The sequence below is a fragment of the Nicotiana tabacum genome, chromosome 6 (genome assembly GCF_000715075.1).
Source record: "Nicotiana tabacum cultivar K326 chromosome 6, ASM71507v2, whole genome shotgun sequence".
NCBI lineage: Eukaryota > Viridiplantae > Streptophyta > Magnoliopsida > Solanales > Solanaceae > Nicotiana > Nicotiana tabacum.
In genome coordinates this window covers 3454180-3526268 of record NC_134085.1, presented here as the reverse complement: position 1 = coordinate 3526268, position 72089 = coordinate 3454180, and the positions used below count along the sequence as shown (strand labels likewise).

General features: G+C 40.4%; 2 protein-coding genes and 1 long non-coding RNA gene across 3 annotated transcripts in view; 2 read left to right on the top strand and 1 right to left on the bottom strand.

Moving 5' to 3' along the window:
* LOC107831701 (uncharacterized) overlaps nucleotides 1-6230 on the top strand; it is a 15926-nt gene extending 9696 nt beyond the window's left edge. The window contains exon 3 of the long non-coding RNA XR_001658428.2: nucleotides 6070-6230. This is a non-coding gene — a long non-coding RNA (uncharacterized LOC107831701). The remainder of the gene's footprint in view (nucleotides 1-6069) is intronic.
* A 24448-nt stretch (nucleotides 6231-30678) lies between these two features.
* LOC107831699 (pectinesterase inhibitor 4-like) lies at nucleotides 30679-31470 on the top strand. Its single transcript, XM_016659487.2, has one exon. The coding sequence runs from the start codon at nucleotides 30836-30838 to the stop codon at nucleotides 31427-31429; it is 594 nt and encodes a 197-aa protein (XP_016514973.2). The 5' UTR covers nucleotides 30679-30835; the 3' UTR covers nucleotides 31430-31470.
* Nucleotides 31471-33801: 2331 nt separating this feature from the next.
* Nucleotides 33802-35322, bottom strand: LOC142181558 (uncharacterized). Its single transcript, XM_075254474.1, has 2 exons — nucleotides 34687-35322; nucleotides 33802-34134 (listed from the first exon to the last, which is right to left on the bottom strand). The coding sequence occupies exons 1-2, from the start codon at nucleotides 35320-35322 to the stop codon at nucleotides 33802-33804; spliced, it is 969 nt and encodes a 322-aa protein (XP_075110575.1).
* Nucleotides 35323-72089: the final 36767 nt, after the last annotated feature.

Sequence of the window (72089 nt, the reverse complement as noted above, 5' to 3'; positions counted from 1 at the left end):
TCATTATGAGCTTTACTGACTTATTGTTACTGCTGGTGAAGATGACTATATCATCTTCATAGGCTAGATGGTTAATGAGAGGGCCTCTGTGACTCATGGTGAAAGGAATTAAATCAACATTGTCATGAACAACATTAAGAGATCTAGACAAGACCTCAGCGGCCAAAATAAAGAGAGAAGGTGATAGTGGGTCTCCTTGCTTAAGACCCTGTGAAGAGGTAAAAAAAACCTCTTCTAGTACCATTGATAATGATAGAATACCAAACATCAGCAATCACCCTCCAAATCATATCGATCCAAAATTCCTCAAAGCCAAACCTTTTTAAGACCTCTAGTATAAATGACCATGACATCCTATTTTATGCCTTAGCCATGTCAAGCTTAATAACCATATTTCCTCCCATGTTGGTCTTGGTGATATTTTGAATAATTTCTTGTGCTAATAAAATATTTTCGGTGATGAGTCTACCCTTGACAAAACCACTTTTGGTTGTCTGAAATCAATTTGGGAAGAAGAGGGTTGAGCTTATCATCCAAGATTTTAGAAATGATTTTTTTGTTAAAGTTGCTAAGGTTGGTTGGTCTCAACTCAGAGAAGCTGGTGTGTGATTCAACTTTTGGAATTAAGACTAAGCAAGAGTGTGAGTAATATCTTGTAAGCTCCTTTCCTTTAAAAAATGCCAAAATAAAATCCACCACATCCTTCTTAATGATCTCCCAAAAGGGTTGGAAAAATGTTCCACTATACCCATCTAGTCCAACGGTACTCTCTGCACTCAGACTAAATATTGTATTCCTGATCTCTGATTCATCTGAAAGCTCAGAGAGCATAGCATTTTCATCTTCTGTGAGGCATTTTGGTATACAACTAAGCACATTGTGATTGATCTCAGGTTGAGGAAGATTGAACAACTTGGAGTAGTGTCTGGTTGTTGTTCTTGCAATCTTATCATCACCCTCCACCCATCTACCTCTGTTGTTCTTTATTCTATGAAGCTGAAGCCTTCTTCTCCTTTATCTCAACATATAATGGAAATACTTAGTATTGCAGTCTCCTTCTTAACCACTTAGTTTGCGTCTTCTGTTTCAGAAGATTCTCTTGTAATCCCAACCAATTTGTGTATTCTTCATGAGCTTTATTTATGTCCTCCCTACTGTGTTCTGAATTCAGCTGAATATCAAGATCTTCCAGTATGTGTACATTAGCTTCCCATTCACTTACTTGCTGGCGAATATCTCCCACTTTATCTCTGGACCATTGATTGAGATTTTTACCAAGCTCCTGAAGTTTGCTCTTCAGCCTCCATATAGCATTCCCAGTAACTTGCACATCCCAAGCTTTTTGAAAAACCTCTAGGAAGTCCTGTTGTTCAGTCCAAAAATCAAGGAATCTGAAATATTTGATGACTTCTTAATGATCATTGTGACACTTCAAAAGAAGAGGTCTATGGTCAGAGCCAGTCCTTACCAGGTGTTTCACACAATTATGTTGAAAGACCTGACTCCATTGGTCATTCACAAGAATCTTGTCTAATCTTTTCTAAATCCTTTTCCTAAGTCCCCTATTGTTGCACCAAGTAAATCTGGGACCAGTGAAACTGATGTCACTAAATCCACAAGCTTCCATAGTAGTGATAAAGTCAAAAAATTTATAAGCTCTATGAGGTTTTCCACCTAATTTCTCTTCTGGATCCATGATAACATTGAAATCACCTCCAATACACCATGGGCCATCTATGAGCAAATTAATATCCACAATACTGCTCCAAAGATCTTTCCTTTCCATAGTTGTGCATTTAGCATATATTGCAGTAACATAAAGACCCTTGTCTTGCATATTATCTTTAATATTAAGAGTGATTTGTTGATCATCTTCTGCAATAACTATAGGATCACATTGACTATTGCAGAAGCACCAAATTTGGCCACTAGGATTAGTGACACCATGTTGGAATCCCAAAAATCTCTTGTAACCTTCAATCTTGTTCTTATCAATAAAAGGTTCCATGATTGCAACAAAGACAACCTTGTTAATGTCAATAAGATATTTTAATCTATGTATGGCCTTTTTAGATTTCATCCCTTTATATTCCAAAATATTGTATTAATCATGGAATACTAGAGGAGTTATAGCATGTGTCTGAACCATTCCTCTATGATGAGGTGTGGTTCTGTCCCTTGTTCTTCTTCCTCTTTTTCTTTGTTCACTTCTTCCTCTTCTTTCTGACTCATTTGGTTCCTCTTGCTCTTTGTTTTCCTTTTCGTTGATTTGTCTATTTTCAGTGTTTCCCTCCCTGCTTTTTGAGTTCTTGGATTCAGGAGAGGTAGTTTCTTGGACTGATTCTATGTCCTTGTCAACATTCTTCAATTGAAGATCAGTATTTCCCGCATATTGATTATACTGGAGGTCCACACACTGATGGTTTTTTATCTCTGGGGCAAGGCTAGTTGATTCTATGTTCTGTATACTCTCTGCAACTTGATTCACTTCAGAGTTTTGTTCCCAGTCTTTTTCAGTTTTTACTGCCTGGTGTTTCTTCTTCTTTTCCTGCTTTTTATTATTTGCAATATTTGCTAATTTGATGTCTTCAGTGAACTGAATTGAAACTTCCATTACTTGAGCACTGGTATTTGATTTGTTGCTACTTCTATGTTGTTCATTATCATTTTCCTGTTCGTCATGTTCTTCCATCGCCAAGTAACTACTTTTGTTATCTTGCTTGCTATTAGAGATACTCTTGTGAGTTGCCTGGTGATCATTTGTGCCCTCAATTACTTGGACAGGGTGAAGTGAGCTACTGGCACTCCTTGGTTTCCTACTACCACTCTAGGACATAGCAGGCTTGAAAGTTACTTTACTCTTTTTTCTGGGCATCTTCTTCTTTTTTTGTTTCTTCAGCTTTCTGACTTGGTTCACTCTTTCAACAACTCTAAGCTTATTATCCACTTCCTTCACCTTAATATTTTTCCTGGACTCAAAGATAGTCTCACCATGTTTTCCTGAATTTGCTATTACTTCTTTTTCATTTCTCTACTCTTTTCCCTTTTGTTTTTGCCCCATCCATGTGGTCTGCATTCACAACTCCTTATTTTATATCATTGTCTACCACTCTAGGCTTGTTGGTCATAGTATTGTTTGTGCTGGTACCTGCTGTGTTTTTTAGTACATTATGTTTGTTAATCTTAGCTTCAGTTCCATATTCGCAGAATTCATCCCTTCAGCATCGATTTTCTTCTCAACAACTCTACATTGAGTTAAAGAGTGTCCCAACAGTCTGCAATGAGTACAAAATTTAGGAACACCCTCATATTCCAGCTTCTGTGTGAATCTTTTCAGCGGATTCTGCTCATCCTCTTATCCTACCCAAACGGAGTTTAGTTTAGGTTTGGTAAGATCAACCTCCACCCTGATTTTAGCCATACTAGGCCGAGTTCTGTAGTCAGTTGCAACGTCCATAGATAGAGGTGTACCTAGGATTTGTTTAACATAGTGCCACGTATGGAAGTGGAATGGCAAACCTGGAGAAACACCCACACTAGAATTATAGGAGAGTCCTCCTCAGGTTTTAAGTCGGGAGACTATTTTCCCAACCACATTATTTGCCCTTCTATCTCTATTGATCGTCTCTACCACACATTTTTACGATAATCTTCATTTGAGAAATCAATAAAGACTGCGAAAATCATAAGCCCCAATCTTCATGCTGCCTTTAACCAAAATTTTCTCAGCAAAGCTAGATCGAATTTTTTCAATTTGAGGACGAATTCTTAAGAATTTACCAACAATTGTTAGTCGGCATTCCTCCGCCATCACTCCGTATTAATCGCTTGGTTTGAAAATGATTGCCGGCATTCCATTATGGGTGGAGTAGCGAGTTTTCACATATGGGTTGCCATGGCGGCTCGGGGTAGGGCGCAAAATGGTCGGGGCTTTCAGAGCACTGACATATTTTGATTTTGACGGAGTCTCTTCTCCTGTTGTAGTCTTTACGTCTAAAAGATCTTGAATCTCTGTCGGACGCGCCGTTGGAGGCCGGCCGGTGTCCCCATCAGGCTGTGCGTGAGCACCAAGCGCCCAAGAGGGAGATTATTTAACTGTTGGGAGCTAACGTCTATTTTTTTTTGTACGGACAGTGTTTTAACACATAATGTAATCCTTAACAGAGTCTTATTTAGGGCAAGATTATTCTCTCTATAAGTTTTCCTTTATATTAGTAAATTGATGTAGGTCAATTGACCAAATTATATTAAAATATTATATTTTTTTTAATATTTTTTCTTTGTCATCTAATTTATTATCGTCAAGGTATATTTTGTTAGCTTCCGCATGACACTTCATTTTTTCGATTCTAACAATTAAACCATACATTTTCCAGTAACAGTTTTCGTTCTTTTGATCGCTTGCATGACAATGAAAGTGATGTTTTAATGAGAAAATATGGGGAAGAAAAGCATTACTAATTTCTTTATCTATTCGTTTTCTTGTACATTGGAACAACTTTTTTGAATGTGATAAATTTTGTGGTATATTCATATCACAAAACAACATAATGAAGGAAGCATGGGCAGAATCTTAAATATTTTAAAATGTGGGTTTGAGTTCATATCACAAATTTGATTTTGGGATCTCGGTTGGAGGCGATTCTTGGGAATATTTTTAAGGGAGTGATTGGGGTAAGTGGTTCTTACTTAGTTTTTGGTTAAATTTCATATTTATGTATTTGATTTCATCATTTAATTAGTGGTTTGAGTTGAAAAATTAGGGGGAAATGGAGGAAAGTTCATAGGTTGAATTTTGGTGATTTGATCGAGATTATGGTATCGGATTTGAGTAACTTTGGTATGGGTGGACTCGCAGTTGAATAGGTGTTCAGATTTTATGACTTTTATCGGATTCCGAGACGTGGTACCGGGGGCCGGCTTTTGAGTTGACTTTTTGACTTTTGATTAAGAACTTAGTAATTTCATATGAAATTGATTCCTTTAGCTTGGGTTAATCGTATCGATTTGTTTGTGGCTACATTCGAGTCATTCAGAGGCCGTTTTACGAGTCAAGGGCGTGTTGGAGTAGATATTTAAACGGTTTGAGCAAGTAACACTTCTAAGCTTGGTTCTGAGGGTATGAAATCCCTAATTTCGTGCTACGTGATTTGTTGAAGTGACGCGCATGCTAGGTGACAGGCGTGGAGGCATGCACCGTTGAAATTGTGATTTAGTCTATTCCCTGGAACTATGTAGCTATTTTATCGGAATAATTTTTGTTGTACTCTATGTGTTAGCACATTTGAGCTGTGATTTATGCCAGAAATCAAGTTTAGGCTATAAACTGGTACTATTGGGACCCACAATGGTTGTTCTTTGCTGTTGAATTATCTGTTTAATTGCGCGTGCGTACTCAGTCAGATTCATCATTAAGTGTCATATCTCAATCTTTATTATCGTATATTGTCACATCTTGTATCATTGACTAGGGTTGCTTAGCATGAGTGTCGTGAGCCCGAGAGACTGGAGAGTTTGGTGATCGAGTTGGGACCTGAGTGTTGTGCTATTAATGATATCTATCTATCTATCTATATATGTGGATCGGGTTGAACGTAGCAACGAGCCTTATGGCTATATATATGTGGATCGAGTTACATGTCACAACGAGCCTTATGGCTATATATATGTGGATCGAGTTGCACGCTTCAATGGGCATTATGGCAATATATGGATCAGGCTGCACGCCGCAGCAGGTATCGTATAGTGTTGAGTGACTGAGTGGGGCTAGCAAGAATTGGGACGAGCAGATTAAGTGCTCTGAGAGTGTGAGTACTTGGGATTTCACTATGTTACATCACATACAATATTCACCTTTGTATGTAGATATAGAGATGTCATACTCTTCTTATCAGCCACATTTGGCCTATTTTACCTATGTTGAACTTAGCTGTTGAACTAAGAAGCATGCCTACTTTTCTACATTGTTAAACTCTGTATTTTTACTGTATTATTGAAGTTGACTACAAGTTAGACTTGTTACTTATTGAGTTGATTGTACTCATGCTACACCATGTACTTCGTGTGCAGATCCAGGTGTTTTCGAGCACGGCGGTGCTGATTCCTGACATTTCATCAGTTCGGAGATTATCGAGGCAGCTGCCTTGGTGTCCGCAGACCTTGACTCTCCTCCTTTATCTTTTAGTCTTGTTTATATTGTTCTACTTTCCTAGATAGTGTTCTATTGGTTAGACCGTATTGTTATGTAGATGCTCATGTACTTCATAACACCCGGGATCTTTTGGCAGAATTTTATACTGAGTTACGATGTTATATCCAGTTTTACTAGATTCATACTTATTTAAATTTAATTTTGTATCTTTGGGATTTGAAAATGTTGGTGTATGTGAGGTGTCGGCTTGCATAGTATCATGATAGACGTCATCATGACATGTTGAGTTTTGGGTCCGACAAGTTGGTATTAGAGCCTACGTTACATAGGTCTCACGGGTCATGAGCCGGTTTAGTAGAGCCTTGTGAATAGGTACAAAGACATCTATACTTATCTTCGAGAGGCTGCCGAATGCTTCGGAAAACTTCACATTCTTGTATTCTTGTCGTGCGTATTTGTGAACCCGGGAACTAAATTCTGTTATTATGTTCTCTCACAGATGGTGAGGATACGAGCTACATGTCATAATGGACAACCACCAATACCACCAGTTAGGGCCACGAGGGGCTGGGGTCACGGTAGGGGTGGAGGTATAGCTCGTACAACAACTAAAACATCACCTACAGATCCACCAGTTGCCCTAGCTCAGGAGCACGTTCTAGATGTGGTTGAGCCGGTAGGACCATCTCAGGCACCGACTGTGCCTATTGTGATTCCAAGACCTTTAGGATGCTCTAGCCCAGATATTGACTATTTGCACTGGCCTCGCTCAGGCGGTCTCAGTTCCGACCACAACAGCCACTTCTTAGGTCGGAGGTGGTAGTCAAACTCCCGCCGCCCGTACTCCAGAGTAGGTGATGTAAGGACTTCAGACACTAGGGGTACTATCGGCCTAGCTGGTTATAGTTGCTCAGGCCTAGGTGGGTCCCGTTATGACCGATGATGAGTAAATGAGACTAGAAAGATTTAGGAGACTCTGGCCTCCATCATTTAGTGGGGCTGAGTCTGAGGATGCCCAGGACTTCTTGGATAGGTTCCAGTGGATTCTTCGCACGGGGGATATCCTGGAGATTAGTGGGGTCTCATTCACTACTTTTCAGTTTATTGGGGCTGCCTTCATATGGTGGGAGGCTTATGAGAGGTGCAGGTTGGTCGGTGCAGTACCGTTTATATGACATGAGTTCTCCGTTCTCTTCTTAGAGAAGTTCGTGCCACAGTCTTGCAGGGAGAAGCTGTGCATACAGTTTGAGCAGCTATGTCAGGATGGCATGTCTATGACCCAGTACGAGATGAGGTTTTTAGAGTTGGCCCGTCATACAGTTTGGTTGGTTCCGATTGATAGGGAGAGGATTAGGATATTCATTGATGGTCTCACCTATTAGAGATAGTCTGTTGTCAGGAGAGTGAGGAGAGGGAGGCCAAGAGGCCTCGTGGTTCGGATGGTTTCGGTGGTGTTCCTTCTGGGAGAAGTTCCACCACAACAGGGGTCGTCCTTATAGGCCCGCTCAGATGACTCGTCCAGTTCATTGTGGTGCATTATCTAGCCATGGTTCATACAGTGTCCATCTGGGTCAGTCATCTCTTAATGCTTTTCCAGCTCAGAGCTCATCCCATGCTCCTTCAGTCTACGGTTCATTTGCACTAGGCTCTTCTAGCAGGTATTCTAGTTCTCGGGCCCGATCCAGTCCCCGCCACCATTTTTGAATCGGGGTTGCTACGAGTGTGGGAAGCTTGGTCATATTAGGAGGCAGTGTCCCTACCTCTTGGGAGGTCTAGTTCAGTAGAGGGGCCAGACTATGATTTCAGCACCAGTTACTTCACCACCCACCCACCCAGCTTGGGGTAGGGCTCAGGCAGCTAGGGGTTTCCCTAGAGGGGAGGCCGATCAAGTGGTTGGTCAGGCTCGATTCTATGCTATTCCTTCCAGGCCAGATGCCATTACTTCAGACACAGTGATCATAGGTATTGTCTCAGTATGCCACATGGATGCTTCTGTATTATTTGACCCTGGTTCCACTTATTCATATGTATCATCGTATTTTACTCATTAGCTGGATATGCCCCGTGAGTCCTTAGTTTCACCTGTTCGTGTATCTACGCTGGTGGGCAATACTATTATTGTGGACCATGTATATGGTCATATGTGTCGACTATTGGGGGATTAGAGACTATAGTTGATCTTTTATTGCTTGGTCTGGTTGATTTCGATGCGATATTGGATATGGATTGGTTGTCTTCATGTCATGCTATTCTGTATTTTCATGCAAGACCATGACGTTGGTGATGCCGGGTTTGCCAAGGATCGAGTGAAGAGGTTCTCTAGATTATGTTCCTAGTATGGTGATTTCTTATTTGAAGGCCCAGTGGATGGTTGGGAAGGGGTGTCTGTCGTATTTGGCCTTTGTAAGGGATGTGGATGCTGAAACCCCTACTATTGATTTTGTTCCTGTGGTATACTTTCTGGATGTGTTTCCTGCAGACCTGCCAGACATACCGCCCGACAGGGATATTGACTTGGTGTCGGGCACTCAGCCCATTTCTATCCCTCCGTATCGTATGGAACCAGCTGAGTTGAAGGAATTGAAATAGCAACTTCATGAACTTCTTGATAAGGGATTTATTAGGCCTAGTATGTACCAGTTCTATTTGTGAAGAAGAAGGATAGTACAATACGGATGTGCATCGACCATAGGCAATTGAATAAAGTTACAATCAAGAACAAGTATCCTTTGCCGCGCATTGACAATCTATTCTACTAGCTTCAAGGAGCGAGGGTATTCTCTAAGATTGATTTGAGGTCTGGGTATCACCAGTTGAATATTCGGGACTCGGATATTCTAAAGACAACATTCAGGACCTATTATGGTCATTATAAGTTCCTTGTAATGTCTTTTGGGCTGACCAACACTCCAGCAACATTCATGCACTTGATGAACAGTGTATTTCAGCAATATCTCGACTCGTTTGTCATAGTATTCATTGATGATATCTTGGTGTACTCCCGTAGCTAGGAAGAGCACGCCCAGCATTTGAGGATTGTATTACAGTGGCTGAGGGAGGAGAAACTTTATCCCAAGTTCTCCAAGTGTGAGTTTTGGCTTAGTTCGGTGGAATTCTTGGGGCACGTAGTGTCCAATAAGGGGATTAAGGTGGATCCAAAGAAGATAGAGGCGGTTTAAAGTTGGCTTAGGCCATCCTTAGCTACTGAGAATCGGATCTTTCTCGGCTTGGCCGATTATTATTGTTGCTTTGTGGAGGGTTTCTCGTCTATTGCATCACCTTTGACCAAATTGACTCAGAAGGGTGCTACTTTTAGGTGGTCAGGTGAGTGTGAGGAGCTTTCAGAAGCTCAAGACTGCCTTGACCATAGCTCCAGTTCTAGTTTTGCCTTTAGCTTCAGGCTCTTATACAGTATATTATGATGCTTCTCGGATTGGCATTGGGAGTGTCTTGATGCAGGAGGGTAGAGTGATCCCTTATGCTTTACGTCAGTTGAAGCCTCATGAGAAGAACTACCATGTTCATGATTTGGAGTTGGCTTCCATTGTTTATGCATTGAAGATTTGGAGGCATTATCTCTATGGTGTGTATTATGAGGTATTTACGGATCATCGGAGTCTCCATCACTTATTCAAACAAAAGGATCTAAATTTGAGGAAGCGGGGATGGTTGGATATGCTAAAGGACTATGATATTACTATTCTGTATCATCCCGGGAAGGCCAATGTGGTGGCCTATGCCTTGAGTAGAAATGCGATGAGTATGGGTAGCCTTGCATTCATTCTTGTTGGGGAGAGGCCACTTGCAGTTGATGTTCAGGCCTTGACCAACTAGTTCGTGAGGTTAGATGTTTCGGAGCCCGATCGGGTCCTAGCTTGTGTGGTTTCTCGGTCTTCCTTATTTGAACATATCAGAGAGCGCTAGTATAATCATCCCCATTTGCGTGTCCTTAAGGACACAGTTCAACATGGTAATGCCAAAGATGTTACTATTGGGGATGATGGTGTGTTGAGGATGAAGGGCCGAATTTGTGTGCCTAATATAGATAGGTTACGTGAGTTGATTCTTGAGGAGGCTCACAGTTCGCGGTACTCCATTCATCCAGGTGCCGCGAAGATGTACCAAGACTTGACGCATCAATATTGGTGGAGGAGGATGAAGAAGGATATAGTGGGGTTTGTAGCTCGGTGCCTAAACTATCAATAGGTGAAGTATGAGCATCAGAGGCGGGGTGGATTGCTCCAGAGGCTTGAGATTCCAGAGTGAAAATAGGAGTGTATCACCATGGATTTTGTAGTTGGGCTCCCTCAGACTTCGAGGAAGTTTGATGCTATTTGGGTGATTGTGGATCGATTGACCAAGTCCGTGCACTTCATTCCAGTTGGGACTGCTTATTCTTTGGAGCGATTGGCTGACATTTGCATTTGCAAGATTGTTCGCCTTTATGGTGTGCTAGTGTCCATCATCTTGGGATCAGTTTCTGCCGCTCACAGAGTTTGCCTACAACAACAGTTATCAATTGAGCAGTTAGACGGATCCTTTTGAGGCTTTGTATGGGAGATAGTTTTGGTCTCCAGTAGGATGGTTGAGTCGGGTAAGGCTAGACTATTGGGTACTGACTTGGTTCAGGATGCTTTGGACAAGGTTAAATTGATTCAGTATCGGTTTCGCACGACGCAGTCTAGACAGAGGAGTTACACCAATCAGAAGGTTTGTGATGTTGCTTACATGGTTGGGGAGAAGGTACTACTTAAGGTTTCACCCATGAAGGGTGTTATGGAGTTTGGGAAGAAGGGCAAGTTGAGCCCTCGGTATATTGGGCCGTTTGAGGTGCTTTAGAGGATTGGAGAGGTGGCTTACAAGCTTGCCTTATCACCTAGTCTGTCGAGTGTTCATCCGGTATTCATGTATCTACGCTCTGGAAGTATGTTGGCAATCTGTCTCATGTTTTGGAATTTGGCACGGTTTAATTGGAAGGTGATTTGACTTATGATGTGGAGCCGGTGGCCATTTTGGGTCGGTAGATTCGAAAGTTGAGGTCAAAGGATACAACTTCAGTGAAGGTGTAGTGGAGAGGTTAGCCAGTAGAGGAAGCTACTTGGGAGACCGAGCGGGAGATGTGGAGCAGATATCCATGCCTATTTGAGACTCCAGGTACATTCTTAGACCCGTTCGAGGACGAACGTTTGTTTAAGAAGAGGAGGATGTAACGACCGGGCCAATTGTTTTGAGAGTTGTAGCATCTTTTCCCCATTTACTGCTCATTTTTATGCTTATTAATTACTATGTGAATTTCTAGGCTAGTTGGTTCGGGTCCGGAGAGGTTTCAGAATAAGTTGAGACACTTAGTCTTAAGGTTAGAAACTTAAGTTGAAAAGGTTGACTGTATGTTGAATTATGTGTAAACGACTCCGGAATGAAGTTTTGATGGTTCTGTTAGCTCTGTTGGGGTGATTTTGGACTTAGGAGCGTGTTCGGATAGTCATTTGGAGGTCCGTGGTTGATTTAGGCTTGAAATGGCAAAAGTTGGAAATTTAGAAGTTTGACCGAGAGTGGACTTTGTGGTTACCAGGCTCGGATTGGGTTTCTGGGAGTTGGAGTAGGTCCGTTGTGTCATTCGTGACTTGTGTGCAAAATTTGAGGTCAATCGTACGTGGTTTGAAAGGTTTCAGCATCGAATGTAGAAGTTGGAAGTTTATAAGTTCATTAGGCTTGAATCGATGTGCGATTCGTGATTTAGCGTTGTTTGATGTGATATGAAGGCTCGACTAAGTTCGTATGATGTTTTGGGACTTATTGGTATGTTTGGTTGAAGTCCCGGGGGCCTCAAGTGAGTTTTGGATGGTTAACAGATCAATTTTGGACTTGGAAGACTGCTAAAGAATTTCTGGTGTCCAGTTCTGGTTTCCTTCTATGCGATCGCATGGGTAGGTACGCGATTGCGAAGGCTTGTTTGGGGCAGCTGGGATTTTACTCTATGCGTTCATGAGCTGGGGTATGTGATCGCATAGATTAGCCAAGCAGAATATCACGAACGTGTGGGCATAGCCGTGTTCACAAAGAGGAAAAGAGGCAGGAGTTGGGGCATGCACGTTGCTTTATGCGAGCGTGGGGTGTGGTGCGATCGCATAAGTCTGAGGGCCAAATCAAAGCATCGCGTTCGCGTGTAGGACTCTGCGTTTGCTTAAGGTTAATTCATGGTGTAGCATAGTTGTGCTTCACAATGGCGAGGGTTTTCCGCGATCACGATGAAGGACGCCTGGGCAGAAACTTAAATATTTCAAAATGAGGGTTTGAGTTCATATCACAAATTTGATCTTGGGAGCTCAGTTGGAGGGGATTCTTGGGGAGATTTTCTAGGGAGTGATTGAGGTAAGTGATTCTTACTTAGTTTTGGTTAAATTCCATGTTTATGCCTTTGATTTCATCATTTAATTAGTGATTTGGGTTGAAAATTGGGGGGAAATGGAGGAAAGTTCTTAGGCCGACTTTTGGGGATTTGATCGAGATTTTGGTATCGGATTTGAGTAATTTTGTTATGGGTGCGCTCGTGGTTGAATGGGTGTTAAGATTTTGTGACTTTTATCGTATTTCGAGACATGGGACCGAGGGTCGGCTTTTGAGTTGACTTTTTGACTTTTGATTAAGAGTTTAGTAATTTCATATGGAGTTGATTCCTTTAGCTCATGTAGATCATATCAAATTGGTTGTGGTTATATTCGAGGCATTGCGAGGCTGTTTCGTGAGGCAAAGGTGTGTTGGAGTAGAGATTTAAATAGTTTGAGGTAAGTAACACTTCTAAGCTTGGTTCTGAGGGTATGCCACTCCGAATTTCGTGCTATATGATTTATGTTTAGGTGACGCGCATGCTAGGTTACGGGAGTGGGGACGTGCACCATTGAAATTGTGATTTAGTCAATTCCCTAGAACTGTGTTGCTATTTTATCTAAACTATTTTTGTTGTACCCTATGTGTTGAGGCACATTTGAGCTATGATTTATGTTAGAAATCATGTTTAGGCTATATGCCGGTACTATTGGAACCCACAATGGTCGTTCTTTGCTATTGAATTATCTATTTAATTCCAATTGCCGGTACTCAATCTTTGTTATTGTATATTGTCACATCTCGTATCATTGACTAGGGCTGCTTAGCATGAGTGTCGTGAGCCCGAGAGACTGGAGAAATTGATGACTGAGTGAGACTGAGTGCCGTGTTGTGAGTGATATATATATATATATATATATATATATATATATATATATATATATATATGTGTGTGTGTGTGTGTGTGTGTGTGTGTGTGTGTGTGTGTGTGTGTGTGTGTGTGTGTGTGTGTGTGTGTGTGTGTGTGTGTGTGAGTGACTGAGCACGGCGAGCGAGAATTAAGACGACAAACTGAGTGCTATAAGAGTGTGAGTACTTGGGATTTCACTATGTTGCATCATATACAATATTCACCTTTTCATGTAGATATACAGATGTTATACTCTTCTTATCAGTCACACTTGGCCTATTTTACCTGTGCTGAACTTAGTTGTTGAACCAAGAAGCATGTCTACCTTTCTACATTGTTAAACTCTGTATATTTACTGTATTGTTTGAGCTCGTCACTGCTTTCAGACCACAGGTTAGACTTGTTACTTATTGAGTTGGTTGTACTCACGCTACACCCTACACTTTGTGTGCAGATCCAGGTGTTTTCGGGCACGGCGATTGCTGATTCTTGACATTTCATCAGTTTGGAGATTATCGAGGTAACTATCTTGGCATTCACAGACCTTGACTCTCCTCCTATATCTTTTAGTCTTGTTTGTACTGTTCCACTTTTCTAGATAGTATTTTATTGGTTAGACCGTGTCGTTATGTAGATGCTCATGTACTCCGTGACACCCCGATCTTTAGGGAGAACTTTGTACTGAGTTACGATGTTATATCCAGTTTTACCAGATTCTACTTAATTAAATTTAATTCCATATATTTGGGATTTGAAAATGTTGGTGTGTGTGAGGTGTTGGCTTTCCTAGTATCATGATAGGTGCCATCACGACATGTTGAATTTTGGGTCGTGACAATTTGCTTCTGTTTTCCTTTTCTAGAGCTCGAACTTTGAAATTTCAATATGCTATAAATCATTTTTCTTTTGATATATTTTCTTCTCTTTCTCTTAATTTCTTATTTGTATTTTCTCTCTCTATACATTTCTGTTTTTATTAGTTATTTGAATTATAAAAGTATATATGCTTCTATTTTTCTTTTGTAGATCTCAAATTTTAAAATTTCAGTATATTTTAATTTTTTTATTGAGTTAATGTTATTTTTTCCTTGAAAGGATCAGACATTTTTAGTTTGGTTATCACGTGTATTATGTACCAAAAAACTTGTAAAATGAACCGGATTAATTGAAAAATAGATCGAACCGAACCGAACTAATTCAAAACTAACTGAATCAGCCAAATGTACACCTTAATTCATGTCAACCTCCCTGTCTAGTGGTAGGTTTATGTTCAATATAATGGCACCCATAACCATCAATTCCTAAATTCGTCTCTATACTTGCTTTAATGCTTAAACCAGGCATCTAAATTATTGTTTACCTCGAAAATACGAGTAACTATTATACTTAATTTGTGGTTTTAAAAATATGTGATTTAGTTCAATACCAATTATTAATCAAGAAATATGAAGTAGAAATAAAAGAATTAAGTGAATCAAACCAATGTTACTCAACAGAAGTGGCCTCGAGCTTAGTGGCCTCGAGGTGGGTCTAAAGCAATAACTAAGCAAGAAAAGTAAAGTAAGAACAATAGATCTAAAGGGCAATTTTGATGAACAGTAGGCAATAAGTAAGGAGTATATTCTTTTCTCAATGATTAGATGATGTTACAAATGATTGGAGTCCCCTTTATATAATAGGGGAACCCTAAATAAGAAATATTTCTATTTACAGTAAGGAATATTCTTGGTACAACTGTCTAACCACCTAGTACAGAATTGTACAATCCTATTTCGAGATTTGCGCCATGATCTTGGGGACGTGGCAGGAATCTAGCTCATTCTGCTACAAATCCACAACGGTACTATTTCGAGGTCGGGCATACTTGGCCTTGATTTTCCTCGAACTCCTATCTCTGAGCATTGCACTCTGTCTTCGAGCTCGAGTATGGTCCAACGGTCTCGACCTCGACCTCGCACGAACTTGTACTTAGAACGGACCCTCGAGCCTATAAATAAGAGGCATACGATTTCGACCGCATACAGATAGTCCCCGCGTTTCTTAGAATAAGATGATAAGAAACGACTTGAATCTGGATCTCTTTGATGTCTAGATCATGATGCAATCTCGTGATGTCAGCGTCTGAAGTGATTTAAAGGTCGTGTCTGCACAACTTCCTAGGTCATTAATTAGAGGTGGATGACGGACGCCCTTTTGGCTTTCCCAATACGTTTAAGTGACTTCTATAAATAAGCCAACTTCTCAATTTTGCAAACTTTACTTCTCAATTCATTCCCAAATCTTGTTAGCTCCTTCAACTTCTCTGAGACCACTCTTCTCTCAACTTGTTCTTTACCCCATCATCAACCTTCTCTTCTTTACTTGAATCACAATGGCTAAAACATCCAATACAGTTCCCCAATAAGAAAAATCCTCTTCGTCATCTCGGCCATCCAGAAGTAAACCAGTAGTGCCACCTCACATCGATGAGTGCATTCCCCTGCCGTGTGAAATAACATTCGATTTCAAAATTGAAAAACTTCTATCGACACTCGGCCGATGTGAGCCCATGTCTCGATACATCTGTTTGATAACCAAGGATGAGTTTGAGCAGGTAAAGAAGGATTGCAACTGGGATGATAAAGATGTGGTGATTCCTTCCTCAAAAGAGGACATTACTACCCATAAAGCGAGGTACTTAAGTGTGTACACCTACTTATGTATGCTGGGCCCCGCAAATCCAGCTTTGGGTCCTATAGATCCAGTTATTCTCGACTTCGGCCAACGATACCAAGTGACGCTTGGACAGATCTACCCTTCTTTCTGGCGAATTGTTCATTTGATCAGATTCTTCTCGAGCTAGGTCCGGGGGATGCCATTCACCATCGACCATCTGATCAAGCTGTAGAGTCCTCGACTTTACTGAGGTGGCTTCATAAAACTGCAACGTCGATCCTCAAAATCTCTTTTCTCCAGCATCGATGAGGACAAAGACCGAGGATGGATGAGTTGGTTTGTCCGAGTTAGGACCTCTGACCTGATTCCTGCTGAGAGGATATCATTCCTCGAGGAATGGAACATGAAACGTAAATACATAGTAACTTTATACCCTTCTTCCCTCTTTATATGATTTTATCTTTTTCTCAATATAAGCCATTTCCAATGGTGCAGTTGTCGCTTGTTTTCCTGGAGCGGTCTCGGACCTCGAAGGTTGGGTCCGCAAACTGGCCTTTACTTCTTCTTATGCGGAGCCCTACTGGCACGATTTAGCCAACGACTGATGGGAGGCAAAAACCACGATGAGTTCTCTTATTTATTTACTTGTGTTTCTCAATGAAATATTTACTTTTTCTTTATGCAGGCCTTGGAGACGCTGTCGAAATGCGACTACCTCCACCTGGTGAAGAAGAGATCCCAAAGCCTCCCAAAGAAAAGAAGAGAAAGAGGGGGTTGTCTATAAATACCCCGAAACCGAAGAAGATCACGGTTTGTAAGACTAAGGCCGATACTATGGCCTTATCTCTAGAGACGGCCCAACGCCTCTGGGACCAGGAAGAAGAAGAAGAAGCCGACTGCCTGTTGGTAGCTCGTAAAAGAGGAAGCAATGGTGCTTTGAAGTCTATCGAACCGGTGGTGGTAGATTCAGTTCATTCTAGAACCGAAAAAATCTCCGAGGGGAGCTCAAGCAAAGTCCCCGAGCCATCGGGCAACAAAAGAGCACCTCGTTTTGGAGGTCATTTGGAGGGTGAGACCGAGGGGCTCGATACCGAGCCCCTTCAAATAGAAGAGAACGCCCCGAGTGGATCACTTGGGGTAATTAATGTGGATGATTCGCCGCTTGTCCCTAAGTTCTTTGAGGGGAACATCCGAGATGCTCGGAACATGGGAACTCCCAATATGGGGACGAGTCACGAAGGGCATGATATCTTTCGGGAATGTCTTTCTGGGATCGAGGATGGCCCTGACCCCGATGCTTCTTTCATTTTCGATGAGGCTCGGTGGCTCTTCAAACAAGTAAGTATTTGTCCTTTGAAATCACATTTGTACTTTATCTTTGTTGTTCTGAATCTAACCTATCCCTTTTTGTGAAGGCCATCGTGCTTCATAAGAAAGCATTCTCCAAGTCTCGATCTGAGCTTGCTCGATATGAGGCTGAGCTTAAGAAGATCTCGGAAGAGAGGGACCGTCTTAAAATCCTCTATGTTAAGAAAGAGGGGGAGATCAGCGATCTCTGAGTTAAATTGACGAAGGTTTGTCAAGAACCGACCGAGCTCGTTGAAAAAGTAATATAACCTTTGAGGGTCTGCTGTGTACTTGTTTGTTTTGATGACTAATACTTCAATTTCGCAGTTTCAGCAGAAGGGCGAGTTGGTGGAGCAGTTTCGGGAGGAGCTTGAGGTGAAGGAGGCTGAGATCCTAGGGTGGAGGCAAGGCATGGACAGTCTTGCCTTTGAGAAAGAAACTCTTCGAGAGCAGCTGGCTTTACTCGAATGCCAGTTTCAAAGTGTGAAGGAGGAGAGCCTAGCTCGAGGCCATGAAATCGAGGAGCTTAAAACTAAATCCGTTGTTGAGCTGACCAAGGCCAAATCTGACGCTGAGGTAATTACATCTTCGTACCGAGCCTACGCCGAAGCAGCTAACACCTGGGCAAGAGAGATCTCTGTTGCGGCTGAATTCAAGTTATCATGTGCACTCGACCACGCTGGGCGACAGTCCCGGAGAGACACCTTCGAAGAGGTGCATGCTCGCGGCTTCGACTTCTCGGCTGATATTGAAAAGGCAAAGGCTTTGGAAGAAGAGGCTGTCGCTTTGCTTTCTATTGATGAGGATTAATCCAGTGGCTCTGATAGTCGGGGAGACAAAGAAGAAGACCCCGAAGATGAGGCTCTCGAAGGCACGACTCCCGGAGACGTAGCTGCCGAAGATGCGGCCCCGGAGTAGTTTTAGGTTTCTTTATTTTATTTTTGTGTAAGGACCCCTCATGGGTATTGTAAATATTTTTTGCAAGCATCTCTTTGGAAATTTAAAAGGACCTTTTTATTTTAGTTTTGGCTTTATGTTGAATCTCATTTTGTCTTTATTTGTGAAAAAATTTAATTGTGTAACTTAAATAATCAGTCCGAGCATTGGTTTGGACTCAGAACATAATAAACCCTTAGGTTTTTATTAATCAATATAATACCCCTTAAGGTTTTAGATAATCCTTGAGCTAAGCTTAAATCAATTTTATGCGAGCTAGGAACAATGGGACTCTTGGGTCCGAGTTGAGTGAGAACAAGGTCTCAAACTCTTATATGTTTTTGGCCCTTAAGCTCTTTTAAGCTGGCCCTTAGGCTCTTATATATCGGCCCTTAGACTCTTTTTTTAAAATTGGCCCTTAGGCTTTGAGTTGGGCTGATTCGGCCTCTATATTGGCTATAATTGTTTCCTCTTTTCGGCTAAAAGACTTAGTGAACTTTTTTGTGTGCCTTAGCATGTGTTTTTTGTACCCGTTTGGATTTTTTCGAAGGTTCGATGTATCGAAACCTTATTAGTAATTAGTTTATGTTAATATAATCGAATACCTCTTGAGGTTTTTCCAAGGGCTGATGTTTATCGAAACCTTTAAATTATTCGAGGGTTGAATTTATCGAAGCCCTTTATATTTTGCTTTTGCTGAGGATAGCCTGATTTAACCAATTTTTTCAAAGTGTTTGAAGGCCTTTAATTTATAGCGGAGGTCGGACATCTCTGAGCCGCATTATTTCGGCCGTAGCCTTTTTATATGACCGTAATCTTTAACATGGTCGTAGCCTTTAGGTATGCCACTTGGACTTGTTTCCCAATAACTTTTCGAACTTGTCCGAAAGGTTAGTCCCCGAGTATATTGGCCTTGTCCTTTTTTCGAGGGGACGCCTCTTTGAGATCTTATGACTCCAAGTTTTCGATGATTCGGATGTGTTGACTGTCGATAACAGCCCCCGAGTATTCGGGGTGCTTTTGCATTTTGGCTCTTGAGTCGTTTCCCGTAGGATTATAAGTGTAGAGCTCGTATAATAGTAAACTTCTTTGAAACACAAAGTGTTTTTGGCATAAACAGTATGCTTCTTCAAGCAATTGATACATGAGTACATGTTTTACTGTCGGGGCTCTCGACTATTCTATATGGACACGGTTCATATGACCATTTGTCCCATTACAAAGTTCTCCTATCGAGGCCCTCTTAGGCGTGGAGTATTTTCCTCAAAAAATATAACCTCCGAGGGTGATGCCCCCCAGTATTCAAGGTTGATTGAAAAGAAGCCTTAGATACTGTTGGGTTTTCCTTAGGTAGCACAAAATTGTTGCCTCGTTAAAAATCTTGCCGGTAAAACCCATTTGGGATAAAATCCGATCTAAGGGAAAAAGAGTGCAACGCATGCTTTAAAACCTAAGGCCTTCATGTAAAGAGGGCGCCTTCGAAATCGCATGCCTTTGATAGCTTCGATCAAAAATCTATAATAAGTTAGTTTTAAATTCAAATGGACAAAAGGATAAAGCCATACCTTAGCAGTAGTATCATTTGAGTAATGATATGTTCCAATTGTTTGGAAGTTGTTCACCTTCCATTGTGCTAAGTTTGTAAGATCCTTTACCGACAACTTCGAGGACTCGGTACGGTCCTTCCTAATTCGGGCCTAGTTTCCCTTCATTTTGGTCTCGAGTATTGAGGGTGACCTTTCGTAAAACTAAGTCCCCGATTCCAAAATGTCAAAGGTTGGTTCATCTATTGTAGTATCTTTCAATCCTTTGCTTCTATGCGGCCATCCGAACAAGCGCTTCTTCTTATTTTTCGTCTAGTAGCTCGAGGCTAGCATTCATGGCCTCGTGATTTGTCTCCTCCGATGCATGTCAAACCTGGAGTTGGGTTCTCCGACCTCAATCGGGATGAGGGCCTCAGAGCCATATACTAATGAAAATGGGGTGGCCCCCGTGCTAGACTTCGATGTTGTTCGATATGCCCAAAGGACCTCGGGTAGAACTTCTCTCCATTTCCCCTTCGCATCATCTAACCTTTTCTTTAGGTTTTGAATGATGGTTTTGTTTATTGACTCGGCCTGTCCATTTTTAGTTGGGTGGTATGGTGTCGATAATATCCTCTTTATTTTATGTGCGCCGAGGAACTCCGTCACCTTGTTGTCGATGAATTGTTTTCCATTGTCACACACAATCTCGGCAGGTATCCCAAACCGGCATATGATGTGGTCCCATATGAAGTCAATAACTTCTTTTTCTCTGACCTTCTCGAAGGCCTGTGCTTCCACCCATTTAGAAAAATAGTCAGTCATAAACAAAACAAATTTAGCTTTACCTAGGGTCGTTAGTAGAGGGCCGACTATATCGATTCCTTATTTCATGAATGGCTAAGGGGATAGGACCGAATGGAGTTGTTCTCTGGACTGATGGATCATCGGTGCAAATCGTTGGCACTTATCACATTTTTGACAAATTCTTTAGTATCTTTTTCCATGCTATCCCAATAGTAACCTGCTCTGATGATTTTGCGAACCAAAGACTCAACACCGGAGTGATTCCCATAAGTGCCTTCGTGGATTTCTCGAAAAACATAATCGGTGTCCCCGGGCCCAAACATACCGCTAATGGTCCATCGAATTTTCTTCGGTACAATGTTCCATCTTCATCTAATGCAAACCTAGTAGCCTTGGTTCGTAGAGCCCTCGATTCCTTGTGGTCCGATGGGAGCTTTCCACTCTTCAAATAGTTGATATACTTATTTCTCCAATCCCAAGTTAAACTTGTTAAATTTATCTCGGCATGACCCTCTTCAACCATAGACCTTGATAATTGGACGACAGTCCCCAGGACAATGTCATCTTCTTCGACCGAGGATCCCAGATTAGCAAGTGCATCGACCTCGCTATTTAGTTTTTGAGGCACATGATTCAGAGTCCACTCCTTGAAGTAGTGCAAAGTTACCTGTAGCTTATCCAAGTATCATTGCCTTCTATCTTCTCGAACCTCGAAACTTCTGTTTACTTGGTTCACCACCAATAGAGAATCGTACTTGGCCTCGATGATTTCTGCTCCCAAGCTTTTAGCTAGCTCGAGACCTGCAATCATGGCCTCATACTCGGCCTCATTGTTAGTTAATATTGGAGTTTTGATAGATTGTCTAATGGTATCACCCGTGGGTGGCTTCAAGACAATGCCAAGCCCGGACCCCTTCACATTCGAGGCACCGTCTGTGAAGAGGGTCTATACCCCCGATGTTGTACCCAAACTTTGTAGGAGTTCTTTTTCCACTTCGGGTACGAGGGTCGACGTAAAATCGGCCATGAAGTCAGCTAGGAATTGAGACTTGATGGTCATTCGGGGTTGATATTCGATATTGTACCCGCTAAGTTCGACGGACCATTTGGCCAATCGGCCCGATAGCTCAGGCTTATGCAAAACATTTCGAAGAGGGAAAGTGGTTAATACACATATAGGATGACATCGAAAATATGGTTTTAATTTTCGAGATGCGCTTATCAATGCAAGTTATAATTTTTCTAAGTAAGGGTACCTAGTTTCAGCATCTCCTAGAGTTCGACTTACGTAATAAACAAGAAATTGCATACCTTGCTCTTCTCGAACTAGTACCCTACTTACTCTATTTCGGACATTGCCAGGTATAGGTAAAGTTTTTCATCTATCTTCGGGGTGTGGAGCAAAGGCGGTCTCGATAGATATCGCTTCAATTCTTCTAAGGCTTGCTGACATTCCGGGGTCCATGCGAAATCCTTTTTCTTTTTGAGCAAGGAAAAGAACTAGTGACTCCGATCCGATGACCTTGAAATGAATCGACCCAAGGAAGCTATTCGCCCTGTTAGCCTTTGCACGGCCTTCACACTATCCACAATCGTGATATCCTCGATAGCCTTGATCTTATCGGGGTTGATTCGATACCCCGATTTGATACCATGAAGCCGAGGAACTTATCCGAGCCAACTTCGAATGCACATTTTTTCGGGTTAAGGTTCATGTTGTGTTTCCTCAAAATTACAAATATTTCCTATAAATGAACTAAATGGTCCTCTGTGCGCAGGGACTTAACCAACATATCATCAATGTAAACTTCTATTGTTTTACCTATTTTCTCTTCGAACATTTTGTTAACTAGGCGTTGGTATGTAGCTCTTGCTTTCTTTAGCCCGATGTGCATTACGTTATAACAATAAGTTCCAAATTTTGTAATGAATGAAGTCTTTTCCTGATCGACCATGTTCATCTGAATCAATTATACCCGGAGTAGGTATCAAGAAAGGTTAGGATCTCGTGGCCAGCCGTGGCATCGATCATACGATCTATGTTTGGCAAGGGGAAGGAATCTTGTTAAGAAATTCATCTATGATGGAGCCTCGGACACCAACAAATTAGTAAAAATTATTCCCTCTCACCTTTTGGATATTGTTACAAAGGTTGATATTGGTAATCGAAATCTCAACGACTTCCCAATCAGGAATATAGCCGATGTCACGACCCTAAACCCCAAACCCGGTCGTGATGGTGCCTCTTGTGAAGACAAGGCCAGTCGACACTTCCCATTTCCAATTATTAAAAGTTAAGCATTTAGAAACAGTCTAAACATGGATAAATAAACCAAAGTTTAAGCAAATGATAGTATAATATACAGAATACAACCCAAACACAGCCCGATACCGGGGCGTCACTAGTCATGAGCATCTAACAAAACGGAATACTCCAAATATATAACTACAGAGTTTAATACAAAAACTAAGAACATAAAGGAATAAGATAGGGAAGAGCTCCGGGCTGCGAATGCCAACAGCTACCTAGAGACTCCTCGGATCCACCTGAGCCAGAATGATCAGCACTCGGGCGTGGGACCAGATACGCCTGAATCAGTACACAGGGGTGCAGGGAGTAAAGTGAGTACTCCAACTTAGTGAGTAATAATCATAAATAAAGACTGAAAGCAGGAAGTCACGTAAGGCACAAAAGCATGCTATAATGAATCAGTAAAACCATAAAAACAGTAAAAACCAGTGAAAGATAGGTAGAAATCCTTTAACTCAAATTTAACTCATGAAAAGCCTTTTTCAACACTTTAACAGGTAATTGACAGTCAATTATGAAAAGTAAACACATAAAGGTTCGCCCGTCGGGCACAATATCAACAATTCCGTCCCTCGGGCAATATCTCAGAACAATACCAGCTTCTCGGGCTCAATCTCACATCACAATGGGTACCCGCGCTCACTAGGTGTGTACAGACTCCTAGAGGGGGCCCTTACGGCCCAAGCGCAATATCAAGCCACCTCGTGGCATCATCACTAGGCCCTCGGCCTCATATCAATCAAGCCACCTTGTGGCGTACATATCTCAAGCCCTCGGCCTCATAATCAGTATCAAATGTTTCCTCACAACATAGGCCCTCGGCCTTACTCAGTCAAAATCCTCACAAGCCACTCGAGAAATAGTAAAACATGATTCTCAGTCCAAAAATATCATTTAAAAGATCATGTAAGTGTTAAAACAGAGTAAACATGGCTGAGTACGAAAACAATGAAATATAACATGATTGAGTTCAAGTATAAAGTCAAAACAGTGAGGAACTACCAGAAAAAATTAGCGATGGCGATCTGAAGAGCTTGTAGCATCTCGAATATCACTTGGAGGTTGATGCCCCCATCTCCCATTCCTCGTGCTCCTTGGCCACCAGATCGGGCTTCCCTGCGTGCATTCCCTCCGGGGTCTGTGCCTGAATCCGCGTTTAAAGCATTATGCGAACTGATATCAACTGACTCTATATTTGGCACTTCCTCAGGGTTTATTAGTGGTATACCGACCTCTATACTGCTGTTTTCTCCAAGACCTTCGTTGTCATGAATAGGTGCATTTTGTGTGCTAGGCATGTTTCAGCCTGAGAATCAAAAAATCTTGTCAAGAAAAAGTGTAAAAACAATATGTGTAATGAGAATCAGTAAAGAAATAATCACTATTATCTTTAGCCCCATGATGGGCGCCAAACTGTTTACCTCGAAAATATGAGTAACAATTAAACTTGATTTGTGGTTTTAAAGATATATGATTTAGTTCAATACCAATTACTAATCAAGAAATATGAAGTAAAAATGAACGAAATAAGTGAATCAACTCAATGTTACTCAGTAAAAGTAACCTCGAGCTTAGTGGCCTCGAAGTGGGTCCAAAACAATAACTAAGCAAGAAAAGTAAAGTAGGAACAATAGAGCTAAAGGACAATTCTGATAAACAGTAGGCAAAAGGTAGGGAGTATATTCTTTTCTCAATGATTAGATGATGTTACAAATGATTGGGGTCTCATTTATATAATAGGGGAACCCTAAATAAAGAATATTTTTATTTACAGTAAGGAATATTCTTGGTACAGCTGTCAAACCGCCTAGTACGGAATCGTATAATCCTATTCCAGAATTTGCGCCATGATCTTGGGGATGTGGCAGGAATCTAGCTCATTCTGCTAAAACTTCACAACGGTACTATTTCGGGGTCGGGCATACTTGGCCTTGATTTTCCTCGAATTCCTATCTCCGAGCATTACACTCTGTCTTCGAGCTCGAGTATGGTCTACCGGTTTCGAACTCGACCTCGCTCAGACTTGGGCTTAGAACGGACCCTCGAGTCTATAAATCGAAGGCATACGATTTCGATCGTATACAATTATCAATGTAAAAGTTAAAATCTACAAACTCGATATATTTTATTTTAGAAAGAAGTGTTTGTTTGAGTTGTTTTGCAGTAAAGGAAGCATTTACATGCTTTAAGAAATGAATATTTGCTATGAGATGGATAGGATCCTCCATGCATAATTGGATTAGAACCCCAAAACACGCACCTCACATCGGGTGGGACCTAAAAAAGAAACTGGAATTGCATATCGCGTTATAGTAAAAGACCTTTAATGAGTGGCCATACGATTGTTTTAACCTTGATTTAAGGAGAATGATTTCCATAAACATCGCCTAAATGCCATATTCAACTACTAGTATTTTGGGACGGCACGTTAGAAGCACCCAAAAGTCCATACAATCATGTGCCACCCCAGAGGGTATTGACTTGTAGGCATGCAGCAATAGCCCTGCAAAATGTCCATGTGGCCCTTGCTCTTAAGGCAAGCACATGGGCTTTAACTCACACAACACCCCACCCCACCCAAATTGAACTTTTTTAGATTTTTCATAATCAAAGCAAAAAAGTAAGGGATATCGAAATATAAAGTTTGTCGGCAACAACAACGATCCAGTAAAATCCCACAAGTGAGGTCTGGGGAGGGTAGTATATACGTAGACCTTACCCCTACCCCAAAGGAGTAGAGAGGCTGTTTCCGGAAGACCCTCGGTTCAAGATAATAAGAAAAACAAAAAGGAGAGAATATTAGTTTTACCACAGAGATCATAGGAAAAATAGGAACATAAAATGCAGAAGAAAAAACTCAAAACAAAAATGATGGCTAGTAAATAGGTCATGCACCGAAAAGAGAAAATAGTAAGACACTGCAACGCCCCTAGCTATTTCAGACAAAACCCTACCAGACTAGGCTCACAACCGTACAAGGTAACGCAAGACTCAGCTACCTCCTAGCCTACAACCGTAATACTCGACCTCCATAACTTCCTATCAAGTGTCATGTCCTCGGAAATATGAAGCCTCGCCATATCTTGCCTGATCACTTCTCCTCAATACTTCTTAGGCCGTCCTCTACCTCTTCTCGTGCCCTCCACAACCAGTCGCTCCTAAAAGACAAAGGTGGAATATGTTTGTTAAGTTAATTTCGGACAATGTATATACCAAGTTGGCTGAACTTAGAAACTAAAATGTCCTAAGTAGCATCGATACAGAATGCAATATGGCTACTGCTTATTGGACAAGGGAAATAGTGGTCCCTCAACAAATATATATATATATATATATATATATATATATATATATATATATATATATATATATATATAAACGTTTAAAACATATGCCTTTTTTTAGTGAACTTTAACTATTTGTAAAATTTAATTTCAAAATAATGAGTGCATATTTGACATTAACATAAAAGTACCAGAAATTACATTTTTGTTGTTAATAGTTTTTCAATACTATTTGAAATATTGTTTCATTTTTCTGTTGTTAAGGGGATTTGATCTTGCAACCAAAGAACCAAACATTTTGAAAGGGAACAAGAAAATTGCAGGTGAAATGTTCTTTCGATTATTAAAATATATCGAGATAGAGTTTTAGTTTTTTAAGGTCGAAGTAATTATTTTCCAAAATAAAATATAAATATGGTTCAATTATTCTTTAAAATACTTAGATTTATATGTCCATAGTATAAAATAGGCAAAATACATAAGTACCCACCTAACCTATGGCCCAAATCCCCTTTACACACTTTCTGAGGATATATATCATATTACACACGCAACTTTTCTAAAGTATAGCTAGTACACACCACTTTTTTCTTGATCAACTTTTCAAAATATGTGTGAGGTCACGCGCCAATAAGGTCGTGACACGTGTCCTAACTCAAGAAAAAAAAGATACTAAATTTACATCAATTGATAATATTTCAAAAAAAAAAAACAAACAAAAAAGAAACAAAGCCCCCTCCCCCACGTTTCTCATCTTCTTCTGACCCCCCATACCCGTTGACCTCCTCCTCTAAACTCCAACAGCCATGACAAATGCCCACAAGAACAAAATATTAACATGAATTTCCACCATTTTTGTAGTTTCTAGGTTTTGTTTGCTTTGTTGGCTGTGGAATCACCATTGTTACCGATGGGTTTGCCACTGTAACAGTGGCCGGAAAATGGAGGTCGCCGTTGTTTGCCTTTTTTCAACCAAACGAGACCAGATTTGAACGAAGAACACCAGCTTGCCGAAAGATCTGATAGCTCCACCCACGCTTGAGGTCGTTACATCTTCTTGTTGCTTGGAACTGGCAGTAGAGTTCTCGACAGTGGAACTGGCAATGGAGTTCTCGACTTGTTGCTTGAGGTTGTTGCCGGTATTATGAATTATGACTGACATCTTCTTAAAGGAAATGCAAGAGGGAGGAGATGAGGAGGCTGCGGTTATCGCCAGATTCTGGGATGATAAGGTTTCCAAATGGGGAAGAAGGGCTTGAGTATCTTTTTCTTTTCATTTAATTATTAAATTAACAAAAATAAGTGGACAGATAAGATTTAGACACGTGTGCTTATATAAGGACTTGGGTAGACAATGCATTGGTTTGACGCGCTCATTTTTTTGGTTAAACACGCGCGTGTCATCTGGCAAAAGTAGTGTGTATTAGGCACAATTTTAGAAAGGTTGCGTGTGTAATATGATATATGTCCTCAGAAAGTGTGTAAAGAGGATTTGAGCCATAGATTAGGTGGGTACTTATGTATTTTGCCTATAAAATACAAAAACTAGGCGTTTTCCGTTGGGTCCTCTGTCCTTCCCCTGTTGACTATTCCCCATCTTCCAACCCTCAAACTTTAAAATAAAAATAAGAGGATCTAAAAATAAAAAATAACAGGATTTTACAAGAGCTGTTCCATTTTATTTTCAGACATTGGGGTTGGATGTATTATTAAGGAATATATATGACTTGAATTCACTTTCCTCTTTTGACCAGGATTCAATGTTGCATTGCATATATGATATTCCCATCTAACTGCTTGATATATGAATTTCTTAGTAAAATTATGAATCAATAATTAAACTTAGTTCATGTGACTTGAATCTGCATGTGGTTGCTGCCCTATATGACAACAAGAAATATTGTTCATATCTGTCATGCACAACTCACATTTGGGAGATATTCAAAAATAGCCAGATTTACAAGTGGTCACTCAAAAATAGTCACAATTTTAAAAGTTATCGAAATTTAGCCATTTTTCATTTAAAATAAATCTGAACGAAAACATTGTTCAAAATTCGGAAAAATACTCCAGCGTAATATACTGGAGTTCAAAATTCGGAAAAATACTCCAGTATATTATACTGAAACTCCAGTCTAATATACTGGAGTTCCAGTATAATATACCGGTCCAGCATAATATACTGGAGCCAAATCTCCAGTATATTATACTGGAGCCAACAAAGTATACTGATCCAGTATAATATGCTGGAAGTTCATACATAGGTGCACCGAATTCCAGTATATTATGCTGGAGCGGTCTCTGTTGCAGCAAAATAGTGGCTATTTTTCAATGACTTGACAAATGCTAGCTATTTTTGAATGACCAGTCCGAAAATTGGCTAGCCCGTGCTATTTTAATCTCACATTTAGTACATATCCTACTATTAGCATAAGCCCAAAAAATTATTTGGGAGAATTACACTCCTTATCACTTGGCTCAATAACCCATCAAAAAATGACTCACGTTTGAAGCCCTTACCCAGTATGGCCCAGGTTGTATATAATGTGAAAATTATTTTTCACCCATTAGCCCACTCCTTTTATTTTTTTTTCTTTTTTCTTTTCTTCTTCTCCTCGTGTCCCAACTTTGCATCCCAAACTTTCTCTATCATTGTTATTCTCCATCAACGCTCCTCTAGATTCAAAGCTGATAATCACTATTTGGATGAAGAAGAAAAAATAATACATAAAAGAATTAGTTTTTTGGAGTCATATTAAGATCATTTTCTTCAATGGAGTGGAAAGAACTGTGTTTGCACTAAAGAGGTTCACTTGATAGGTTGTTGGATCACCAAACTAGAAAGAAGGTATTGGCATGATCTCAGTCTTATCCTCATTCCACGTATAATTCAATTCCAATGGTTGATTAAAAACTTGGAGAATAGAAGTCACCATTAAAGGTGTTTCAAAGCTTCGATTTTAGAAATTGCGATTTTTTATTTGTTAGTTGTTTGGATTGAGTGTTGTCCCAATTGATTGGAATCATCAAGAGGAGTTCAAAACTTAAATTTGAAATGATTTGGAGTAGATTTAAGCTAGATTTGAGTTAAATTTAAGAAGATCCCCAAGAAAGAAGAAGAACATGTGAAGCTCCATTGATAGGATTCATCTGTATAATAATGTATAAAATTGTATAAATAGTATATAATAGTGTATAAACAACTCTCATACACAATAATACATTATTTACATGTATTTGGTAAATTTCTCACATATTCTTCTTCTTCTACACGTATTTATATACTTTTATACAACTATATACATAATGTACGTCTTTGTATAAAAATGTATAAACATCTCTGATGAACTTCTTATATGATTTCACTTGCAATTCTTGTTCAAAACTAGTCCAGAACTCCATCAAATGACTTCAAACATTGTATACAACCTACTTAGCCTATTTTTAATAAGTTCAAACAATACCCACTCCAAATTTTTCGCAAAATCATATTTAAAATTTAACAAGATTAGCATTGAAGAAGAAGAGCTTTTACGTTTCCCGCGTCTGTTTTTACATTTTTTTTTAGATAGGATAGGTATGTATAAACTTGAGGAAAAAAGGAGAATGGAAACTCAAGGATCTTTCACGCCGGAAGATCTGGAGAATAAAAAAAAGAAAAAAAAAATCGGATATGAGTTTATTGATATTTGGCTACACATTTGCAAACTTGTAACTGGGCTAAAATACTACAAGGTCACCTTATGGAGTGATCTATTGTGTAATTCTTCCAAATTATTTTATTGAATGACGACCTATGTTCATACATGCATCATCAATTATGGTATAAGATTGAATTCACTACTATTTAAGGGTGTGGCCCAGCTATCAATGAAATAAGTGAAAATCATAAAATACCAATGTTCAAATTTTAATAAAAAATTTAAAAAGGTAAGTGGTCTTCCTATGTCTAAGCCTTGATGGTAGGTGTGGCAAATGAGCATGTTGGGTCGGATATGAGTGGATTAAAACGGGTAATGCAGAAATGAGTAAATTATTTGGCCTATCCCATATTTAATATGGATAGAAAATGGGCTAACAGGCGGATAATATGGATATTCATATTATCAATGGCTTCTTGAATATGATCATTTTGACCTATTTTTAAAATTTTCATTATCCAATCCATTTTTTAGTTGATAATATGAATGAATAACTATTTTTTTATTCATTTTTTCACCACTAGTTATAGGGACGGGTGTCAAGTGTAACTTGGACTAGAAAATTCACTAAATAAGTACAAAAATTGATTTCAAACTCAACTCATAAAATTTAAATCATGTATTCGCCTTTGACTGTGGTTAGAATGACTCAATATATATATTGGTGGAAGTTAGCAAACGCCCAAAATAAAATAGTCAAAATGCACACAAATACATCCGAGTACCACCGTTATTATCAAAAGAAAGAAAAAAGATAGAATCCACCTGATATTGAGCTGAGCTCTCTCTCTATATATATTCATTTACATCTCCTCTGAAACCCCAACACACTGAAAAGTCTCAATTAATTCTCCAATTAATTTCAATTCCAAATATAGTAATAATGGAGAGTTGCAGTTCTAATTCCAGAAAATTGATCAAGACCCTCTTTCCAATTCTTGTTCTTCTATTCAAAATCTCTCACACACAAGCCAACTCCAATTCAAACTACACCAACTTCATTGAATCCAAATGCACCTTAATCTCAACATACCCTCCCATTTGCATAAAAACACTTATCCCTTATTCATCTTCTATCCAAACTAACACCATAAAACTGTGTGACACTGCCCTTGACATAGCCATAGACGGCGCGAAAAACGCTTCTGATATGGTATCTGAGCTAGGAAAAAAGAAAGGAATTACAAAATATGAAGCTGCTGCCATTAAAGACTGCATTACTGATTTGAAAGATGCAGTGTATGAGTTGAAGGAAACACTTGGTGCAATGAATCATCTTAATGATACAGATAAGGAATTTCAATGGGATAATGCTAAGACTTATGCTAGTGCTGTTATAAGTGATGCAAATTCTTGTTTGGATGGTTTATCTGATAGGAAAGTGAATCCTGTTGTGAAGACTAAGATTAGTGGTACCATATCTTATGTTACTAAACTTGCTAGCAATGCTTTGGCTTTTATAAATCACCTTTACTGAGAAAATTTATATGTTTATAAATGAAGTTTTATGCTCCAATATTTATCTCCGTGTAACCTATAGATTACGAGTTCGAACGGTGGAAACAGTCAGTAACGCTTGCTAAAGGCTTTTCATTTTGTTTTAACGCGAATGGTCCTTCTTTTTTCTTTGTTTTTTTTTTGTTGTTTGAAAAAATATTGGAACCTTATGTACACTCCGGATTTTCAACCACTTATGCTCCAACTTTTGTCGCCGTGTGGCCTGTAGGTCACGAGTTCGAGTCGTGAAAATAGCCATTAATGTTTGTGTTATGATAGACTGTCTATATCACATTCTCAAGGGTGCAACCCTTTGTCGGGTCCTGTCGGATGCCTTGTGCACCATGCACAGGATAATGAAAGCTGGTAATGTAGAGCCCGTTTGGCTTAGCTGATTTAGAGTAGCTGATAAGCATAAAGTGCTGAAAAGCACTTCTAAGTGTTGAAGCTGATTTAAAAAATAAACAGTTACGTGTTTGGATAAAAGTGCTGAAATTAATAATAAGTAGCTGAAGAACTAGGTGTACGAAGAGTTTTGTTTTAAAAAGAAGTATTTTAGGGATAGAATAGTAAATATTTTGGTCAAACCTAAAGTGCTTATAAGCTGAAATTTGATAAGTTGGGGGAGACCAACTTATGACTTTTGGCTTATTTTTGGCTTATAAGCACTTAACTTATAAGCACTTTTAATTTTACCAAACGCGTAGATAAGCCAAAAAAGCGCTCATAAGCCAATTTGACCAGCTTATAAGCTAAGTCAAACACCTTCGTAGTAGGGTCGATACAAGATAAGTTTTTTCAATTTAAAAAAAAATACTCGCGCATGATGTTTACACCAAGCAAATAAATTCAAGATATGTGTCGGGCATATAAATTTTTACCACTTAATCAAAAACGTCAATTGATATGTATTCTCACTTTAAAGTGTCGTTGCTACAATTATATTATTTAATTTGATGTAAATATTGATTGTGTGTCTTTCAGTTTTTATTGCGATCGAAGTAATAAACAAGTAAATGGCTTTCAATGAGGAGGGGCCGAGGGGAACAAATAACAATTTGTTCTTTAATTGTTTTCAATTCAAGCATAAAATAAGTTGTATGATTTGGGAAGACAAGGGGCCCCAAAAACCGCTTGAATCCACCCATACATTCGTATGTGGCATGTGATAGAAATAATTGAAACAACAAATCTGTCAAGAATTGTGCTGTGACGTGTGTATCGAGATAGGTAAATTTACTCGCATTTGGTGTTAGCATCAACATATATATATATATATAGTCAAATAGGTAAGAGATCAGCTATGAGAAGATGCCATTGTAGGCAATGAAGCAGTATAATATCATAGATAGACTTTTGTGTAATGTTTCTGTTATTCAGAGAGGAAAGAAGACCTTCCTTTTATATAGAGTAGTTAGTGCTTCTTAGATGGACATCTACTAGTCACGTGTCCTTGCATTGTATTTTAACTTCACTTGTAACTGACTAACTAACTCTAATTGTAATATATTTTCAATACTTCCCCTAAAGTTGGATGATGAAATATATTGAATACTCCAAGCTTGGACAATAAGTGCTGATGTTGCACGGTTCCCAAGCCTTTTGTCAGTATGTCTGCCAACCGATCTTTGGTGCTCACATGTTGAACTTGTATCAGCATTTCTTTAATCTTCTCACTAATGAATTGGCAATCTATCTCGATATGCTTGGTTTTTTCATGATATATTGGGTTAGAGGCAATCTGAATTGCTGCTTTGTTGTCACAAAAGACCTGCACAGGTCTGGAAACTGACATACCTAACTCTGTTAATAATCCTTCTAGCGAAATTACTTCTGAGATTGCTGCTCCCATGCTTCTGTATTCAGCTTCTACTGAGCTTTTGCTTACTGTCTATTGCTTCTTTGATTTCCAAGAAATCAAGTATTCTCCCAACTTTACCGCGTACCTTGTCACTGACCTTCTATTGTTTGGGCATGTTGCCCAGTCTGAATCACAAAACACTATCAACTAGGCTTGATGATCTCTCTTCAGCAGCAGTCCTTGTCCTGGTGCATTCTTTATGTACTTCACCAGCCTCAATGCTACATTCCAGTGTGAAGTCTTTGGCCTTTGCATAAACTGACTTAGTACTTGCACCCCAAAATTGATGTCAGGCTTGGTGATGGTGAGGTATTGTAATCCCCCAATCAACTTTTGATAGGCTGTTATGTCCTCAAGTATAGGGTCATTGACATCCCAAAACATTCATCATAATCCACTGTTGTGAGCTTCAAATTGACTTCCAATGGTATGGTTACTTGCTTAGCGCCATTGAGTCCTAGATCAGGTATTAGCTCAAGTGCATACTTCCTTTAATTAATTAGTATGCCATTTTTGGATCTCATTACTTCAATTCCTAGAAAATGCCTCAACTCTTCTAGATCTTTTACCTTGAAAATGTTATACAGAGTGGTTCTTGCTTCCTGTATCAATTCCTTGCAGCTTCCAGTGATTAAAAGGTCATCCACATACACCAAGATGATAACTATTTCTCCTCCTACTTGTTTGGTGAATAAGGAATGATCATATGAACTTTGTTTGTAGCCAGCTACTAAGAGTGCATCAGTAAGTTTTATATTCCATTGTCTCGAAGCTTGTTTTAAGTCATACAAGGATTTGATCAATTTACACACTTTATATTCCCCCTGTCATTGAAAACCTTGAGGAACTTCCATGTAAACTTATTCAAATAAATTCCCTTGCAAGAATGTATTATTGACATCCATTTGATGCAATCCCCAGTTCTTACATGCTGCTACAGTGATGATAGTCCTTACAGTGACCATTTTAGCCACTGGTGAGAATGTTTCATGGTAATCTGGGCCCTCCTTTCATTTGTATCCCTTGGCTACAAGTTTTTCTTTGTATTTGTCTATATCCTCATTTGGCTTATGCTTTATCTCATATATCTATTTGGATCCAATGGCTTGTTTGCCTTTTGGTAGATCTACCAGCTCCTAGGTATGGTTGTGTTCTAAAACTACTATCTCTTCTTTTATTGTTGTTATCTAGTTGTGGTCTTGAGATGCCTCAGTGAAATTATTTGGTTCCATTTGGGCTGAGAATAATCCTAAATAGTGCTGATAGTCTAGTGACAATTTGTTGTAGTCCACATAGTGAGATATTGGATATGAACATTGCCCAGAGGGTCTACTTGTAGTTACATCATCCTTGAGCCAAATTTGAGGTCTACTCACTCTCTTTCCCTTACTACTGTCTATTGGTTGATCTACCATACTTGGTTCGTGAATTGGTGCAATTTCCTCTTCAGTTTCAGCTTGAACCTCCAGTGTGCTATCACTAGTTTCATCAACCTCTGCAAGATTTGTGGGAGCTACAGGTTCAAGTTGTCCATTACTAGGGCTAGAATTGTGTGCTTCTATTGGGAGATTTGTGGCATCTGGCAATTTAGGTTGCAAGACTTTCCCTATGGCATCTGTTATGGAAACAAACAGCAGATCATCATCATATGATTTCCCAGTTTTGAAAGGGAAAATGGTTTCCCTGAAGCTGACATCTCTACTTATAAAGAATGTCCTTGTGTCAAGGTCAAACAATTTGTAGCCCTTCTGAGTATCAGAATATCGTAGAAACACTGCTCTCCTTGCTCTTGCAGCTAATTTGTCATTCCTAAGAAAATTTCTAGCATAGCTCAAACAACCAAACACTCTTACATTTTCCAGTTTAGGTGCTTCCACATATAGCAGCTTATAAGGTATCTTCCCATCAAGAATTGTAATAGGCAATTTGTTGATGAGATACATTGTAGTCTTGACACACTCTCCCCAAAAAGTAATAGGAACTAAGCTCTGTATCATCAAGGATGTGCCCATTTCTAATATATGCATGTATTTCCTTTCAACCACACCATTTTGTTGTAGTATGTATGGGAAGATGCTTTGATGGATTATTTCATGTGAAGTAAACAACTCATTTCATTGTGAATGGAAGAATTCTGTCCCATTATTTGATCTAATCATTTTTTCAACAGCTGCAAACTGAGTTTTTATCATAGCCAAGAAATTTTTCAACACAACTACAACTTTACATTTTTATTATATCAAACATAACTAGGTAAATCTACTGTAGTTATCTGCAACAGTAACAAAATATTATTTTCTGTCATAAATGTCCCTCTTATAGGGTCCCCAAACATCTACATGGACTAACTTGAAAGCACAACTAGATTTATGCTCACTAGTAAGTAATTTTAATATTCTCTACTTAGCCATAGGACAGACCATGCACTCTTCTTGTATGTCAGTCACTTTGTTCTTCAGCAAAGGGATGTGCATTGCTCTTACTGAAGGGTGTCCCAATCTCAAGTGCCACAATGTTGTCATGTCTTCATTCTTAGTTACTGCTGCTCCCAGTGTTGATTCTATTCCTCTCCTTAGAAAGTAGAGTCCATTGTTCTCTCTACCAATCCACATTACTTTCCCACTATAGAGTGCCTGAAACACACAAAAGGTAGGGAAAAATGCGATTGAACATGAAAGTTCCCTATTTAATTTCGACACTGACAATAAATTAAATTTAAAATTTGGCACATATAACACATTAGTGATCATGTACTTCCCTAGTATCTCTATTCTCCCTGTATTAGCTATGTGTGATCTCCTTCCAGTTGGCACTTGTACTTTACTGTTCTGTAGCTTATCTATGTGTCTAAGTTCTTGTAACAACTCTATGCAAGGTGTAATATGGTGTGAGACACCTGAATCTACTATCCATTCACAAGTATATGTATTGGATAGTAACGAAATAGCACATGCCATGTTGCTACTGCATCCATCTTGTGGGGATTTATTCAACAATCCCATCAGTTGTGAATATTCTTCTTCTGTAAAGAAGTGTCCTTGAACTTGCCTTTCCCCTGCTGTTTCACATAGGATATAAACTCATTGTTGTTTTGACTTGATCCTCTGAATTGTCCTTGTTTGAAGTTGTTGTTATTTTGCCACGCACCACTTTGTTGACCCAACTTTTTCTTGCTTATAAAATCTGTTGGATAACCAACAATTTTGTAGCAATTTTCCTTTAGATGCCCTTTATATCCAAAATGTTCACACACCAGTCCTGGGTTTTAGGTCTAATCATTTGTGCCTTTCTTGTCGGTAGATTCAAGGGCTCCTTGTTCATGTCAATTACACCCAAAGTTCTTTGGCTTTCCTCCTATGTAACAATAGCATACGTCTCATTCACTATAATAATAGGTCCCCTTGACAGTATATTGCTCCTAATGTTTCTATAACTCTCATTTAGTCCCATAAAAAATTGCAACAACCGTTGAGATTTTATGTGTTCAATGGAAGGTCTTGCCTCCTCACAATCACAACTAGACAGTGGAGCTAATATGTCCAACTCATTCTAAAAATCTTTCATTTTCGAGAAGTAAGTGGTGACTGAGTTTGTACCCTACCTCATTGTTGCAATCTCTGTCCACAAATGGTAGATTCTCATTAGATTCGATCTATCGAACCTTTCCTGGAAATTATTCTATACTTTCTTCGCATCTGAAGCAAATACTATGCTAGGTATCAATTCACTCGATATTGTACTTCCTATCCATGAAAGCACAATAACGTTATATTTTTCCCACTGTTCAGCTAACTCTCCTTTATATCTACTCTTCACACAATTTTCGTCCACAAACCCTAGTTTTCCTTTACCTCGTAGGGCTAATTTCATAGCTCTACTCCATATGACATAATTCTCAAGTCCAATGAGTTTAATTGGAATTAGAACCAAACTTGGTGCATCTCCAGCTTGGAGGAATAGTGGATGGTTGTGATCGAGCGTCATTACCTCATTTCCTGCAATTTTATTTCACGAATTGAGTCAATTGAGATTCTACACACATCGATTTCTCTGATTCTCTAAATCGAACTTTCCGGCAGGAATTACTCAGATCTTTACGCCGGAGCTCCGGTCCTCATGAACGCCGCTCTGATACCATGTCAAATTGGTAAGAGATCAGTTATGAGAAGATGCCATCATAGGTAATGCAACAATAGAATATTCTAGAGAGACTTTTGTGTAATGTTTCTGTTATTCAGAGAGGGAAGAATACCTTCCTTTTATATAGAGTAGTTAGTGTTTCTTAGCTGGACACCTACTAGTCACGTGTCCTTGCATTGATTTTAACTCCACTTGTAACTGACTAACTAACTCTAATTGTAATACATTTTCAATAATTCTCACTTTAATTTATCACGTAACTATAATAAATGAGTAATATTTTGATATAAGTATCCGATGGAAATAAATACCCGTTGCAAATTTTTATATTTATAAATATGCTATTAGGGTCAAACTTTAGTGGGCATTGTCAGATACAATGAGAAATTATTGTTGTGTCTCTAGAGTCTCCTAATATTGCTAGCAATTACATTAGACTTAAGAAGTTGTATTATGAGTTAAAACGACTTCTTTTTTATCTTATTTGCACCTATGAGGCAGAGCTACAAATTAGTGAGGGTCAAAACTCATCCAATTTCTCACTTGCTTGAATGAGACATACTCTGGTACAAGAAGCAACATTCTTATTATGACTCATGTGCCAAATCTAAGAAAGGCATATTTTGTGTTCTTTCATGATGAAAATTAGAGGGAGATACATATTGTAAAAATATTGAAATAATTTAATGAAGTAAAATCAAGCAAGATACTTACATGCCCTACACTATTGTTTCTCTTTCTATGAGACATGTCTCTAACAAACTCTAATAGTACAAATGCAAAGAATATTCTATTCAATAGAATATTCTCTTTAATATCTTATTACAAAAACTAGCTGTTGTTATTATGCCCTTGGTGTTCGACCTCGACCGTTGTTGACAGCCCGTCCACAAATCCCACTACTTCCTGGTCGACCTCGACCACGTCTTTTTCCTTAATTTCTCTTTTCACTAAATTTCCTTACGGTAGATTTTGGCCTATATAGTTAGTCCCTCCGCTTATTGGGTGTTCGGCCCTGAACGGCCTCGATGAGCGGACCCTGTTTGTCGTGGTTGGGAAGTTTAAGCGAGTAGGTCGAGCAGTGACATTTCAGACGAGTTGGTAACGTGGCCTTTAATGAGTTTCAACCTAAGGTCACATCGATTAAGAGTGTCGTCATGATATAATGCGTCATTATTATGCGTTTCCTCAATGCCTTGCGTTGTTTCCTGCGCCTCTATCGTTTCAATACCTACGCAAGGTAATGACGGTTTAATTTCTCGATCCTTGTGCTTGAACTCTTATAAATAGGAATATAAAGTCATTTATATACGTTTTGCACTCTTCACTTCGAATCTTTGTGTCTTCTTCTTCATTTTTCATATAGAGAATTTTCTCTCTTTGCCTCACTGTCATATATCTGCTTTCCCTGATTCCGGTGATACCGGATGCACACGACTCTTCTACACTTACAACATCCTCTCTATATATAAAAACAAATGGTTAACATATCGTCTAGTTCTGGGAGGGCAAGCGATCTTGTTCCTTTGGCGGTGTGTATGCCTCCCCATTAAGGTAGCGTTTCTATTGCCGTCAAAGTGTACACACCGTACTTTAATATTAGGATAAGTCGTAGTAACCCATATGAGGTTGAAGGGATTAAGACCCCGAAAGTTTAACAACCTTAATACCGTTAGCTATTATGTTAGTGTGGTATTTTCTCTTAAGTTAAGTATTTTAGTAAAAGTTTCATAAGTATAATTTTGGATAGTTACCATTATTAATATTTTCGAATACGTTAAATTCTACACATAATATAAGAAAGTTTATGAGTTTTTCTTTATTGTAAAGATAGAAATTATTTTCTCACAAGAAAAGAAGTTTTTTTTTAAATCATTGTAATAATTAAGCATACGAGAATTTGTACTCTTTATACGAGATTAGCAAAATTAAAAGTTGAGAAAATATATGTATTTTACATGGATGTTTTAACGAAATAATAGTATATGTATTAATTTTATATAGTACCACAATTTATTATTTTAATATTGTAATAGTGGTACTTTAAGATGAAGACAAGACTATTTTTGAGGTTATAGGTATTTATGATATTTATAACAAGTGATAAGTAAAGTCGTGAAGGTGAGAGGGTAAACGGGTTGAAGAAAATGAGGTTGGTCGAAGTTTGTCATTTTGGGATAAAATACGATCCGAGCTATACTACCCGATACTTATGGACTAGTACCATATAAGGTACCATATGACCGTGATAGTATGATATAAAAAGTATATTAAAAATGAATAGAATTTTAAGTAGTTTGAGATAATTATTAATTACGTGGGTAATTAGTTAATTATCAGGTAATGGGTCATTACCTAGTTAATTAATAAAATAGGGGATAAGATTAAACCCCCAAAGTGTGGAAACCAATCCCTTCTCCAGTTTTAAGAGTGTACTGTCAACAAAATATTTAGTTAACACGTGTATTAAAGGCATTTCACAACAAATGTTACACAGCAAGTTCATTTACAACACTTAATCTTTATCATATTTATCTAGTAGAGTTGATTATTTATTTTGCCACAAGAGAAAGAAGTTGCTCATTTTAGTTTCATGTATATCTGCGATCTTCTCTCCACTTAAGGAATTGGCCATTTTCCAAAACTTGGATGAGTCTTAGGTAGTACTTCCCTTTTATGAATGACCCCATACAGAATTTTTTGTTCGAAGGTTTCACCAACTTATACTTCCCAAAGTCGTGCATATATCTCCAAAGATATAAATCCCACAATTTTCTACTCTTTGATTTGTGTTTAATACTTTTCTTGTTTCCTTTAGTCTAGACTCACTTTATCTTTAGTAGCCTAAATTTCTATACAAGGTTTCTTGTATAGTTGTATGAATATAGATACATATCATGATAGATCATGAAATGACGGGAAGTTAGGAGGTTGAGCTCAGGTATAAACAGGGGTACTGCATTACATAAAGTTCAGGTATGTTAAGGCTAAGCTCTTCCTTTATTTTGGCATGATCTCGTCGTTACACAAGTTTGATAACGAGTCATAAAGAAAAATTTATATTCCGGAATTTACGTATATTTTGCTAGTCTCACAAGTTACGTATAATTTTCTTAAGTTTAATCTAAAAAAATAAAATTCTTCGTAAAATCTGGAAACATATCAAAACTTTATGAAGAATATAATCTCATTGAATGTTCATAATCTTTAACTTTCGACATAACAAAAAGTAGTAATCTTTGCATGTCATCTCATCAAAATATCATGAATCTCTTTCTGGCACTCACTTTCGAGGTAAAATAACAAAAGTGATTTTGGACTTTTTGTTACACTATTTCTCTTGTCGCATTTTTTGAAATATAAGGGGAAGGGAGGTAATATAAGAAGACAAAAAGGGAAAGGAAAATAAATGGGACCTAAATAAATAACATGATGTTGAAATTAGTTTCCAAAAGCCACACAGCTAAGTAATGAGGTCTCTTTTTAGTGATTTGATTTCTCGTACAGTTGAATCTCCATCGATTGGGACTATGTCCAATAATAGAACAATGGTGATATGGGCATTAGTTACAATATTCTTATTATTAGGATTTCATATTCAATTGAGTATTTCTTTCTTCCAGTAAAGAGACCAGAGAGTCTATATTGTACGTTGAATTTGTCGTAAGATAATTGACATCAGTTCAAGGCCCCTATTGGGCAACCTCTGATCAGATGGTAAGTTATATACCGAGCCTACTGTAGCCGAGCGCTTATGAGCGAGGTCAGTTGGTCGAGATATAGAGCCTAGTATGGCCGAGCACCTATGAGCGAGCCTACTACGGCAGAGCAGTTATATATATATACCGAGCCTACTGTAGCCGAGCGCTTATGAGCGAGCCCAGTTGGTCGAGATACAGAGCCTAGTATGGCCGAGAGCCTATGAGCGAGCCTACTACGGCAGAGCAGTTATATATATACCGAGCCTACTGTGGCCAAGCGCTTATGAGCGAGCCCAGTTGGTCGAGATACAGAGCCTAGTATGGCCGAGCGCCTATGAGCGAGCCTACTACGGCAGAGCAGTTATATATACCGAGCCTTATAAGACCAGATAATTATTTTACTTACTATATTGAAGGAGTACTATTTTACTTACTATATTAAGAGAGTTGAGTCAGTATCAACAGGTAAGCATATGTTCAGATTATCTTTGACTTCCAGCTACTTGCAGTTATTATATTATCAGTTCAGTTTTAACTTTTAGTATATTGCCTTACATACTCAGTATATTATTTCGTACTGACGTCCTTTTATTGGGGACGCTGCATTTCATGACTGCAAGTGTAGACAATCAGTTTGACGATCCCTCATAGTAGACGAGATTGGCATTCAACGAAGGATCGGTAAGACTCCACCTCATTCGGAGTGCAGTCGAGTCTATGAGTCATTGTGTCAGAGTTTTACTACATACTTATGGGTCAGTCGGTACCCTATCCCATTTTATGTCAAATAATCTTAGAGGCTTTGTAGACACAGAAGTTCATTTTGTACAGTATGTCAGAGGCCTTGACGGCCCATATGTATTAATGTTTTATGAATGATGGTTCATTAATATAATATTTGTCCACTTACAATTGTACATTATGAGTTGTGGCCATGTTGGCCCATGATAGTTATAAAAAGAATGAATGAGTTACAGAGTGGTTCGCTCGGGCCAGTACGGCACCGAGTGCCAGCCACGCCTCCCAAGGTTGGGGCGTGACACGAAGATAAGAATTTTCCTACGGTGGAGGAGATAATCCCTCGTAGTGAAAAGGTTAGATCCGATTTTTCGAAGGTGCCTGAGGACGACCCTGAGATTGGAGTCCTTGATAAAAAAGGTTGAACTTGCTGAGTTTAGGGCAAAGTTCAAAATTCTTGCCCACGTCGATTTAATTCCAGCAGACCGCAATGTGGTACAAATACATCGCCCTGGGTATTGCGCTTTCTACGCGTACCTTTTCTACGTCAGGTACTCCTTCCCTACTCTCCCCTTAGCGGAGGAATTCTGCCACTATTATGGTGTTTGCCCAGCACAACTTTCTCCATACATCTACCAAAATTATCTGCATGCTTACGAAATATAAGGAATTAGCTAGGGTTGAGGTGTCACTTCGTCATTTGATGCATCTCTTCGCCCCTAGTTTACATAGGGGGATGATGTTGCACCTTCACCGCCGAGGGAGCAAGTGTTTGGTGGTGAAGATGGACGATAAAGCAAGTCGTCAATTTTGGCTCAACTACTTTTTTGTCAAGACCAAGGACGTGGTGGCCAACATGAACGGGTTCCTTGAGGCTTGGAATTATGCCCGTAAATAATTCTCTTTTTTTCTCTTCCCTTTTTTATCAAGCGTTTGCTTTGCCAGTTTCAGCCGTGTTTTCACATTTCATTCCTTCGTGTAGCTGAGACTGAACCTCCTCCTTTTGGTCGAGGATATTCATGAGTGGGTTAGCCAAGTTTCTTCCTCACACAGTGGGGATCCACGAGTGGCCGGCCTTTTTCAAGAAATTCGGGCCGGCGTCTTCTGCGACCAGTGAGTTCGTGTGTTTTTACTTAACTGTTTTGGCTTTGTGGCTGCTTGCTTGTTATAGCATTGTGTGGGAAGTGAATTTTTTAACTTTCCTTTTTCATCTCGAGGACCTTTGAGGAAGCCGAGGGTTCCTCCTCTTACATTTAGTAAGAGGAAAACTACATCTTCGGAATCCACTCCGGTTGTGACTGCGGCCAGGCCTGCCCAGTTGTCTACTTCCATTCCGCCTTCTGCTGCAACTTGGTTGGCGCGGTCATCGATTGCATCAATAATAGAATTTACAACTTCCCCTTTGCATCATTTAATAGATGAAGAAGAGGAGTCATCGTCGGTGAGGAGGTTTGATTTCTCGCAAAAGAAGATCAGTCGACATCGGTGATGGGACTGTCCGAGCCGTGGATTCGGTAAGGAGTGATCGTGAGCCGGTGACCCGCCTTGCTTGAAGATGACACTGATTTACCGTTTGATTTCTCGCCATCAACGGATACCATAGAAAGCGTGCCCCTTCATGATCCCGAGGTTGGAACTGGGGGGCCATCTGTGGAGGTCCCGGGTGATGTGCAATGAGATGAGCCGTCATCCTTGCGGTCGGTTGACGTTCCTTTTTCTCTGCCAATGGGAAATATAAGTGTGTTGCCAAGGACGACTATGAAGCAGGCTCCGATATTGATGTCGATGAGGTGCGGATGATAAGCGAGAGGTTTACCCGAGTTAAAGTGAGGTTGGAAGGGTCCACGCGGACCATTGTGATCCCCATGGATTGAGACTTACTTGTGAACACGGAGAATGTGGTCCCTTCCTTAGGTCCCTTTGATCGGATGTGGAGGGTAGAACTCTCGAATAATTGAACGATGCTACCCTATAAAGGATCATAGTCGGCCTTGCCCTTAGGGTAAGTTTTTCAACCTTCCTTTCAAATTCTATGTTTTGTACTTCATGCTTACTTGTTGTTTGCCCTTGGTTTTTTTAGACTATGATTCTAGAAATCGAGAGTGCCCACCAAGAGGAGAGGTGCAAAGCCATTTTCCAGAAGATTGAGTGGAAGTATCGTGATTATTGCAACAAGCACCGCGAGATCTGCAGGCGGTTTGGTGAGAGTGGTAACTTCCAGGCTCTTCGAGATGAGCTGAAAGAGAAAGATGACGAGTTGGTAAGGGTCATCCAGAAAATACATCGTTGAGGGATAAGGAGGAAGAGCACGGGGTGAGCAAGGGGGCCGAGGCCCAAAGTGACAATCTTCAAACCTAAGTGGCCTCGTTACGGGCCGAGCTCGAAGAATGTCTAGTCAAGGTGGATGCTCTGAGTAGCGAGGTTGCCGAGAAGGTAGCAGACTTAGAGAGGGCAAAATTGGCTCGATTGGGGGCTTTGAGGAAAGCTAAGGCTTTGGAGGTCTTAATCCGCGTTCTTCATTCCGAGCGAGAGAGTGCTCTGGAAACGGCCAGGCTTAAAGAGGAGCGGTTGGATGAGCGGATAGGTGATAAGTAGGGATTTTGACAGCTTATTTGCTCTCTTTTACTTGCATTTAGACTAAAAAATGCTTAAAGGTATTCCCCAAAACTAAAAAATGTGCTTACTTGCAGGAATATAAGGAAACGAGCCAAAAAAGTCAAAATCAACTCATAAAGGAGTCAAAAGTGAACAAGAACCAAATCAGGGCAAAAAGGCCAGCAGTGTGGACCGCATAATTCTAGTGCGTCCACAGAGGGGAGATTCAAAGTGTAGTGTTTGGGCCAGCTAAAGGCATGCGGACCGCACCAAAATTGTGTGGTCGCAGGAGGTCAAGTGCAGCCACAGTCATTATTATGCGGTCCGCAGGTTTGAAGAATCACACAGCTGTTTCAAGTCCAAAAGTAGAGAGTGCGGCCGCGTAATCAGAAGTGCGGCCGCACCAATTTTTATGCGGACCGCAGAAGCCTTGACGTTCCAAGCCCAAGTTCCCAAGAATGCGGACCGCACGATAATTGTGCGGCCGCAAAAGCCTATTGTGTGGACCGCACCAGAATTATGCGGCCGCACAACCTTTGTAGAGGCATTTTTGTCAGATATTTTCAGCTTAGTATAAGTAGTACTTTTTGTCATTTTTAGGTTAAGATTAGTTTGCGGGGGTGCATTTGAGCCATTTTCTTTGCTGCTTTGAGTAATTTTATACTAGATTAACTTTTAAACATTAGATTTTCTTTGTCTAATCAATTATTATGCATTCTATCTTAATTTCTTCTTGTATTTCTTTATTTTTCATGAGTAGCTAAATCTTTAGCTAGGGTTGTGGCCCAACTCTAGTGGGGGTACTTAATGGGTATTTGATTTAGGGCTGGTTTGTGATTGGGTTAGTGATATTTAACCTTGTTTATGCTTGAATTATAGAATTAATGGTTATAAATATTGATTCATGCCTATTTGACCTAGTCTTTACTTGAGAAAGAGAGACTAAGTCTAGGAAAACTTGGCTAACAAGAAATTGGGGTGAACTCAAGAAATTGATAGCTCCAATTAAAGGGTTAAATCTAGAGATAGTAAGTCCCAACTTGAGCATGTATCACTTGATTTTTGCAATACTAATTTGGACTTGAAAAAGCCAAATTGGGCAAAAATCACTTAAACTACCGAGAGGTATAAAGTGGATAATTGCGTGTGATTGCTATATTACGACCCCGACTAATCAAACTTGCCCTAAGAGTTTATAACCCGTTAGGTAACCACCTAGGTGGAAGTCACGACCCTAGATCCTTTATCATTTGAAAAACAACCAAAAACATTGTCTTCTAGTTTATTACTTGAAATCAATAGCTAAAGTAGAAATAGAAACAACCAACAAAAATGTGGAAGTGCAAATTGAGGCACATTATACAATTACACTATGTGTATACCTAATCCCTTTTCTAACTCCCTGAGAATTCGACCCTGACTCGTATTGGGATTTATTATTTCTTCGACCGCCTCACTACCTATATTTGTGGTGTGAGTTTGGGCGGCATCAATTTTTGGCGCCGTTGCCGGTGAGTTAAATTAGCTATATATCTAGTTTTTTGTGTGCTTTGTCTTCTTTTCCTTCCGATTCACCAATTTTGTTTTTGAATTGATTTTAGGTATGAAAATGGCTCTCAACAACGAGCCCATCGAAAATGTGTCATTAGGGGAGGAAGTGGATGATGATGCTATGGATGAGGTTCCTCTTGAACCTCAAGCTAATAGACGAGGCCGCCCGCCTCACGATAATGTGCCCGCCCCTCCCCCACCTCCACCAAGAGTAGCAGCCTACCGATAATTACCAAACGAGGATTATGCAAGTGCTATAGTCCTATCCCGTATTAGGGCTGGCATCTTCCAAATCACCAATGTGATGCTTACACTACTTGAGCAACGGGGATTCTTCACTGGGGCTTTGAATCAAAAAGCCTACAAGCATCTCAAGGGGTTTGTCGATACTTGTTGGGGATCAAGCAAACAAATGTTTTTGAGGACGAGCTGAGGTTGAGGTTATTTCCTTTTTCTCTACGGGGAAAAGCATTAGACTGATTAGAGAGGTTGCCCAATTATTCCATCCACACTTGGGATGAGTTGGCGGAAAAGTTCATTTCCAAATTCTTTTCTCCGCGACATATGGCAACGCTTCAGGATGAGATTCTTGCTTTCAAGCAAGATCCTAGTGGGCAATTGCACGAGATATAGGAAAGATATCGTACCATGGTTAAAGAGTGCACGAACAATGATATGACTAAGGTCATGATTCAACAGACCTTCTACAGGGGGATCAACACAACTAATCAATGTGTGGTTAACCAACTCACCGGGGGGAACTTTATGAACACGCCATATGCTGAAGCTTGTGAAATTCTTGATAAGATGGCGGATACCTCTACGACATGGCAAAGTAAAGTCAATGTTCCGTAAGGTGGCAGATAACTAGGGATTATGATGTATTTTAAACTCCTTATTACTGGAGTTTTGATTAGAAATGTGTACAAAATTGTCCCAAAGGCCTACATGTTGTACTTGATTGCTGGGTTTGGTCAACAAGGTGACAATTCGTCAAAACCAGCTAAAAAGGAGTGAAACATACACAAGTACCAAGAACAAGTCCAAGCACAGTATAACAGGACCAATGCGGTTGCACTCCATTTTGTGTGGTTCGCAAAGAGGAGGTTCAGAGAGGTGCTCATTTCAGGCATTCAAGCAATGCGGCCGCAAAGCATTTCATACGGACCGCATTGGCTTCATTGCGGCCGCACTCGATTTTGTGCGGTCCGCAAAGCTGGAGTTCAGAGAGTGCTGATATTGGGGAATATTTCCAATGCGGTCCGCGGTCCATTTTGTGCGGACGGTAACAGAAGCCACCGCGGCCGCGGTGAATTTTGTGAGGCCCGCGGTGGCCAAGTTCAGAGAGCAGAAGTTTCAGCCAAGAGCCTCAGTGTGACCGCACTCGATTTTGTGTGGTCCACACTACCCCTACAGGGGTATTTTTGTCCAGAAAATTTGGCCTAGTATAAATAGTTTATTTTCCTATTTTTAGGTCATCAGTTGTATTCTAGACAGCAGCTGCGCTCGTGAATAGTAACCTTTTATCATTTTGAGTAATTATCCAATAGTTTTATCATTGAATATTCAAGTTTTAGTTAGTAATTAAATATTATGTATTTTTCTTCATCTATTTCTTTATTTTCTTCTATTATCATGAGTAGCTAGACCCATTAGCTAGGGTTGTGGCTCAATCCTAGTGTGGGTAATTGATGGGTCTTGTGTTTTAAGGCTTGAATGTCTATGAGTGTCTGATATTTGGACTAATTTATGGTTTTAATGTTGAATTAGTGGTTGTAAACACTAGTTTATGCCTATTTGACTTGGGCTCTTCTTGAGAAAGAGAGCCTAAGTCTAGGAAAATTGGTCAAACAAGGAATTGGGGCGTATTCAAGAGATTGATAGCCCCAATTAAAGGGTTAAACCTAGAGATAGTAATACCCGACTTGAACCTCAATTTCTTGCACAAATTATCATACCCAATTGTTCTTGAGAAAGTCAATTAGGGAAAAATCACTCAAACTACCGAGAGGTATAGAGTGAGAAGTTTCGTGCAATGGTTATATCGTAATCCCCAAATAAGACAACCTAGCCTTAGACTCGAGAACCCGTCAAGTACCCACCTAGGAGAAAGTCACTTCCCTAGTGCCTTTTAACTATTTAGACAACCCTCAATAGTTTGCTCTTAGTTTAACTTAGCATCTTAATAGTATAAATTTAGAAGTAATATCAAAACCAATTACACAACTCCAATTTAGATAGAAACTCAATTCCCATTTCTAGCTCCCTGTGAAAATCGATCCCGACCTTCTCGGGTAAAAGTTGTTTCGACCACTCTTGCTACTTTGTAGTAGTGCAGGGTTGGCTTCGATCAGTTTTTGGCACCGCTGCCTGGGAGCTAACGGTTTTGGTTATCTATCTAAATAGTTTTGTGTATTGTTCTTCTTTCCTTCTGTGTTACTAATTTTTGTGTGTCACAACTTCAGGTACAAAATGACAGCAAACTTAAACAACACACCTCTTGGAGATATTCCGCCGGGGGAGGAGGCAGATGACAATGTTGATGATGAGGTCCCTATTGTGCCTCAAGGAGAAAGGAGAGGCCGCCAGGCCAATGATAATATTCTAGACCCTCCCCCACTACCTCCAAGAGTGGCTCCTCGAGTGCTTCCAAACCAAGGCTATGCAAGTGCAATTGTCCCTCCCCAGATTCGGACGAGCAATTTTCAAATTACCAATGTGATGCTGACATTGCTGGAGCAGTGTGGGTATTTCACAGGCACTGCCAATCAAAATGCTTACAAACATCTCAAGGGTTTCGTGGATACCTGTTGGGTGAGCAAGCAAACTAATATGTCTGAGGATGCACTTCGGTCGAGACTCTTCCCTTTCTCACTTAGAAGGAAGGCATTAGATTGGCTTGAGTGACTTCCCAACCATTCCATCACTACTTGGGATGAGTTGGCGGAAAAGTTCATTGCAAGTTTTTCTCACCGGGGCACATGACAACATTGAGAGATGAGATCTTAGCCTTCAAGCAGGAGCCCACCGAACCATTACATGAGATTTGGGAGTGTTATAGAACAATGATAAAGGAATGCCCCAACAATGATATGACTGAGGCGATGATCCAACCGACTTTTTACCGGGGCATTAACACAACAAACCAGTGCATAGTGAACCAACTTACTGGGGGTAACTTTATGAAGTTGTCGTATGATGAGGCTTGTGACATTCTGGACAAGATGGCTGACACATCCTCCGTTTGGCAAAGTAGAGCCAATGTGCCTCAGGGTGACCCCATGGTCACGTATTTGCACAAAGAGCTACATGACCATGGGCAAGCTATAGCAGAACTGACAACAACAATGAACCAGCTTGCAAAGGCACAGTTACAAAAAGTTCAAAATCCGCGCCAAGTGAATGCTATGGAGGGTGTCAATATGCTAGTGAACAAAAGAAGACAAAGAAGTCAACAGAACCAAGGGAGTTTGGATCAATTTGACAATGATTGTGGTGGATTCCAAGATGATGGTTATGATGGGCAGAATGAAGAGGTGCAATACGTGAACAACTATCAAGGCCAAAGGGGTAGTTCTTCCAACCAACAATAATGGAGACCTCACGGCAATTTTGGCAATCAACAACAACAAGGCAATGGTAATTGGGGGAACAACAACCAAAATTCCAATTGGGGCAATCAAAACAATCAGGGTAATTGGAATGGCAACAACAACAACAACTGGGGTGGTAACAACAATCAGGGAGGTTGGAACAATGGCAATCAAGGAAACTGGGGGCAAGGCTTTCAAAGGCCCCCAATGTATCAATAATCGAACAATCCACCCCCATTTCCATCCCAAGGTCCTAGTTCTTCCAACAATGATATGGGGAGAATTGAAATGATGTTTGAATAGATAATGAAAAAGAATGCGGACTCTGATGCTCAGTTGTCTTCCCACAATACTTCAATGAGAAATTTGGAGGTTCAATTAGGCCAAATCTCACAGTCCTTGAATACTCGCCCTAAGGGGGCTCTACCAAGTGATACGGTAGTAAACCTGAAGGGTGGCAACAATTATGTTATGGCGGTAACTACAAGGAGTGGATGGGGTGGTGATGTGAATGCCTCCAAACAAAAGTAAATCTTGAGTGATGAAGTTGAGTTGCAAGAAGATGAAGTTCCTTTGGTGGTTGAAAATGTGATTTATGAGAATGTGAATGAAGAAGTGAGGATTGATATTCAAGATGCCGAGGTGGAAACTCAAAATGATGTGAACCCATCTAGGAAACACATAATAGACATGCCGGAGTCGGTTGTGCCTAAAGCCAAGGCTCATTTGCCAAGGCCACCTCCACCTTATCCTCAAAGGTTCGAGAAACAGAAAAATGAGAATCAGTTTAAAAAGTTTATTGACATGATGAAGAGCTTATCCATTAATGTGCCTCTGGTGGAGGCTCTCCAATAAATGTTGGGCTATGCTAAATCATGAAAGACTTGGTGACAAAGAAAAGATCCATGGATTGCGAAACTATCAAGATGACCCACCAAGTTAGTGCAATAGTGCATTCAATGGCCCCGAAGCTTGAAGATCCTGGTGCTTTCACCATTCCTTGTACCATTGGGAGTGCGGACTTTGCTAAGGCTCTATGTGATTTGGAAGCAAGTATCAACTTGATGCCCTCCTCAGCTTTCAAGACTTTGGGCATTGGGAAACCGAGGCCGGCTTTCATGAGATTACAAATGGCGGATAGAACAATGAAGAGACCATTGGGTATTATTGATGATGTACTTGTCCGGGTGGACAAATTTATCTTGCCAGTTGATTTTGTGATCTTAGATTGTGAGGTAGATTATGAAGTTCTGATCATATTGGGCAGACCTTTCCTTACTACTGGGAAGGCCTTAGTTAATGTGGAAGCAGGGGAACTCACCTTCCGGGTGGGTGATGAGAAAGTGGTCTTTCATGTGTGCAAGTTAATGAAGCAGCCCAACAGTTCTGAGGTGTACTCTTTTGTGGACCTTGTCACGGTAGTGATAGTTGATGATACAAGTTTAATGATCAATATGGAAGATCCTCTAGAGGCCGTATTGTTGAATCTTGATGTCAACGATGATGAAGGACGAGTGGAGTGTGTGAATGCTTTACATGGGATGAGCTCTTACTCTTATGAGCCTAGAAAACTATCTTTGGACCTTGAGAATAGGAAGACTCCACCAACAAAACCTTCAATTGAGGAACCTTCGGTGTTGGAGTTGAAGTCGTTGCCTCCATACCTCAGGTATGAATTTTTAGGCCCTAGTTCTACTTTTCCAGTTATTCTTTCCTCTTGTCTTACTAACATGCAGGTTGATGCCACATTGGCGGTGCTTCAAAAGAGGAAAAAGGCAATTGGATGGACTTTAGCTTATATTCGGGGGTTAAACCCTGCATTCTGTATGCACAAGATCATTTTGGAAGATAATTCAAATCCCTCCTTGGAACATCAAAGGAGGTTGAATGAAGCAATACAAGAAGTTGTGAAAAGGGAGGTGATCAAGTTGTTGGATGTCGGGATTGTGTACCTCATCTCTGATAGCTTTTGAACTTCACTGGTGCAATGTGTACCGAAGAAGGGTGGCATGACCGTGGTTGCAAATTCACAAAATGAGTTGATTCCTACCAGAACAGTCACCGATTGGAGGGTACGCATGGACTACCACAAGTTGAATAAAGTGACTTGCAAGGATCACTTTCCATTGCCTTTTCTTGATCAGATGTTAGATTGACTTGCTGGGCGTGCCTTCTACTGTTTCTTGGATGGGTATTCTGGATACAACCAAATTTTGATTGCTCGGAAAGATCAGGAGAAGACCACATTCACTTGTCCATATGGCACATTTGCCTTTTCTAGGATACCTTTTAGGTTGTGTAATGCACCAGCTACATTTCAGCAGTGTATGATCACTGATATGGTGGAATATATTTTGGAGGTGTTCATGGACGACTTTAGTGTTGTGGGTGATTCATTTGAGGAATGCTTGAAAAATCTTGATAGAGTGTTGGCCCGTTGTGAAGAAACCAATCTTGTTCTTAATTGGGAAAAATGCCACTTTATGGTGGAAGAAGGCATAGTTCTTGGGCATAAAATTTCAAAGCATGGTACAAAGGTAGACAAAGCAAAAATTGATGTGATTTCAAGGCTCCCTCCCCTACCTCTGTCAAGGGAATTAGAAGTTTTCTTAGCATGCGGGGTTTTATCGAAGATTTATCAAAGACTTTTCCAAGGTAATGAATCTCTTATGCAAGCTATTGGAAAAAGATGCAAAGTTTGTGTTCGATGAGAAATGTATGCAAGCATTTGAACTTCTCAAGCACAAGTTGACCACCACTCCTATCATTACTGCACCTAATTAGAGCTTGCCTTTTGATCTCATGTGTGATGCGAGCGATGTTGCAGTTGGGGACGTTTTGGGACAAAGAGTGAACAAAATGTTTCATCCGGTGTACTACGCGAGCAAGACAATGAATGATGCTCAAGTGAACTACACGATGACTGAGAAAGAGCTTTTGGCTATTGGGTTCGCAATGGAGAAATTTTGGCCATATCTTATGGGTGCCAAGGTCATAGTCCATACCGATCATGCCGCACTCCGGTACTTGATGACGAAGAAGGATTCTAAAGCTAGACTGATGTGATGGCTCTTATTACTTCAAGAGTTTGATTTGGATATTGTGGACCGTAAGGGTAGTGAAAACCAAGCGGCGGACCACTTGTCCTGCTTGGAAGAGGAGGGGAGGCCTCGTGATGGCCTAGAGATCAATGATTCATTTCCCGACGAACAACTCCTTTCGGTGTCAGTGAATGGTATTCCATGGTTTGCAGACATTGCTAATTTCCTTGTGAATGGTATAATCCCGTGTGAGATCTTTTCTAACCAAAGGAAGAATCTCAAATGTGATAGTTTGGATTTCTATTGGGATGAGCCGTACTTGTTCAAGATTTTTGCACGGATGGTGTGATCCGAAGGTGTGTCCCGGAGGAAGAGCAATTGAGTATCTTAGAGTCTTGTCATTCCTATCCCTATGGTGGCCATCAAGGCGGGGTGAGGACGGCTTCCAAAGTTCTTAGTTGTGGGTTTTATTGGCCAACTTTGTACAAAGATGCAAGTGAACTTGTGAAGAGGTGTGACGAATGTCAAAGAGCAGGTGGAATTTTGAAGAAAGATGAGATGCCTCTCAATACCATTATTGAAGTTGATATTTTTGATGTATAGGGCATTGATTTTATAGGCCCATTTGTTAGCTCGTGTGGGAACACATACATCCTTATGGCGGTTGACTATGTTTCAAAATGGGTTGAAGTTGTGGCTTTACCCAACAATGAGGCCCAGAGTGTTGTTGCGTTCCTCAAGAAGAGCATGTTTACAAGGTTTGGCACTCATCGTGCAATCATAAGTGATGGAGGGCCTCATTTTTGTAATAGAGCTTTTGACACTTTACTTGCAAAGTATGGTGTCAACCATAAAGTTTCTACTCCCTATCATCCTTAATAGAGTGGCCAAGTTAAAGTCTCAAACAGGGAAATCAAGAGTATATTGTCAAAGACGGTCAATGCAAATAGGACTGATTGGTCAAAGAAGTTGGATGATGCTCTATGGTCTTATAGGATTACTTACAAGACTCCGATTGGTATGTATCCGTATCGGTTGGTGTTTGGGAAAGCTTGCCATCTACCGGTTGAGTTAGAGCATGAGGCCATGTGGGCTTTGAGAAAGCTGAATCTTGAATGGGATGTGACAGCAAATCTTCATGTGGAGCAGCTTAATGAACTTGCTGAATTCTGATTCCATGCCTACTCCAGTTCGTCCTTGTACAAGGACAAGATGAAGTACCTTTATGATAAATATGCTCGTGGCAAGGAGCTCAAAGTAGGTGATTTGATTCTCTTATTCAACTCTCGGTTACATCTGTTTTCGGGAAAGCTTAAGTCGAAATGGAGTGGACCTTTTGAAGTGGTGTTTGTGACTCCGTTTGGTGCACTTGACTTGAAGAACAAAAATGGTGAGGTTTTCAAAGTGAATGGGCACAGGGTCAAGCACTACCTGGGCAAGATTGATGACAGCCACATGGTGGCACTTCTTTATCTAAAATAATTTGATGGTAACATGTGTTGTGCCGCGACGTTAAATCAGGCAACCCATGTGTCTTTCTTTTGGTTCTTCTTTGATTTTTTTTGTAGTGTAGGATTTATTTTTAGACTGACTGGTTGTGAGATGTTGTAGGATTGTGTTGATGCAGTGCAGGACCAAGTTGAAAAATGATCACTCTCTGAAGTTTGCAATGCGGACCGCACTTCATTTTGTGCGGCCGCAAAGGCGTATGTGCGGGGGCAAGAAATCAATGCGGACCGCAGAGTGATTTGTCAAAAGTGGAGAGTCTCTGAAGTTTTCCATCGCGGCCGCATTGCATTTTGTGCGGTCCGCGGTGGACCACGGCGACCGTACTGGATTTCTTGCGGTCCGCAGTGGCCAATTTCCTAGGGCTTCATGGTTTTGAGTGCAGTCCGCGGTGGGTAGGTGAGCTGGGGCCCAGGACCTTTTTCTATAAATAGGACCTGAGGCCCTCCATTTGAACTTTTCGATCTTTTTAATCTCAGAAGCCTAAAAATCATTGTTCACTCTCTACATTACATGAATTCAACTGCTTATTCTTGATTAATCATCAGTGCATCTCATTTCTGGTAATTTTAATTCCTTTCTAGTTATTTAATTTCGCTATTTTCTTTTGATTTACACTGTCTCTTAGTCTTTCTTCTTTTCTTCCTGTTTTTGTTTTAATTTAGTAGCATAGGTTAGTTAATCCTGTTTAATTAGGAATAATTAGTTACAACACTGAGGCAACACCTAGGAAATCATCAATAGGTGAAAATTTGGACTAAAAATGGATAAAACTTAAACCCTAGGTTGGTGTTGCTGCTGGGCACTCAATACGGACCGCAATGGATTTTGTGCGGTCCGCGGTGCCTCTGTGCAGTCCACAATACTATTTTGTGCGAACCACGGTAGATTAAGTTCTAAAAGCTGACATTTGAGGACCACGGCCGCAATGGATTTAGTGCGGTTCGCGGTGCCTCAATGCGGACCGCAATGCATTTTGTGCGGTTCGTGGTGCATAGATTCAGAGAGTGGGTAGTTTTAACCCCACCTCTATATGGACCGCAATGGATTTTGTGCGGTTCGTGATAGCCTTTTTGTGGCCGCACTTCATTTTGTGTGGTCCGCATTTTGCAACATTTGACTGTCTGCAATAATTTTCCTGCAATTGTGCACATCATTAATTCTATTGATACTAACAAAGCAAAACTGAATGTTGCTTGCAGACAATGGTGAAATCACGAGGCAAAGGTGGTAAACAATCAGGAAGAGGAGAGTCCTCCCGGGGTAGGGGACAAGGAATGATAAGATTAACCCTGCAAGCCCGGCAAAACATCAAAAACACCCAGAGGCTCATAAAAGCTGCAAACAGAGCTACTGACCAATCAGGGAGTTAGTATGAGCCTTCCCAAGAGGTATCGTCAGACTCCTTGCCAGAGTATGTTCCTGACTGGCCGGAGAGAAACAGGTTGAGGGATACACCTCCAGCCTCTCCCACTGCCCAAGCATCAGTATGCATATCTTCTGAGTCGTCTGAGGTCTCAGCTGTAGGCAGTGGCAATGAATATTCCACCTCTCCTACAACTTCACTATCCGGGAAGGGGCCCATAGAAGAAGAAGGGGAAGAAGTAGAAGAGGGTGAGCCCCAAGTAGGTGGCGTAGAAAGGACCAGAAATCCGGAGGCATGGCAAGATCAGTTTGTGAGTGAGGTTGCCTATCACAAGTTCAGAGAGTGGTGGCCCGAGAGGAAATTGATACATGAGCGTAAATTTATCACCCGGGACCTTTTGACTCACAACCCCAATGTGTTGAGGCAGTTCAGAGAGAGATCTAGATGGGTCTACTTCATAGGCCATATGGAGGATGCCAATGAGCACTTGGTGAAAGAGTTCTACACAAATGTTGCCCATATCAAAAAGGGCACCACAGTCATCAAAGTGTGGAACTTGAAGGTAAAATTTGATGGCAAGACCATAAATGATTACCTGGGCTTCATGGAGGAGGATGAGTCATTGTACTTGGAGAAGATGGCATTGGGTGAGGCTACTGTCCTTGGTTGGCAGAGTACTTGACAATCCCAGGTACCACCCCAGATTGGTTGACTGCGGGAGTGAAGATCTTGAGGAGAACTTTGAATTTCGAGACTAAGGGGTGGGAAACATTTGTGTGTAGCAGGCTAGATCCCACCACTCACGACAACTCACTACCTATTCACCGGGCTATATTGGTAGCGTCGATCATGGCGGGGTACCCGATTAACATCGGGAATGTTATGTCCCGGGTTATTACACGGGTGGTAAACGAAGGTGACAGATCTTATCCCTTCCCCAACTTCCTGATCATGTATCTGGAGGACTTAGATGTGGAGAAGCGTAAATTTGATATGAAAGTGAAGGCGAAGGCACCGTTCTCATGGTACAGCCTACAAGGTGATGACAACCCTAAAGGCAAGCACTTCAAGGGCAAAGCCACTACTTCAACTGGTCAGTCTGAAGAGCCAGTAGTGGTAGTGGCCCCTACTCAGCCTCCTTCCATCTCAGCAGACATGGCCCCAGGTCCTTTTACTTCCATATCTCCAAAGATACCCTCCTCCACTGCATACTTCCTGACTGCCTACCACCTGAGCCACACCCTTGCCAGCATCAACAACTGGATGCAGATAGCTACATCTAAGTTGTTTGTACTATCTACTATGGTGGCAGCCCAGTCAGTACCCCCTCCGCCACAGGTCCCACAGTTCGTTGAGGACACTCTGAAGGAAATTCTGGACAACTAGAAAAAGCTCATAGATGTCGTTGACTCTCATGGAAAGGCATTGAAGGAGCTTGCTAAGGAGGCGAAAAAAATAAGGAAGACTCGGGCTTCAAAAGAGTCAGTGAAGGAGCTAAGGGTCGAGGTAGAGAGGTTGAAGGCGGATCACCTGCCTTTAGATTTGCTATTGCATGACCCGGCACTAGCAGCCCAGCCCCAGCTAGAGCAGGAGTCCGAGAGGCCACCCAAGAGGAAGATGGTGATTCCCCGTTCTAATGATGTAGTCATACAGTTGGAGGACCTGCAGGACGGTTCCTCCAGCTAGCCCCAAGACTCTGTCCAGGTCCAGGTCCAGGCCCAGTTCCCAATAGAGCCACAGATCACAAGGAGCCCGTCACAGGTTCCCGAGCAGACAGAGGACCCAGGGACCCAGACTCAGGATCCTATGCAGACGGAGGACCCATAGGGAGTGTCTTTTTCCTCTCTTCTCTATTTTTGTGCTTATTTTGGTTAGTTGGCATTGAGGACAATGTCAGCTTTCATTTGAGGGGGTAGCCCTATTTGGATATTTGGATGACTGTATATATGACGGTATTTTACGCTTTCTTTCTTTTTAACTTTGGTATGTATATAATTTTATCATTTCATTGCACTTTTTAATACTTTTTACTTTGGGTCTGTATATAAAAGTTATGTTCTTATGTATATATTCATTCTCCCTATTGTATATTCGATTAAATCCCCTCTTGTACATATTTATTTTACTTTTTGCATTTTTCCTTTCTTAGCTTCTTATTTTATGTTCGTAGCTTCTTGTTTTGAGTTTTTGCAATAAGCCTTTGGTTTTCTTAATGCCACGGTTCTTTCCAAAGGTGGAATTTGTGTGAACCGGGTGGCTCTTCCCGATGATGGATGGCATGACAACCTTCTTCAGGGTTTGAGTCTGTTTTTGTTTTTGTTTTTTAGTAGTTAGTTGGTAAGGGTGCCTCAAGCAAAGCTTCACTTGGGCCTAACACATTTGCCTTTGATCCTATGGTCAAAACAAATCATTGTGTATAGGATGGTGAAAGTTGTGACCTTGAGACTCTTGTGTTGGACGATAATCATCAAGTGGTTTTTCGGGACCATTGTGTTGCTCAAATCTTAGCTAAGGTTGTTGTGGGCCCCCGACTCCGTGTCTTTAGCAATCCTATGGCCTGTGTGGTGAGAATTTGAATTTCAAGTCCAAGTCCCGAGCCATTGGTCTAGAACTTGCCCTGAATGTTTGTCTAAGCAAAATCCTAAGTGTAATTTGACTTGAGATGTGATTATAGGCTCTCCGTGATCCTAATGATATCTTGAACACTTCCATATCCTACCAATGATAAAATTCCTAGTCAATCCTTTTGAGCCATAGACCTTTTTCTTTTAAGAACCACAATACAAGCTTTTACCCATTCTAAAAATACCCTCTCTTGGCACCCGATCTTTCCTTAGCACATGGCAAAAACATAAGTTTGGGGGGAGATACGAGGATTGCAACAACGTGGTAAAAGGTACAATATGAAAAAAAGGAAAGGCAATGAAAAAAGGAAGAAAATCAAAAAGACAAAAAGAATGAGCAATGCAGAAAAGAATGAAGGGATTCAATAAAAGTAAAGAATGAATGGTGTGGAAAGTTGAAAAGGGAGAAAAAAATTTGAAATGAACAAGAAAGAGTGACAGTGTGTCTTTCTAACCCCTTAGAAAGAAGTGTTATGACTTAAAAAGTCAAGTGAATGTGTGCCAAAATGAAGCAAAAGAAGTGCTAAAGGGAAGATGGAACTTACTTAGACCAAACATTTCATACCCTGAACCAAAAGCCTTCACTATGTCTCCACAAAAGCCCTATATGATTTTGAGTTGAATGAAGCTTACATTAGTGGTGACTCACATAAGCGGCAAGCATATGGTACTTAGAGCCGGACTTGTGAATTTTCTTCGAGAGAGATAAGTGTATTTCCATTAACCTCGTTCTGAGCACTACAATCCTAAAGGTGAGGTTTGCTTAGGGAGAGTTGAGGATGTGTGAGTTTGGGTTGACAATGACCAAAGTAATAGAAGAGTTTCTTTGATGTGTTGAGTCAACTCTTGATGCTCTTGTGTCACACTAAATCCATGGTGTTTAAAAGAGTGAATGTTATTACTGATTCATTTGAATTGAGGGCAATTGTTAGTCCCAACTGATGCTAGATGAGGTCACTTTAGGTCAGCTGAATTTTCTTGGATTTACTATTAAGGGCTGGGTCTTATTTTGTTTACTTGAGGACAAGCAAAAGCTTAAGTTTGGGGGAGTTGATAACTAGGGATTATGATACATTTTACACTCATTCTTACTCGAGTTTTGATTAGAAATGTGTACAAAATAGTCCCAAAGGCTTACATGTTGTACTTGATTGCAGGCTTTGGTCAACAAGGTGACAATTCGTCAAAACCAGCTCAAAAAGGAGTGAAACATGCACAAGTACCAAGAATAAGTCCAAGAACAGTGTAACAGGACCAATTCGGCCGCACTCTTTTCTGAGCAGTCCACAAAGAGGAGGTTCAGAGAGGTTCTCATTTCAGGCATTCAAGCAATGCGGTCGTAAAGCATTTTATGCAGACCGCATTGGCTTCATTGCGGCCGCACTCGATTTTGTGCGGTTCGCAAAGCTGGAGTTCAGAGAGTGCTGATTTTGGGGAATATTTCCAATGCGGTCCGCGGTCCATTTTGTGCGGACCGCAACAAAAGCCACTGCGGCCATAGTGCATTTTGTGCGGCCCGCGGTGGCCAAGTTCAGAGAGCAGAAGTTTCATCCAAGAGCCTCAGTGCGGCCACACTTGGGGTCTCCGAGATCCTTTCGATGACCTATGTTGAAGGGATATCTATCTAATCCGATCAATTGCGTAAAGCCCGCGGTAGCAACAGAACCGGGGAAAGTATACAGAAAATATAGTTCTTTTCTATTATATTAGTATTTTCTATTATATTAGATATATTAGACTATTATATTAGATTAGTATTAGTTAGTGATCCCGACTTAATGAGTCTGATGAATTGTTGGCACCAGTCCTAACTCGAATATTTTTTATTTTTTGACTCAATTTCAGAAAAAATAAAAGAATAAATAAAAAGAGGGGCGAAGTGCTATAAAAAGAACTCTGTTCGATTTTTTAGTCTATCTATAAGAGGAGATCATATGAAAAACGTAACCGATTCTTTCGTTTCTTTGGGCCACTGACCATTTGCCGGGAGTTTCGGGTTTAATACCGATATTTTAGCAACAAATCCAATAAATCTAAGTGTAGTGCTTGGTGTATTGATTTTTTTTTGGAAATGGAGTGTGTGCAAGTTGTTTATTTCAAGATTTTCCTCTTACTATAACTTTCATTGTTGCCGGTATTAACATGTAGAACGGGACTCTATCTTTATTCTCGTCCGATTAATCAGTTCTTCAAAAGATCTATCAGACTATGGAGTGAATGGTTTGATCAATGAATATTCGATTCTTTCTTCAATGTAGAATCGATTCACACCAATTCTTCTATTTTTTATAGAAAAAATACGGATTCGGGTCATCATTAATCATTTGATATAGTATTCAATTCCCTGTTATTTCACACGGAAAATGGTCTGTTTTGAGCGTTTGAAGTGGACGAACAATCAGCGTACGTAATCGAGTTTCATGCCATCATGTCTTTCTGCCCAGCAGTGCTGGAAACCGCTTTCATGCGTCTTGGTTGTTGGTAGAGAAGAAAACCCGCCTGAAAACAAAGATTCTATTTTCAATAGTTTCAAAGTGCAATCCGCACTACCCCCGCAGGGGTATTTTTGTCCAGAAAATTTGGCCAAGTATAAATAGTTTCTTTTCTCATTTTTAGGTCATCAGTTGTATTCTAGACAGCAGATGCGCTCGTGAATAGTAACCTTTTACCATTTTGAGTAATTTTACAATAGTTTTATCATTAAATCTTCAAGTTTTAGTTAGTAATTAAATATTATGGGTTTTTCTTCATCTATTTCTTTGTTTTCTTCTATTATCCTGAGTAGCTAGACCCATTAGCTAGAGTTATGGCTCAAACCTAGTGTGGGTAATTAATGGGTCTTGTGTTTTAAGGCTTGAATATCTATGGGTGGTCTTGTGTGGGTATATTAAAGGTTGAAAGTTAATGTTGAATTAGTGGTTGCAAACACTAGTTTATACCTATTTAACTTGGGCTCTTCTTGAGAAAGAGAGCCAAAGTCTAGGAAAATTGGTCCAACAAGGAATTGGGGCGTATTCAAGATATTGATAGCCCCAATTAAAGGGTTAAACCTAGAGATAGTAATACCCGACTTGAACCTCAATTGCTTGCACAAATTATCATACCCAATTGGTCTTGAGAAAGTCAATTAGGGCAAAATCACTCAAACTACCGAGAGGTATAGAGTGAGAAGTTTCGTGCAATAGTTATATCATAATTCCCAAATAAGACAACCTAGCCTTAGACTCGAGAACTCGTCAAGTATCCACCTAGGAGAAAGTCACTTCCCTAGTGCCTTTTAACTATTTAGACAACCCTCAATAGTTGCTCTTAGCTTAACTTAGCTTAATTTAGCATCTTAATAGTATAAATTTAGAAGTAATATCAAAACCAATTATGAATAGAAGTGCAATTAGGAGCAATTACGCAACTCCAATTTAGATAGAACTCAATTCCCATTTCTAGCTCCCTGTGGAAATCGATCCCAACCTTCTCGGGTAAAAGCTGCTTCGACCACTCTTGCTACTTTGTAGTAGTGTAGGGTTGGATTCGATCAGTGGCCCTAATGTTATTTACCTACACAAAGAGCTACATGATCATAGGCAAGTTATTGCCGAGTTGACAACTACCATGAACCAATTGGCCAAAGATCAGCTTCAACAAGCTCAAGGGCCGAAACAAGTGCATGCAATAGAAGGTGTGAATATGATGGTAAACAAAAAATGGCAACAAGGTCAACAACTGCAAAGCCATCCGGAAAAATTTATGCAAGATGATAGCGGTTATGATCAAGGTGATTCATTTAATGAGCAAGACGAAGAAGTTCAATATGTCAACAATTATCAAGGTCAAAGAAACAATGCTCAAGGACAAAATCAACAACAATGGAGGTCATAAAGGAACCAAGGTAATTGGAACAACCAAAACCACCAAGTCAATTGGAGTGGTGGCAATCCTAACCAAGGAAATTGGAACAATCAAGGAAATCAAGGCAATTGGAGTAATAAAGGCAATTAGGGTGGAAATAACCAAGGAGGGTGGAACAACAACAACAATTGGGGGTCGGGTTTTGAAAAGCCCCCGATGTTCCAACAACCAAGAAATCACCTCCCTATCCTTCTCAAGGCCCGAGCTCTTCTTCCAATGAGATGGGTAGAATTGAAAACATATTTAAACAGATGATGGAGAAGAATGCCGACTTCGATGCTCAATTAGCCTCACTCAACACTTTTATTCGGAATTTGGAGGTTTAATTAGGCCAAATCTCACAAGCTTTGAACACTCGTCCTAAGGGGGCACTACCTAGTGATAAAGTTGTAAACCCGAAGAGTGGGAATAATACAGGACATGCTATGGCTGTGACTACTAGAAGTGGAAAAGGTGGAGACGCAACAACCTCAAATCAAAGAAGGATTGTGGATGAAGATGTTATGGTTCAAGAGGATGAAATCCCAAGAAATGTGGTTCAAGCTAATGAAGAAGTGAGAATTGATGTAGATAAAGTGTAGAGGAGACGCAAGAAGAGGTGAACTCGTCTAGGGAACACGTGATTGACATGCCAGAACCGGTAGTGCCCAAGGCTAAGACATCAAAGACAAAGCCTCCTCCTCCATACCCTCAAAGGCTTGCAAATCAAAATAGTGGAAACCAATTCAAAAGGTTTACTGATATGATGAAGAGTTTGTCAATTTATGTATCGTTGGTTGAGGCATTATAACAAATTCCAGGATATGCAAAATTCATGAAAGATTTGGTAACCAAGAAAAGAACAATGAATTGTGAGACCATCAAGATTACTTATCAAGTGAGTATTATAGTGCACTCGATGGCTCCGAAGTTGGAAGATCCAGGTGCTTTCACAATCCCTTGCACTATTGGGAGCGCCTATTTTGCCAAATCATTATGTGATCTCGGGGCAAGTATCAACTTGATGCCCTATTCGCTGTTCAAAACTTTGGGAATTGGGCAACCAAGACCCACATCCATGAGGTTGCAAATGGAGGATCAAACAATGAAGAGGCTTTTGGGTATTATTGATGATGTATTGGTTCGATTTGACAAGTTCATCCTCCCGGCGGACTTTGTGATCCTTGATTGTGAAGTGAACTATGAGGTGTCTATCATTTTGGGTAGACCTTTCCTTGATATGGGGAAGGCTCTTGTTGATGTGGAAGCCGGTGAGCTCACTTTCTGGGTGGGTGACGAAAGGTGGTCTTTCATGTGTGCAAATCAATGAGGCAACCGAATAGTAATGAAGTTTGTTCGTTCGTTGATTTGGTGACGGATGTGATTGTTAATGATACTAGTGCCACAATGAATGTTGAAGACAAATTAGAAGTCGTTTTTCTCAACATTGATGAGGATGAGGAGAGTGATGGCTACGTGGAGTGTGTAAATGCATTGCAAGGCATGGGATCATACACTTATGAGCCCCGAAATTTATCTTTGGACCTTGAAAACCGGAAGACTCCTCCAACAAAGCCCTCAATCGAGGAGCCTTCTACCTTGGAGTTAATGCCATTGTCCCTGCATCTCAGGTATGAACTCCCTGGCCCTTCTTCTATTTTACCGGTTATCCTTTTTTCTTGCTTAACTGCATGTAGGTAGAGTCCATATTAGAGGTGCTACAAAGGAGGAAAAGAGAAATCGGATGGACTTTGGCGAATATCCGGGGCATAAGCCCCACCTTTTTCATGCACAAGATTATTTTGGAGGAGGGTGCCAAACCCTCCGTTGAACATCAAAAGAGACTAAATGAAGCAATTAAAGAGATGGTGAAGAAGGAGATATTGTTTACACCCATTTTTGATAGCTCGTGGACCTCTCCGGTGTAATGTCTCCCAATGAAAGGGGGCATGATTATGGTAACAAATGACAAGAATGAATTGATCCCAACAAGAACCGTTATGGGGTGGAGAGTGTGCATGGACTATAGGAAACACAACAAAGGCACTCAGAAAGATCATTTCCCGCTTCTATTTCTTGACCAAATGTTTGATAGGTTGGCCGGATGTGTTTTTATTGCTTCCTTGATGGATACTCCGGCTACAATCAAATTCTTATTGCTCCCGTGGACCAAGAGAAGATAACTTTCACATGTCCTTATGGTACTTTCTCTTTTTCAAGGATACCTTTTGGGTTGTGTAATGCACCGACAACTTTTCAAGTGTATGATGGCTATTTTCACTGACATGGTGGAGGATATTCTTGAGGTCTTTATGGATGATTTTTCTGTGGTTGGGAATTCTTTTGAAGATTTTTTGAATAATTTGGATAGGGTATTGGCTAGATGTGAGGAGATAAATTTGATGTTGAATTGGGAGAAGTGTTACTTCATGGTCGAGGAGGCATTGTCCTCGGCCGTAAAATTTCAAAACATGGTATTGAGGTAGACCAAGCCAAAATTGAGGTGATCTCCAAACTCCCTCCTTCTACATCCATGAAGGGAGTGAGGAGCTTCTTGGGTCATGCGGGTTTCTATCGCCAATTCATCAAGGACTTTTCCAAGGTGGTGAAACATTGTGCAAACTTTTGGAGAAGGATGCCAAGTTCTATTTCAATGAAGTTTGTATGAAGGCATTCGAGTTGCTTAAGTTCAAGTTGACTACTACTCCTATTATCACCGCACCAGATTGGAGCTTGCCTTTTGAGCTCATGTGTGATGTTAGTGATGTTGCGGTTGGAGCGGTCTTTGGGCAAAGAATCAACAAAATCTCCCACCCGGTCTACTATGCTAGCAAGACCATGAATGATGCCCAAGTCAACTACACAGTGACCGAAAAGGAGCTACTTGCTATTGTTTTTTCCATAGAGAAGTTTCGGACATATTTGAAGGGTATAAGGTGATTGTTCACGTCGACCATGCGGCGTTTCGGTATTTTATGAGCAAGAAAGATTATAAGGCAAGGTTGATGCGGTGGGTAATACTATTGCAAGAGTTTGATCTAGTGATTCAAGACTGCATGGGTAGTAAAAATCAAGTAGCGGACCACTTGTCCTGATTAGAGGAGGATGGGAGGCTAAAGGATGGCCTTAAGATCAATGATTCCTTCCCTGACAAGCAATTGTTAGCCATTTCAATAACCGGGATGCCATGGTTTGCCGATCTAGCCAATTATCTTATGAGCGGCATTGTACCGAATGAGTTCTCTTCAAACCAAAGGAAGAAGCTCAAACAGTATTACTTGGACTATTATTGGGATGGGTCATATCTTTTCTGGATATGTACCAATGGTGTGATCCGGTGATCTGTGCCAGAAGAAGAACAAATGGATATTTTTTAGGCTTGCCACTCTTCACCGTATGGTGGTCATCATGGTGGAGCTAGAACGGCTACAAAGGTCTTGACTTGTGGATTCTATTGGCCTGTCCTCTACAAGGAAGCTAGTGAGCTTATCAAGAATTGTGATTAGATCCAAAGTGACGGTGGGATTTCTAAGAAGAATGAGATGCCCCTTACCACCATTTTAGAGATTGATATCTTTGATGTTTGGGGTATTGATTTCATGGGACCGTTCGTGAGCTCTTGTGGGAACACTTACATTTTGGTAGATGTGGACTATGTGTCAAAATTGGTTGAAGCCATGGCTTTACCCAACAACGAAGCTCAAAGTGTGGTGGCATTCTTGAAAAAGAACATCTTTATAAGGTTTGGAACTCCGAGGGCCATTATTAGTGATGGGGGTTCGCATTTTTACAACCGGTCTTTTGATACCTTACTCACAAAGTATGGTGTCACTCATAAAGTCTCAACCCCCTACCATCCTCAAGCAAGTAGCCAGGTTGAAGTCTCTAACAGGAAGATCAAGAGTATTTTTCAAAGACTAAATGCCAACCGAACGGATTGGTCAAGAAAACTTGATGATGCTCTTTGGGCTTATAGGACGGCCTACAAGACATCAATTGGGATGTCTCCATACAGATTGATATTTAGGAAGTCGTGTCATCTTCCGGTAGAACTTGAACATAAGACCATGTAGGCTTTGAAGAAGTTAAACCTTGAGGGGGATGTCGCTGCAAACCTAAGAGTGGCACATTTGAATGAGCTTGATGAATTCCAGTATCATGCCTACACAAGTTCATCCCTTTACAAGGAGAAGATGAAGTACCTCTACGACAAGTACATCCACAACAAGGAGTTTAAAGAAGGTGATCTTGTGCTATTGTTCAATTCCTCGTTAAGGATGTTTCCAAGCAAGTTTGAAATCTAAATGGAGTGGACTCATTAAAGTGGTGAATGTAACCCCCTTTGGTGCTCTAGATTTGAAAAATAAGAACAATGAGGTGTTTTGAGTCAATGGGCACCAGGTTAAGCATTATCTTGGCAAGGTCGACGATAGACACATTGTAGCGGTTCTCCATTTCAATTGAGTGGTATTCTGCATCGTGTCGCGACGTTAAATCAGGCGCTTCTTGGGAGGCAACCCACGTGTCTTTTTCTTTCTTTTATTTTTCTTCTTTCGATTAGATAGGCTTTGTTTTGTGCTAACTAGTTTTGAAGTGTATGCAGGAATGGATGTGCATTGCAGGGACTATGCAAGAAAATTTGGATAACTGTCAAAATGCATGGTCTCTAAAGTTGGTCTGTCAAAAATTCTTAACAAATTGCAGCCGCACACATTTTTGTGCAGTCCGCACTGATACTGCAGCCGCACTCATTTTTGTGCGGTCCACAGCTGGTCTTCACAGGAATAGGTAAGGAATGCGAACCGCATCAAAATTATGCGGCTGCACTCAGGTCGGTCTGGGCCTGACGGGTCAAGAACTATAAATAGAGCCTTTCTCTTCTTTTTACACTTTACGACCCCTGAACTCCCAATGCCCTTAGCAACTACAGTGCACTCCATTAGCTCTAAATTTCAAGTATTTCATATTCTATATTCTCACCTGCATCTTCATTTCTAGTATGTTAATTTCATCTATAGATTCTTCATCTTTTGTTTTGTTTTGTTCTTTGATTTAGGGTTAGTTACATGCCTCAAAATGTCAATAGTTAGTCCTTTTTGCTTACAATCATGTGGGTAGCATATTTAGTGTTAATTGGGGTCTGGTAAGTAGCTATCCATGTTCAATTGTGCAAACCATGTCTAGATTATGAAAATATTGCATGAACTCTAGTACAGTGCCCATGAAATTTAAATTAAATGGTCGCACACACTTTTGTACGGTCCGCACTAGAGGCTATGCGACCACACACACTTTTGTGCGGTCCAAAGCTCTCTGAGTTAGGGAAATTGTGTGCTTGACTTGTGCGGCCGCACTCATTGTTGTGCGGTCCGCATTGATGAAACATCAGAGACCCTAGTAGTTTGAACATGGGGTTGTGCGGCCTCAGTCAAAATTGTGCGGTTTGCACTCTTGGTTGTGCAGCCACACTCATTTTTGTGCGGTCCGCACTGGGCAGTCTATAGCCGCACTCACTTTTGTGCGATCCGCACTACCCTTTTGAGACTGTTTTACTGCAACCTTCAATCATGCTTATGTATACATTATGAGCTTCAATTATAACTGATTTCTAGTTCTTATGTGTTGCAGCCAATGGTTCGATCATGTGGAAAAGGAGATATCTCAAAAGGGAGGGCAGAACCCTCCCGAGGCCGGGGTCGAGGCAGAGGCAACCTCCCACTAGCAATCCAAAGGGCAATAAGTAAAAAGGCCACAGCCAATAGAGCCCCTAATACCTCTGAGACTAGTGAGTATGTCCCCTCTAGGGAAGCTTCTGAGGGTAACTCCATGCAAGCACAGCTGGAAGCCCAATCACAGCAATTCCCGAGGAGATTTCATTTGGTAGATGAGTCTTCTTAAACTGTCAGTTCGTCTGAAGGTTCGGAAGAGGGTAGTCAAGATTCCGAACCCTCTTCCTCACATGATCCACCTGCTCCAATCAACCTAGACGATGATGATGGTGTCTCAGACGATGGTAGAGGGGGTGATACTGTAGTGGGAGGTTTAGAGAGGTCAAGAGGCCAGAGATATGGGAGGACAGACTTGTCAGTGCTAATGCCTTCGCAAATTTTAGGGAATGGTGGCCACAGAGTTTGCTCACTCTTGAGCGATAATTTTTAATGAAGGATTTGCACAAGCACAACCCCAATGTCCTTAGGAAATTCTAGGAGGGGAAATGATGGAAATGGTTCACCAACACAGCCCATTTCGCATTTTCGATAAAAGGGTCGCATTTGTGACCAAGGCTTGCCCAGGATAGGTTCGCATTTGTTGCGCCTTGGTCGCAATTCCCATGCTTGAGGACTTCACAATTGTGAAGCTTGATCTCGCAATTGCGAGATCAGAGTCCTAGGCAAAAATACCAAGTACCAGCAACTTTTCCTAAGTCCAATTTCACTCCGTGGCCTATCCAAAACTCACCCCGAGCCCTTGGGGCTCCAAACCAAACATGCACGCAAGTCTATAAACATCATAAGGACTTGCTCGTGCAATCAAATTATCAAAATAATATCAACAACTATGAATTAAACCCCAAATTTATGAAATCACTCAAGAACATCAAAATTTCTATTTTCTCAAATAAAGGTCCGATTAATACTAAACGAACTCCGATTCACACCAAACTTAACATATTTAACTTAATTATTATATAAGACCTATATCGGGCTCCGTCCTAGGTGCAAATGAGTACCTGATCAAGAAATTCTACACAAATGTTGCTCACATCAAATAGGGAACTAAGGTGACAAAAATGCAGAATCTGAAAATCCGCTTTGACTCCTGTGCACTGAACAAATATGTGGGGTTTGAAGAAATAAAAATAGTGCAATACTTGGAAAAGCTAGCTATGGGTGATGCAACTCATCCGTGGTTAGCTGAGATTCTGGCAATCCCAGGGTCAACACCTCCATGGCTCACAACAGGGGTTCTAATTGTCCGAGCCACCCTAAACTTCAGTTTCAAGTTGTATCTCATCATTACCTAGCTGAGGGAAAACAGGGTTACTGAGCATCTGGATCATCTCCTCAATAGTGTGGGAGGTCGCAACCGGCTCCTCAGAATGGCCGGTTGTTGCCTCTGGTGCCTTGGGAACTGCTAGTGCTGCATGTGCTATTGGGAATAAAGGTTCCATAAGCAGGTCCAACGGCAAATCTCAGGCAGATGCAATCTTGGCGACCTCCTTTCTCAACTTGTCCACTAACCTCTTTGATGCTTGAGACTTCTTCATCTTTTTGACCTTCTTGCTCAAATCCTCAATGACTTTCCCATGCGCCACTAGAGTATCTGTAATGGTTTTCTAGTTTTCCAGAATCTTCTTTAATGTTTCCTCCACTGACAAAGGTACATGTGGCTCTATTGGGGCTGCGGACTGTGCTAGAACAACACTAGATATATCAGTTAGCTTTGTAGTAGCTGCATGCATCCAGTTGTTAAGACTCGCCAATGTCTGGGAGACTCACATCACAGTCTGAGGATAGGTAGATGAAGCTGGCACTGGTAATGGCTAGCAGAAGTAGGTGGTCCGAAAGATGAAGGTGGCATGGCTGTTGTCCCGATGGAAGTACTGGATGCTGTGGAAGGCTCGGCAGTTGAATAAATAACTACTATTGGTGGCTCTTCAGACTGGCCAGCAGAGGTAGTAGCTTTACCCTTGAACTTCAGGTTGTCAGCTCCTTGGAGGTGGTACCATGAGAAACGCTTCTTAGCCTTTACCTCGGTGTCATAATGCTTCGGCTCCACCCCTTGATCCTTGAAGTATCTGTGAGGAAGTTCGGGTACGTATAGGATATATCACCCTTCTGGACAGCTAAAGTGATGTTGGTGGACATGACGACACCAACATTTATCGGATACCCAGGTGTTGAGACTCCTAGTACTGATTCAATTACAATTGTGAGAGATTTTCCCGATGTGTTTCCTGTAGACCTGTCGGGCATGCCTCTGGATAGGGATATTGATTTTGGTATTGACCTAGTACCGGGCACTCAACCCATTCTATTACGACGTATCGTATGGCACTAGCTAAGTTGAAGGAATTAAAAGAACAGCTTCAGGAACTCCTTGATAAAGGGTTCATTCGGCCTAGTATGTCACCTTGGGGTACGGTGGTTCTATTTGTGAAGAAGAAGGATGGCACTATGAGAATGTGCATTGATTATAGGCAATCGAACAAAGTAACAATTAAGAACAAGTATCTCTTGCCTCGCATTGATGATTTATTCGACCAGCTTCAAGGAGCGAGGGTATTCTCCAAGATTGATCTCTGTTCAGGCTATCACCAGTTGAACATAAGGGATTCAGATATTCGTAAGACAACTTTCAGGACCCGATATGGTCATTATGAGTTCTTGGTGATGTCTTGTGGACTAACCAATGCCCCAGCAATGTTCATGTATTTGATGAACAACATGTTCCGGCCTTATCTCGATTCATTTGTTGATGATCCTATGTAGACTGAGACCACATAGGGAGTTCTTTTAACTCTTTACCCTTTCCCTGTTCTTATTCCTATTAAGCATTGAGGACAATGCTTATTTTCATTTGGGAGGTGGTCTATTTTGATTATTTTACTTTGACATTTGACATTTGGGTTGTAATAACTCTGATACTATTTTTCTTTCATCTTTATTTTCCTTTTGGTATGTATATATTCTCTCCATTTGATGTAGATATTCATTTTCCTTATGTATAGATTCTTCTCCCTTATGTATATATTCATTTGACTTCGGTTTGTATATTCATTTATCTCGCTTTCCGTAGTTTATTTCATAGCTTATTTTTAAATTGCTAGCTTCTTTTTACGTTTTGAGTGAACAATAAGCCTTTGGGTTTCTTAATGCCACAGTTCTTTCCAAAGGTGAATTATGTGTGAACCGGGTAACTCTTCCCAATGATGGATGGCCTGACAACCTTCTTAAGAGATTGAGTCTGTTTTCTTTTATGTTTTTGGCAAATATAGTAGTAATGAAAAAAAGGGTTCTCAAGCATGCTTCACTTAGTACCAACACATTTACCTATGATCGTATGGTTAAAAATAAGTTGTTGGCAGAAAATAGCTTTAGTGGTGAACGTTTTGACTCTTGTGTTGACTCAAGCAGTCATCGAATGGTTCAATTTGAGCCACTTGTGATTCTCAATCTTATCTAGGGGTTGTTGTGGGCCCTCGACTCTGTTCTCTTTAGCTATCCAAAAACATGAGAGGTGAGATGTTTAGTTAGAAGTCCAAGTACCCGTGCCAATGGTATAGAACTTGCCCCAAATGTTTGTCTAGGAGAAATTCTAAGTGTAGCTTGGCTTGAGAAATAATTGTAGTCTCTCCTTGATCCAAATTGAAATAAAAAATCTTTCATAGCCCACCAATGTGATATCCCTAGTCAACCCCTTTGAGCCGAAACCCTTCTTCTTTCAATAACCACGTTACAAGCCTTTATCCGTTTTGTAATGACCCTCTCTAAGCACCCGATCTTTTCTTAGCATTCTTGAGAAACAATTGGCAAAAACGTAAGTTTGGGGGAGAGACGAGGAGTTTGAAAGTGATAAAAGGTGCAAAGAAGAGAAAGAAATGAAGAAAAGGGAAGGCAAAGAAAAGAAAGAAAGAACAAAAAGAAAAATGCCAAAAAGAAAGTAAATAAAGTGAAGAGTTGAAGAGAATTCAAAAGAAATTAGAAGGAAAGGCTGAAGTAAATAAAAAAAAGAGAAAAATTAATGTAGTTCATTCTATTCCCCGAGGAAGAAGAAAATAACTCAAAGAGTTGAGAAAGTATGAGCCGAAAAGAGAAAATGGAGTGCTTAAGTAAAGATGAAACCATTCTATTCCAACAAGCCCTACCTTGATCCAAAAGCCTTATTACATCCCGCAAAGCCTTATATGATTCCAAGTTGAGTGAGCTTACATTAGTGGTGATTTACATAAGGGGCAAGCTTATGGTACTTAAAACTGGACTTGTGACGTTCTTTTGAGAGAGATGAGCGATCTTTTTACAATCCTTGCTTCAAGTGT

Excerpts from the sequence above, each read along its gene's own strand:
- LOC142181558 (XM_075254474.1), bottom strand. The coding sequence starts at position 35,322 with ATGGGCACATCCTTGATGATACAGAGCTTAGTTCCTATTACTTTTTGG. Across the intron at positions 34,135-34,686 it reads ACAGTAGTAAGGGAAAGAGA|GGGGAATATAAAGTGTGTAA; the intron begins GTGAGTAGACCT and ends TTTCAATGACAG.
- LOC107831699 (XM_016659487.2), top strand. The coding sequence starts at position 30,836 with ATGGAGAGTTGCAGTTCTAATTCCAGAAAATTGATCAAGACCCTCTTT.